Below are 70,611 nucleotides of genomic sequence, written 5' to 3' on the forward strand. Positions count from 1 at the left end.
AGTAGTGAAGGATTATTTTTTGGGGCGAGCTTGAATTGCATTATTTTAGCAAGCCCCGCCATTGCATACAATAGTAGTCCATACCCAAATTCTTAGTGAACACATGAGATCATGGGCACCGACGAGCCGGCGATGAAGGGTGAGGCCGCAGTGGGCAACGGAGAGGAGATTACAATGATGACGATCTCATTTGCGCCGATGACCCGGCGATGAAGGGCGAGACCGTAGCTTCACTCCCTGTCGACGGAGGAACCGTTGTAGCTTCTCTCCCTGTCGACAGAGACGAGATCACGAGTGCCAATAGCCCTCGGTGAAGGCCGAAACTGCGGAGATGTCCACCGACCAGGAGATGAAGCACGAGTCGGGAGGTGAAGTGTTGCACCTTTTTTTTTCTTGGTAATGATTTCTCCCTGTGCCACACCTTGGAGGCACTTTTGTTTCTCCCAACTGCATGCATACGTAAGTGAACATGTGCTAAACAAAAATAACCGTCACTCGCAAAAAACCAAACAAACAAAAATAACAGCCACGCAAGTGAACTAGTGCGTGGTGCGTAGGATTTAAGTAGGAGTGGATGTCACCCCTTTGAATTTGTACGTGCTTGATCTCGTACAATATTTCTCTGGGCTCGACCGTAGAATAGAACCAGTAGCAAAATAAGAGAGCCCACCCCGGACAGGCATATGCAATTGTACTTTATTTGCTTGCGCATATACACACTTATATAGTACATTTTATACCCCCTCAAAAAAACTTCGAAACTACTGTGCGAAAGATCTTTCCTGGCCTTTGCTCATACTTAACTATGGTAGTACGACAAACATAAAAAATAATCAAAATTACATTCAAATATGTAGGCCGCCTAGTAACGACTACAAGCACTGAGCCGGGATGAAACGCGTCATCAATGGGCTCAGACTGGATGATGATGATGGCAACCGGGTGTGCAACCGAGGCGTAGAAAGCAGCGATTAGCTAGCCATCGACGACGACGTCTTTAACCACCCATTATTGTTGCTAGCAGCTAGCGTTGCAAAAAAGATGAAGCGTGTTGTGGTGCACGCACACGCAGGAGACACGACGATTCGATCGTGTGCTCCATGGTCACTTGATCACACCTGCTGTCATGTTGTAGAAACTGCTCGGTACACGGCAAGGAAAGAAAGGAAAAGCAAAAAAAAAACGATCGCCGAGCTGAAAGAATGCAGTGGGTCCGGCCGGTGTGCATCGCCGGGAAAACCGGTGTGCATGGCAAGAACATTCTCCGCGCGCGTCTTTCGGAGGAGCGCTGCTGCCAAGTGCCAGCCCTCAGGCAGCGGAACCGAAATGATTGGATGGAAAAGAGAGGGGAAAAGAAGGCCATGTGGATGTGGGTGGACATCCATCGGTTGCCTCGCCAACGGGAAAAGCAAAGAGAGAGCACAGCACAGGGTCGGTCGATTCACCGATGTGCACATGCCACTACCGTAGCCCGTACCCACGGCAGCTAGAAAAACACGTCCGGGTTCGTTCAGACTTCAGAAGATTACTGCTACTAAAACTACTTTGCCGGACTGGTTGCAAGTGTCCCTGAATCCCGGGGCGTTCCATGCGCCAAGTTGCTGCTAGCACGACATGGACGGAGGAGCAGCGGGAACGGAGGCATGGACGCCGCGCTGAAATTCTTCGGATCCTGGCGTCCACGCGATCCTGGATCTGATCATTGATAGTGGCACACTGTTGACGAGTCTGTATGACGGTCAAGCAAAGGGACCGAGGGACCATCAGCCCGCTCATCATTCCCTTTCCACTTTCTTTCTTTCTTTCTTTCTTTCTTTCTTTGTCACCCGGGCCCACGTCCAAGGCTCCCCGGGACCACGTGCATGCCCTGGTCTGACTGCGGTCAAAGGTACTAGAAAAGGGCACGGTCAACGGGAGACCTGTAACCTGTTAGGCTCGGTAATAATATGCTGCTAATCTCCAGCGTTTGCGTGTGAGTGTGTGACCAAGCTCCCCACTGGCAGGCAGGCATTGGCAAAGCGTCTGGGGAAACCAACTCTGGCTCCGGTGCGCGCGCGCTTCCCGATGGCGAGCGAATGCATGGACGGACACGGAGAGGAGTCTGGGCAAGGGAGGGTCGGGTCCAAGGAGTTGGGTGGCGTGGCACGCAAACTTCTTCATCTGGATGGACGGATGGGTAGATGCCGGTGGCACGCACGCAGAGGCCGGGGCTTGTTGACCGCGTCAGGTGGTGAACAGAACGGCTGCTGCTCCGGCCAAGCAAGCACTGATCAGTCAGGCAGATTTCCTATCGTCGCGTCCCGTCGCATCGGATCCGCTTCTCCTCTCCTCAATCGGCTCGGCCCTGCTTTTCTTTTCTTGCTTTGCTCGCAATCGCAGCAGCGAATAACGATGCCCCTCGGATCTGCCTGCGCGCGCGCGCCACTCATCTATCTCCATCTCGGAAAGAAAGATGGCATTGCTCTGGGTTTGGTGGAAACCAAGGCGAGATGCATGATGCGCAATCATAATTAATCATGCCACACGCTACTAGTACTCCAAGTTTAACTTTTCACAAACCAACATACGCTACTAGTTTTTTTTAGCATAGCATATACCCTACTAGTTTACTGTACACCTTGCAAAATTTGGTCTAACAAACGGTATCGCCTGCCTTTGTAAGCTTGTATGCACGTGAATTGCGAAACAAAACATAAATAAGCAGCAGGGAAAGAAATTTGTCTATGACGTAGAATGGACTCTGAAGTTTCTATATACAGCATTAGTAGTAGTATTTCTTATTCGCGACGTGCATCAAGAATTATCCCCTTTTCACGTCAATCTCAAGCCTAAACTAAAACAGAGTGTTACTGTGCAAGATACGTCATCAACAAACGACTGGTTATTACGCTAACCCAAATGGCCAGGGTACTGTATTGATTAACATCATCGCCATATGTACAACACTACAACAGTGAGTCGTGATATATACGTACTACTGTGTCACGAGGCTAAATATTTATGTACACCAAGGGGCCTGCCTGCTTGTCGTCGTGGGAGAAGGCGCCGGCTTACCCAGGCCGGAGTAGCTATTTCCACACCTTGACTGCGCCGTCTCTGCTGGCCGATATCAACCGCTGGCTCGACAAGTTGACGGAGGCCAACGCGAGGATCGCGTCCCGGTGGCAGCCGGCAGAATCGGCGGCGGCCATCGCGAGCTGCGTCTTGTGCGTCAATCTGGACGCCGGTGTAGGCGGTTTGCACGATTCCTGCACACAACGTCGTATTCTGTATCAAATAGCCGTGCAGGAATTCAGCAGCAGCAGTTTGGAGGTTAAAAGGGACAGGCATGTGAATTCAAAAGGTTCTTTAGTTGGTAGAGAACTTATTTTTACAATGTTTTTTCCTAGAGAACTATTACTGCGTAACTTCAGATAAACAAGAGAAACAAAACAATGATGCTATCTTGACAAACTTACCTGCACAACCTGTACACCATAGCTGGATCGTATGTCGTAAAACTCGTCGTTTCCAACTCCTTTTGCTGAAGGACCAGCGATGCAGAAGCTTTGCTCAGGTCTTCAAAATCATCAAACAGGATATATATTAATAACACATGTTGTGAAGGGGAAAAAAATGCAGAAGCAAGAGTGTATAGTAGTAATATTCTCCAACCTGGCCTGGTCCCAGTAACGTATCTTTAAATCTGTTCCGCCGGTCAACAGATCTCCCCCTGGCAAAGGAAGCAGGCACCGGATGCCTGGAAGGCGTGGAGGCGGATCGGCCAGTTCCTCAATTCTGTACTTGTAGTTTCCTGCTCGCCTCACGTCTTTGGCGGTTGTCTTGTTAAGAGGTTTTGATGGTGTCTTTGGCGTAACAGCATCATTCTCGGTGCCTGCTGTCCTGAACATCTGTAGTGTTTCAATGTTTTAGATGCCAATACATATTTCAAAGGTGCTGCTACTTATACAAAATGATATAAAGCACATGAAAAAACAGAAAAAAAAAGGCATTCCACAATCTAAGTCATGTGAAGTAACATCATGAGCTTTCTATATCAGGATAGAAAAGTTTTCACTTATGAGGGTGTGGCATCAGTAATCTCTCAAAGGCAAGTAAATGACATGTTTATCACCAGGATACTACTGTATAATATAAAGCTATACAATTACCTGGTGGCAGCTACCATTCTCAGCATTCCACAAGGAGACTTCATTGCAACCCGCAGCCACAAAAACGAGTGGTCTTCCACTAGAAGATATTGAGTTGTGTGGTGGTATAAGCAAGCACAATTTCTCTATAGGGCTTACTGTGGAATAGTTCCATGAGTTAACAGGCAGCAAAAACCTATGATCCCACAACGTAAGAACACCTCTTGAAGACCCTGAGATAAACCAATTTCCACACTGGCCCATCACGAGTGCCGAGATATAACCCTCCTCCGGTGACGATTTAAATGACCAAGATTCTGAATTGGACCTTGTATCCCATTTATGGATGTCACAATGTTCAGTGCTGAAAAGGATGGTTGGGCTAAAGCTATCCGATGAACAATTTACAACACTGAGAATTGCACCTTCTTTCAGATCTTTCCTTTTTACATTAACGATGCCAGAATACCTCTCTGTAGAACTCCCAGCTCCACGTGCACAGTCGACAGAAAACAAGTGCAATGTGCCATCGCTAGCACCAGCAACGACCTGCGAACTGCCACAAAGCATTGTTGTACATAGAGCTCGGCTACTACCCAAGCTATAGGTTAACCTAGATCTGAAGGCAATGTCCTTTTCCAACTTTCTTGTATCCCATATCTTAATACTCGAGTCATCCGAAGCCGTCACAAAAAAGGAATTGTCGTCTGACACGGCAATATCATTGACAGACAAGCGATGTTCCTGGAGATGTGCCACTAGAATTCCACGAGGCTTCCAACCTGTCTCCAGAGCCACCGATGATCTGGTGAAGGAGGGCGATACTGCTGTCTCAGAGTTGGAACCGCCATCACCTGGCACAGGAGAGCTGCTCTTCCTTGGGTCACTGATGCTTAAATCACCATGCTTGCTACTGAAATGATTCTCTCTAGTCTGGAAGCCTTGAACTGAACTTGATAAAGCTGGATGCCGATTGGATTCCCAGGGCATATATATTTCTCCTAAACCACGCTTATCAGTATTAACAGAATATGATGGTATTCCTTTAGACAATCCATCATAAAATGAAATACTCCCAGCAGATGCATGTGGCGCATAGCCATAATATAACGATTTATCCGAAGAAATTGAATCTTTGATGTCCAAAGTAGATGTTCTCGACCTTACAGCATCTTCCAGAGCAGCAGAGGACACACTTTGTGCTGTAGCAGGATATCTTCCACCATGTAATATCTGTTCCTTTTTAACATCACCCTTCAGTAAAACCTCTCCTGTGTCCTTGGCAAGATCTAAAGCTTGGTATAAGACTGATTTCGAGACTGGAGGCTTAAGACATGCAAGAAGAGCAGTTTCAGACAATGAAGGTGGCTCCCTGTGTAGAAATTGCCTTAAATGTGGAGAAAGGTACACATAAGTATCTACAGGCCCTAAGCTCTCACTACAGGCAGCAATAAGCCTTACAGCAGACCATTTAACCCACTGAATTGGATGACATAGTAATGGAAGGGCCTTCCCAAATAAGCCAACGATTACCCTTTTCCTCAGATAACTGCTTTTGCACATCATGGTTAAGCAATCAAGTACGTTTACAACCACAGCCTCCATATCATCGCTTAGTGCCTGTTCAAGATAGGGCAAGAGATATTCCTCAACACTTCTTGAACCAATGAAGTAGCAAACAACGACGATTTGACCAAAGTAAACTGCACGGAGTTGCTCATCATGGTCATTTAGAAATGCTGGGAGTATAGGAAGAAGAAAATCATTACTTTGTCTGTGCCCAAAAAAGTAACATAGATAACCTATATCTTGCAGGAGAGCTCTGCGGACATTAGGTGTCTGCTTAGGTCCCATCACCAACTCTTGCACAATGTCATAAATATTTCTCCTCAGACGTGCAAGTTGACGATCAATTTTATCATCCTTCTTCTTTGCTGGTGCATCTGCAGACTGTGATGCAGCAGCCACCACTGATTTGTCTAGAGGCCCAGTATCAGCTATGCTCCGAGAACGAAGCAGGAATCTATAAGCTGTTAAAGCCAGCTTATAAATGTTACTAGCATAGCAAACTCTAACACTCTCCTCTGCATCATCTGGGAGCAAAGAAAGCATCGGGAGGATATACTCAGGGAATATCATTGCATCGCTGATAGGGAAGTCTTGAACAAGACACAGAACATCAGACAAGGTTTCCAGAGCAGCACAGCGAACAATGGCAGCTGGATCTGAGAGCATTGCAATAACATAGGGAACAACCAGCTGTAAGCGACTATCATCATCTATGTATGTGGAAGAGATCTTCAGAAGAATGAGACTGGCCCTTCTCAGTTCTGGTTTTTTGACACTTCGTATGGATGAGCATATTAATGATGCAAGCAAGACCATGCCTTCACAGCTCACCTTGGAGTGTGTCTGTTGGAAAATGTCAAAACTATAGGTATCCGATTGGGAATCATAACCAGACACTAAAGAAAGTAAATTGCTCTTGGAGATCTTGTGCACATGGGATACATCATCATTCTGAGCTGCCAAGACACTTGTAGTTTGACTTCGTGTTTCATTAGGCTGCTGCAAGGGCCCAATACCATTTGACTTTGTGTCTCCATGGTTGTTCCTTTGCTCAACTTCCTTGAGAAGGAGATTGAGGTCTCCAACAATCTGCCGATGGTCTCCAGGAATGTTTATCTTAACCAAAGATGCGCTTTGGGCAGATTCTCTCGGTGAATTTGCAGCTTGTCCTCCAATGCCTTTCTCCCCAGATACTTGAATTTGTTCACATGCTAAGCCACTTATCATCATGTCATGTATCCTTTCAAAATTTTCCTGTGTCTTCTCAACCTGTACAAATAAAAGTATGTTAGGAGCTCATGGTGAAGAGTAGTGGATGGATCAGAGAATTAACACAAACTTCAACAATCCTTACCCTGGCATCTGAGCCAAGTGGAACAATATCCGAGAAAAACTTGTGCAGAAATCTTGAAAAATAGGTTGGAAAAACAACAGTTGCATATTTTTGCAGATAGCTTTTACATGATAGCCTTTCTTTGGGGTCCAACTGAATCATGTGAAGTACCATATCTTGGATACCAGCATCTTGTATCTGAAAGAACAAATTAACAGTGAGCACCTTGTCTTGTGATACATGGTACAATGGGCATAATGAATGGCTGGTATATCTCGAAGGAATATTGCAACCATGTTGGATAACATAAGCAAACACCAGCAGAATCAGTGGGAGATGCACGCAAATGAAAGCATGTTCATACTTACTCCCTACAGCATGCATTTTCAGTACATATGCTTCACAAACGAATTGCAACTAAGAAAGAATGTATACCTATGGAGTATGGACTGGTCAAATTCGTATTAATTGATTTAGATCCACAGAGAAAATATCTTTTTGCACGAAAGACCCGTTAACCCTTACCCTATTGTTTACTCAGTCAATGAAGATTCAGATATGGAAATTTTATCACCAATTAAAGTTCTACGATTGCACTAAATTCAGCAATGGATCATCCACTTAAACTTGTCCATATGTATCCTCTTAGGGCCTGGGAAAAAACAAATCATGCAACTATAGGCGGTAGGTACTACTCTAAGTCATAGTCCAAGAGGTATGAAAAGTTCAGTTTAGGACAAATCATGCAACCAGCAAGTTAAGAACAGAATACCCAAGTAATCAATTTTGTATGTGTTGGTCACAAAAATTCCAACATCAAACAAGATCACTGTAGGAATAAGGAACATGACTAAATGAATTGTTGGTCCTACTTCCCAAGGAACAAGTACTACTGGCCCTATTATAGCAAGAAGCCAAGAAGTAATTCTGCAGGCACCCAGGGAGCGACCAGGATGTTACAGTTGCTCAGAATGAATAACAGACATGTCAACCTCAAGTTCTATGTTAGAGAAACAACAGCTACGAAATAATTCAGAACAAATACGGAAACTATTTTGATGTACAAAAAACTATTTCAAATACCAAGAAAAGAACAGAAAACCTTTTCTAGGGTATGCGTTGGATCATACTGGCCACGCCGATAAGCAAGCAGTTGTGAAAGCTCAAAAAGTGGCTGACCCTCCAGAAAAAGTTCAGCAAGAACGCACCTGGAAAGAAGGAAAAAATAGTTTGCCAATCAGTAAATAAGGAAATAAAAATCCATCAGATCAGTTTATAATTTTAGCACAGTAGAGTACTGAAGAAAAGATAAGTAGCTAGTGAAGAAACACAGGAAAATCAACATCTTCATTTAAGTAACAACTCTTCTTATTTCTAACTGCACAGCACTCCTAAATCTCGATAAAGAAAAATGTGATGCAATATTTGCGAAAATGCATGCCGCCTTAAGTGAATCCAAAATAGCTCCAAATTCTTCCCCAGTATATAGTAAAACTCAGTACTTCACTGGTGGGTACATTGTCTCAAGGTGAAGATACCAATGTTTTCGAGTCGATGAGTCGACGAGTCGCTCAGGGGGGGCGACTCTAGACTAGTCTAGACTAGTCTAGACTCATGGTCGATGAGTCGACATGGCGACGAGTCGACCTGAGTTAAGCAGCAGCCAGGGGAGGAGCACAAGTGCTCAACAGCAGCAGCAGCAACAAGGGGAGGGGCACACCAGCAGCCACATCAACCAGGGGAGGAGGGGAGGAGCAGAACAGCAGGAACAACAACCAGGGGAGGGGAGGAGCACAGTAGCAGGGGAGGAGGGGAGGAGCACACCATAGGAGGGGAGGAGCAGAACAGCAGCAGGGGCAACCAGGGGTGGCGGCTGGAGAGGGTTCGATCGGGGGAGGGGGTTGGGGATGATCGATCTAGGTTTCCAGGGGAGATGGGCCGGCCCATATAACAGTTGGGCTCAATTTAAGTGAGTCGCTCGACCCAGAAAGAGCGACTAGTCGTGACTAGTCGAGACTAGTCGCTCGAGTCGCTCGACTCATGCCAGGAGTCGAGTCGAGAGTTTGAGTCGAACCTGGAGCAGCGATTCATCGACTAGTCGTCGACTAGTCGCGACTAGTCGAACGACTCGAAAACAGAGGAAGATACAATGCATTGCAGCAACATACATCATGTATGGCTGACACAACAGGTCGATTGTAATCTTCCAATAACCATCAGATTTCGTCTGATAAGAAAATCCCCCTTTTGTCACATAAAGAGGTCAAAGGACAATACATCACATATGATCAAATTAACATGTTCAAGCAAACGATAGTGATCAGTAATCTATCATTAACATGCAAAATGGAAAGTACACATATCCCAATGGAAGAACACAACTCCCGATCAAATTAACAAAGATGTTCCACAAGACAACACTGCATACCCGAGAGAGAATATGTCCATAGATGGTTTCAGAGGTGCATCTGAGGAAACTTGGGACTCAGCACCATGTTCGTGGAATCTCTGGAGAAAAAATGGAGTTTAGTTTATTTCACAGTACAAATAAAAATGTGCCATCAAAAAGAAGTTATAAGCTAACAAAGATATATAGCATAAAAGTGCATCACATTACAGCTGGACATTGTGAATGGATGTTGTGGTATGCTTCTTTCTTATTCTTGGTGTTCAGCAGAACTTGTAAGTTCATGCCGGGAGCTGCTATTTTGTATGTACTATAGATTTGCTAAACTGTCTGAATTGGCCTGGTATAAATGTTTTTGGATCATTTATATAGTTTGTCAATCAGAAGTGATATCTTATCATGCTTTTGTGAACCCAGTTGCTTCGGGTGGTGCTGTAGAAGTTATACAGGCCTTTCTACTGATATATTCTTGTACTCCGTCTATTTCATATTAGAGGTCCCCATTGTTTTGCTTCAGTTTCTCATTACAAAGCTTGTGCTCTTATCTAAAACATCTATTAATTGCAGGCTTTTCCTATTGTACCCTCGTTTGAATGATGGAGATGCAGTGAGAGCAAGCATTTCAGTGAAGAGCATCTATTAACAAACTACTAGTAGCATGTAACAATTGTTACACCAATGGTAGCAAGCAAACTGAGATAAAGTGGATAAAAGAGCATTGAAGTTTTGAATATAATTTAGGTGAAGGGACTAACTTCAGGTGCAAGATAGCATCTTCGCCTTCCTCCAGTGTCAAAGAAGAACGAAAAATCAGACGGATCATCATCCGGGATGTAAGTTGGTTTAAAAGACGCAAAGTCCGTGAGGTATAGCCAGTTCCATGAGGTCACCAGTACATTCTCACATTTTATGTCACCTAACATAAACAGCAGCGTAAATATATATTTTTAGGAGAACAGCAGTGTAAATACAAATGAAAGAAAAACACTACTGCTCATATAACTTAAGAGAAAACCTTCTCACCATGGCAAACTCCCTTACTATGGCTCTGCTCCACAGCATGGATTAACTGCACAACCAAATTGAGCTAAGTCGACAACCATATCTGGAAAGGAAAGGAATGAAGAACGACTCTTACATGTGCCACTAGTTTAAGGCTACACTTAGCAAAGAGGTTGTACAACTTCCTATAGAAGTCTCCCACATGATCGACTCTTTCACCTTTGTAACAACTACTAATGACCATCCGACAGCATGGACAAAAAAGAAATAAAGGGCGCACCTGAAAAGCAAGCCATTTCTTCTCAATTTGACTGAGGAAAGGGCGTGTACTAAGTCTATCATGCAGATTGCTGTAGGAGTACTGCCTCAGGAGATATGCTGCCTTGTCCGTCTGAAACCAAACCTGAGAAAACATTCAAAGTCCTGTCAGCATGTGAACCAAGGGAGAGAGAAACATGTCTGCGCAACAAAGGCACTCTCTACACATTGAGAGGCAATGCAATATGTCAATGTTCATTCATCCATGTATCATGTTGTGAGGAAACATCCAAGCAAGTGAGCATACTCAGGTAGATTCATAATAATCCAGAAAGAAGAAACCCCTAACAAAATATAGTATAACAAGCAAGCAAATCCTGAAAGCAATTTACTCTAAATCTAGCCTTAAAATGACAGTACACCAAGGAAGCAAAAGACTACAAGCAATTAACTATACACCCAGACCCAACCTTGCTGCCTCCGCTGAATGAAACACACTATAAATTGCAACCAGAAGCAAACAGAGATAATAATACACATGTCATAGAAATTCGCTAAACCACACTAAATGTCACAGAATAACGCACACATAAACAGCGCCGATTAGTAATCGTTGGTAATGTACAGGCGAAACAAACAGAAGAGCGAGGCCTGACCTGGAAGGGCCAGACGTGGGAGCCCTCGAGCCCCTGGAACGCCCTCCGGATCCGCTCCAGCCTCCGCTCATGGTCCTGCGAGGCAACAGGCAGATCTTCTCAGGACCGCCCGGCCGCCCAAACCGAAGGGGGAAGGGGATGCGGCGGTTACCTTGAGGTCGAGGGGCTCCCCGGCGCGCTTGAAGTAGACCTTGACGAGGAGGAGGCCCTCGTCGTGCTTGCAGAGGACGGACTTGAGGAAGCGGCCGCGGCTGACGAGGTCGAGCAGCACGAGGTTGTAGGTGGAGGGCAGGTCGTGCAGGTAGTACTCCGTCGCCGACGCCTGCGTCGTCCGCGCGATCTTGTTCCCCATCCCCGCGGCGGCGCCCCCTCTGCCTCTCCTGTCCCCGCCGCCGCGGCGGAGGGGCTCGGTCGGCTCGGCTCGCCGGGGCGGGAGCCGGGGTGGGGCGCGGTGGGGTTTTGCTTCTGGGCGCGGGTTCCGCGGAGGGGAGGGGAGGTGCGTGGCGTGGGGCGGAGGCGATCGATGATGGGGTCTGATGGGAGGACGCCGGTTGAATTGGGGGAGAAGAGAAGGAGGCTGGACCGCGGCGCGGAGGTGTGTCGTGTTGGGCTCTCCATCGGAAACCAATCCAACCCCCTGCCTACTGGCCTGACTCTGATCCGGTGGGAAAGGAACCCGGTTCGGTTTACAAAACCATTAGCACCGACTTTTTTTTTGAAAAACATTTGTTCCTTTTTTTTCAAAAACAATGTACTATGGTGTAGAAGTATTCAGATTTGTCAGGGAGTAGTGCCTCGAGGCAACACGGCCAAGACCTCGCAGGAGTCGTCCCCGGCGACACGGCCAGGACCTCGCCGGAGACGGGACGACGCGGCGTGGGAGGAGAGGGAGGGGGGTTGGGCGGAGAACCCGACTAGAGGAGAAGACTCGGGTGGAGGAGGAAGATGCAGTGTCAGCCGTCGAATTTCAATCAGAAAAAAATTGACTGAAACATCTTCTTTTTCCAAGCAGTTGTCACAAGGTATTTTGTATTACCTCCTTCCCACATTACTTGTCTAGATACGGATGTATCTAAGACAACTAATTCGGGACGGAGGTAGCACATCATAGGGATACATGCACATGCGTGAAATACTCGAGTTACGATTGGCAAAGCAAATGCTACTAATTCACCATTGTTCTCCATGGTATGATTTGGCAAACAAAAACACGAGTCAGACGCTTGCACTTGCAACACATCAAACATGACAAGATCTTATATCAAACATGATAACCTACACACACACACTGCAACTCGTCGGGGACTATTCAGCTGACGCCGGGACTCAACATGCTGCTGCAAGTACACCGAATTGGTGGTTGGAGCTTCGATTGGTGTCCCGGCTTCGGCCTGAAGAGAAGATGCAGCATCAAATTCCTAGCCTTTTATGTCGAGGGCCGGTTAAGCTCCTGCAATGGACATGAAAGATTAGCCGTGAGCTAGTGGATGTGCAAAGGAAAAGAGGGGCTTAAGCATGTGGAATTCTTACTACTACTACTATTGATGGCCGCTGGCATCGTGAAGCGGCTCTTCGCTCCCGTTTCCAGATTCTGCAACATGTTTTCCCGTTAGTCAGAAAGGAAGCAACAGCAGTAAGAGATGGCTGTGGTGTCAGGAGCGAGCAAGTACCGGTAATAGCTGCCAGATTTTCCTCTTTGTACATTCCAAGAGGTGACCCGTGCACGGATAAGAGCATCTCGCCATTCTTGGGTTGTCTTACTGATTTCGGTGCCATGCCAAAAGAGAGTCGACTGCTCGTGGCCTGTTCAGGGTTATGTTACAGCACAATATGTGAGCTCAGAAGGAGATTCAAGATCAAACATTTCGTGTCAAGAGGGTTAAACACAAACCCCGGGTGTCTGTAGAGAATCTGGTGCTCCTATCGTTTGGCTCTCGCGCAGCTCACTCCAGTTCTTCAAAGGATCAGAGAAAAATAAAGAGTTGTCAAGGGTACAGAAAAATCATCCCATACCATCACTGTACAAAAGAAATACTTACAAAGTTGTTAAAATCAAAACTGTTCTCGATGAAGTTCTTCTGCACTGCACGCATCATATAATAAGGTGAGAAGATCAGTCGAGTCAAGCTGCTTTGGTGCCTATAAAAGTACATGAACAACAAGTAGATAGCGTTTGAACCTGAATCTCCTGAGAAATGAAAACCAGCAGCAGTTGCCAATGACGTGATCGAAGCTCGCGAAACCTTGTCATCCCTCTGGTCTCCATTTATGAGATCATCCCAGTCTTTCCATTTCAACTCAAGCTCACCCTGCTCTTCGTTCCGTACAACTGACACGTTGGGCAAGTTCTCCTGAAAAAATTGCAAGGCGGGTGTTTCTAGTTGCTCCTTGGAAATGTAGGATCGCACCAGACGCAGCCGGGAGAGCACGCTCTCAGTCTCTGCTGCTTGAATAGCTCTGATGGCAGCTTTCCGACGTATGACTATTCATTGAGGACAGTAGATTAGCAATTGAATCCTGATAATTACGTTAAGGTAAAGGACAGTGCATCTATGATGAAAGAGAGTTCAGATTTTGACATGGCAGCTGAAAGAGAGTTCCCTTCAAAAGAATCGTAGTGAGAGTTTGATCAGGCATGCTAGAGCCAAGTGCCCAGAGAATAAGATGTCTGTATATTTGCACTAGATTACAACCTTCCTATTGACATTAGATTTCAAAAAAGTTCAACCTAAAAAGTGGACTGTATCCTACATTCCTACTCGACTGCCAGGACAAATTGGGGATGGTGAATCCTTTTTTTTTTTTGAAACCAAGGTATTCCCAAAAAAACTGGAAAAATACTTTGCATCCAAAGCAGCGTCTTCCAGCGGCGACCAACGTGGAAGGAAATCTCTTAGGGCGGCCACGAGGGCCAAGAAATGCAGTGCGGCGGCGAGATACGACCTACGGCGGCGAGCGGCGGCACGAGTACGACGGCGCTCTTCCTCCTCCCTCTATCTTTTCTTTCCCCCGCGCCTACTGCTTAGTGTTGCTAGCCACAAATCTAACACCTAAAACTGATTTCGGGCGGGGCGGATTGGGGGGAGGGGAGTTAGGGCTCGGAGGCACGTACACTCTTGGTCGGCGGACCACCGCAGCTTCTCCTCCACCGACGCGTCGGGGCCGGGCGGCGACGGCGGGGACGGCGGTGACGGCGGCGGCTGCTTGGCGGCGGGGCGAGCCCCCCGCTTCTTCCTCGGCGGCATCGCCGCGGGCTTGACGGGAAGGGGAAGGGGAAGGGGAGGGGCGGATTTGGGGAATTGGGGGCTCGGGGAGCTTGGTTTGAACGGGAGAGTGTGGGATCTGTGGCTGTGGGGGAAAAATGAGGGATTTACTTGGGTGTTGTATCGCCATGAGGCCCATGGTTCCCTGGGCTCGTAGAGCCCGCGTGAGAGCCCATGTTGCCGCATGGCAACCAATGTTGTATTTTTCTTTCAGAATTGTTTTATTTTTTAAACACGGTACAGGCACAACCCTATCCAAATAAGCACTTCTGAGAGATAGTCAGTAGATCTTCAACTTATGATTTGCGGCCCAACTTTTTGGAGTATCCGTCCAACACCATTACATAGTAGAGCATCTACAACCAGACCCATTAAATATCACCCTCAAACATCCGCGGACGTGGCCGGCATGTCTGCGGACAGCGCCCGATGACCCCTCAAATGTTCGTGCCTACAGCTATGTCCTTCGTACCAAATTTTCAAATCCATACATTCTCGTGCAACAAAAAATAAGCACACTTAGGTCATGTAGATCACACACATAGCATACAAATAGTTCATCATACTCCCTCCGTCCCAAAATTCTTGTCTTAAATTTGTCTAAATACGGATGTATCAAATCACTTTTTAGTATTAGATACATCCTTATCAAGACAAATCTAAGACAAGAATTTTGGGACGGAGGGAGTACATATCATCGGACTAGAAAAAATTGGCATGTTCTCAATACTAGAGTTATGAAGAGAGTTTACCCGCGGCTGCCCTTGCCTCTTTGTCGCCATAGCGCTGGAAGACGCAACACGGGTCAAGGCAGATTTGCTCGCTCCTGGAGCTGTAGGGGTCGGATGCGGCACCGTCATCCTCCTCCTCCTCCTCCTCCTCCTCCGAAGAGTGCATGAGCATCGTAGGTTTGCTCCAATGCGCAGGCACACGCATCCCGGGCTTACCGCTTCGCCCAGATGTGGGAACGGGTGTCTTCGGCAGCCTTTGCCTCCGAGCCCTTGTTCGACGCGACGAAGCGCGACTCAGCCTCGGCATGCCGGTCCTCCGCCTCGTTCTTGCTGCCGCACCTGGGGCATTTGCCGCATTCGAGGCGGTGTGTAGTGTCATCTTTTAACACAGACTCGGAGTTGGACGTCGCCGAAACGATGACCCAACGCATGGGTTCTGCGACCATCCTGGGAACATTCGGTGAGGAGCACCTATAGAGCCAGCCGACGCTCACCGGCTCCTGTACCGTGGTCGGGCGCCTTGAGACGCGAGGCCACTTGTGCGGACCACATTTAAGCACATGTGCATTGAAAGAGGTCTAAGGCCCCTCCCAATGCTCCACCTTGTACAGGTGCTAAGGGTGTCATGTAGGCGAAAAATCTGATGTGGCAAGACAATTAAAAGGAGAGAGATGAGTTTGGTGACCCCAGTGTAAGTGCATCTAGTGCCCCTTAGTGATTTTAGTGTATTGAAGACTTATAGGTTAAGGGACTAATATGTTTGTGAGTGTACACAGGCTCTATAAGTCAATGAGGAGTTTGATACTTAAAGTGAAAGTCGACCCCTAAAAATGAATGTCTTCGGTTGAAGACTTTGGTTCTCCTGAAGACTTCGAAAGTGAAGAAATTGGTGTGACCTTGAAGACTTCGATATTCATGTGAGGAATCTGGAGCGTGAAGACTTTTGTTTTCGTAGTTTCATTTTCTTCTTCTTGAGTCATAGGAAACACCGTACTGTTAAAGGGGGTCGAGGTAATACTAAGGAAACCGATTTCCAAGTGATGCTCATCTCAAAATCCTACACCTACCCAATCCTTCGTGTGAAGCCATTGGAAATCTCATATCAGTTCAGTCAATTTCTTCAGTGATAGAGACGAAGATCTTCTGGTCTCTGAGGAATATGTTCTTATTGAGGAGTTAGGAATTCGCCAGTGCGGATTGCCTACACAGTGAGGAACATGATAGCCCTGAGGAATTCGAACCTCAAATCCGACCGTTGTTGTGCTACGCGCCAGCTCTCCAAAATATCCTACCACCTAACGGTCATATCAGACAAGGGCATTTATGTCTTATCATGTCGGGCTACTCCCTAGGCTATAAATAGCCGCCCCCTACAACCACTAGCTGGTTGGCTGCTCCGAGAGAAACTGACACTTGTCATTTGAGAGCATCCCATTCCTCTGAGGACTTTGAGCGAAAATCATCAAGTGAGGAAAACCCAAATCCCAAAACCCAAACCTACAAACACCAAAGTGATTGGGCATCACTTAAGAGATTGTTCCTGTGTGGAACCGATGCTTGTTACCTTTGAGGATTGTGTATCCTCCAGACGTGTAAGTGCATCTAGTGCCCCTTAGTGATTTTGGTGTATTGAAGACTTATAGGTTAAGGGACTGATGCGTTTGTGAGTGTACACAGGTCTATAAGTCTATGAGGAGTTTGATATTTACAGAGAAAGTCGACCCCTAAAAATGAAGTTCTTCGACTGAAGACTTTGGATTTCTGAAGACTTTCCGAAGACTTTGAAAGTGAAGAAATTGGTGTGACCTTGAAGACTTGGTAATCATTCAAGGAACATGAAGCTTGAAGACTTTTGATTTTATAGTTTCATTTTCTCTTTTTTGAGTCATAGGAAACACCGTACTGTTAAAGGGGGTCGAGGAAATACTAAGGAAAAATTTCCATGTGATGCTCAACTCAAAATCCTACACCTACCAATCCCTTCGAGTGAAGCCATTGGAAATCTCATATAGTTCAGTCATATTCTTCAGTGACAGAGACAAAGTTCTTCTAGTCTCTGAGGAATTTGTTCTGATTGAGGAGTTAGGAATTCGCCAGTGCGGATTGCCTACACAGTGAGGAACATGATAGCCCTGAGGAATTTGAGACTCAAAATTCCGACCGTTGTTTTGCTACGCGCCAGCTGTCCCAAAATATCTACCCACCTAACGGTCATATCAGACAAGGGCATTTATGTCTTATCATGTCGGGCTGCTCCCTAGGCTATAAATAGCTGCCCCCTACAACCACTAGCTGGTTGGCTGCTCTGAGAGAAACTGACACTTGTCATTTGAGAGCATCCCATCCTCCGAGGACTTTGAGTGAAAATCATCAAGTGAGGAAAACCCAAACCCAAACCCAAACCTTCAAAACCCCAAAGTGATTGAGCATCACTGAATAGATTGATCCTGTGTGGATCCGACGCTTGTTACCTTTGAAGACTGTGCTTCTTCCAGACGGTTAGGCGTCAAGGTCTAGAGCATCCAAGAGGAATTGTGGATCGCCGAGTGACCAAGTTTGTGAAGGCCCGGAAGTCACCTGAAGACTTACCATGAGTGATTGGGCGAGGTATGTGTGACTTTAGCTCAAGGAGAATACAGTGAGGACTGTGTGTCCTCGAGTTTAAATACTTAGCCGCTCCAACCAGATGTACAACTGAGACAGCAGTTGGAACTAGTCTACCAAATCATTGTCTTCATCGAGCTTACCGGTTCTATTTCCTCAACTCTTTCATTTCCTCATTTCTGTTGTTGTGTGCTTGTTCATATCTGTTTGAAGACTTTAACTGAAGACTTTCTCAATTTCCTCAGTTTGATTTCTTCAGTATGTCCATCTTCATCTTGTGTTATCTTGTGCTTATGCTTTCTATACTTTGTGCTGGTCTTCATCTCATCATGATGACTATGCGTGTGTTCTGCTATGTTTACTTTTGAGTACTTATTCCGCTGCAAGTAGTTCTTCATTTAGGAATTTCCTCACCAGCAAATTCCTCAGTGAAGAATTCATAAAAATCGCCTATTCACCCCCCTCTAGTCGATATAACGCTCTTTCAATTGGTATCAGAGCAATGTACTCCCTTTGTTCTGTGTGATTTTGGTTTAACCGCCTGGAGTTTCAGTTATGTCGACCACAGGTATGATCAAGGTCTCTGCTGGGTGTCCTACCTTCGATGGAACGGACTACCTCTACTAGAAGAATAAGAAGCGAATGCATCTTGAGGCAATTGATAACGATCTCTGGTATGTTGTGGAAAATGGTGTTCCCTCAGTCACACCTTCCCTGAATGTTGCTGATGTGAAGAGATTCAAGCAACTCGATTCTCAAGCAAAGAACATCATATGTGGCCATCTGAGCAAAGGGCAATATGGTAGAGTGAGTGCTTTGGAAACTGCTAAGCTTATCTGGGATAGGCTCTCCAAAGTAAATGAAGGAGTCTCAACTCAACGTGACTCTCATGTTGACATTCTTCGCAATCTCTTCAACCGCTTCAAAAGACTCGACAATGAAAATGTTCAGCAAACCTTCGATCGCCTCACTGATATCTCAAATGAGCTTCAAGCGCTTGGCACCACTGACATCACCGAACATGAGGTGGTGAAGAAATTGTTGAGATCACTCGATTCCTCATTTGACACTCTGGCACTGATGATTCAAGAGCGTGCTGATTACAAATCACTTGATCCTACTGATATCCTCGAGAGGCTAAACACTCATGAGTTCCAGCTTGCTGAGAATAGAGATCTTTATGGTTCGAGCTATGGCAAACCACGTGCTCTGAAGGCCAAGGCAGTCTCTGAGTCTGAAGAAGAGGACTCCACTAGCAGCCTTGGTGGTCCTGAAGAACTGAGCTAGGAACTAGCACTTCTCGTGAAGAAATTTCAGAAGTTCTCAAGACGTGGTCGCTTTGGAAAATCCTCAAGGAGCAATGATTCCTCATCCAATGACTACAAGAAGAGGCTATGCCACAAATGCAAGAAACCTGGTCACTACATTCAAGATTGTCCTCAGTGGGATAAGGAATTGAAGAAGAAGAAATACAAGGATTATAGTTCTGATGATGCCAAGAAGAAGAAGAAATCTTCAAAGTCTTCATCATCAAAATCCTCGAAGTCTTCATCTCACAAGAAGATCAGCTCCAAGAAGGCTCGGGCATTCATTGGCAAGGAAATGGACTCTGAGGCTAAATCTGAGGAACATGAGGACAAGGCATCTGAGGAGCTCGAGTCTGGTGTGGCGAGCCTAGCTCTCACTACTGCATTCGTCAGCAAGTCTATCTTCAACTCTGAAGAAAATGGCTTCACCAACAAGACCAATGAAGGCAATGATGACTACGCTCCCACCTATTGCTTCATGGCAAAGGGTGCCAAGGTAACTAAATATGCCTCCTCTGAATCTAGTGAGGATGAATCTGATGAAAATCTCAAGCCCAGCTACTCTAAACTTGCTAAGATTGCTGTGAAACAACAAACGGCTTTTGAAAAGTTTAAAAACATGCTAGATAAAAGTGATGATATGTTGGGTGAAGAAATGGACCACACTAAAACCTTGACTGATAATCTTCAGAGACTTCTGTCCAAGTTTGACAACCTTCAAGGTCATCATAACACTCTCTTATCTGATAACGAGAAGCTTTCTTATGAATTTCTTCAAAGAAAGCAAGATCTTGAGAAGCTAAGAGAGAGTTATGAAGATCTTCAGAAGGAGCGTGATTCATTACTTGCTCAACAAATCAGCGCTACTCAGGAAGAATTTGTTCCTCCATGTCTGAAGTGCATTGAACGTGAATCTGCTAATTCTTCACCTGAATGTTCAAATGCTTCTAATGTTACAAATTCTTCACCTGTCTCTGCTATCACTAATTCCTCATCTGAGGACGTTGCTAGTATCACTGATGATGTAGGGCTGAAGGAATTATACATGACAGGCATGTACAAAAGCCTCAAAGGGCATCAAACTCTTTGTGATGTGCTTAAAAAGCAGATCCTCAATAGGAACCCTAGGAAAGAGGGTATTGCCTTTGAGAGGAAACTCAATGTTGATGGAACATATTGGAAGCCTGAGCAGTACCCCAAAACCTCATGGGTGCTACAAAGGGACCTCCAGTTGATCCATCCAATTTATCTGGCTTTACATGTGAATCTCCTCATTCTTCTGATGAGTCATTTGACTCCAACTATAAACTGTTCAAAAATCAGAATGGTGAAGTATTTGCTAGATATGTTGGCACTAACTACAGGAATGGTTCCCCTATGAAGAAAATCTGGGTTCCCAAAAGTTGCCTTGAAAGTCTTTAGGTGAATGTCCTCATGACACCACCTGTGAAGAATAGGAACTCCAGATCAAATTCTTCATATGGACCAAATTCTTCATATGGATCAAATTCCTCAACAGGATCAAAATCCTCACATGATCATCATCGTTCTAACCCCTCTATTTCGCATGGTAGAGCTAAGGGCTATGAATATGAGCACTATTCTTCAAATCATTGTGTTCATAAGTCCTCGAAGAATTTCTCTGCTTATTCATATGCTTACCCTAACCCCTCTCATGTGAAACGAAGCGGACTGGCTTCTATGCCACGTTTCTCATATGGTGCTCGCAGAGTGATAATCCTCAAGTGCAGGGAATCATCGTAGCAATTCCCAAAGGTGGAAGTGATAAGTATGGAGTGTCGAACCCACAAGGAGCTAAAGGTAAGATCAATGTTCTCTCAAGCCCTATCTGCCACTGATACGACTCTACGTGCACCAAACGTTTGCTTCCAACTAGAAACAAGAAATAAAATTGTGTTGTGGGTATGAAGAGGATTACTTCGTATGATATCGGAGAGCTAAAACATAAAAGTAGGTGCTGTTATCATAAAGTTAGAATATAATACTAAATAATATAAGTAGCGAGTGTGGAATAATGGTGGATCAATGTGCGGAATTGTCCTAAGCAATTGTTAACAAGATCGATAGTCGTCATTGCAATTTCATATGAGGGAGAGGCATAAACTAGCATACTTTTCCTACTTGGATCATATGCTCTTATGATTGGAAACTCTAGCAAGCATCCGCAAATACTAAAAGATTCATTAAGGTAAAACCCAACCATAGCATTAAAGCATCAAGTCCCCTTTTATACCATACGCAACAACCCCCTTACTCAGGTTTAAGCTTCTGTCACTCTAGCAACCCACTATAAGCGAATCATGAACGTATTACAACACCCTACATCGGGAATCCCTCACGCTTGCGCGACACAGAGGGCACCATAGGACAACACCAAAATAAAACATACAGCTCGTACGAATCTAGATCATCAATCAACTCAAGGACAAAAGATATCTAACTCAAAATATCATAAGATGGCAACACATCATTGGATCATAATATGTAGCATAAAGCACCATGTTCAAGTAGGGATTACAGCGGGGTGTGGGAGAGTGGACCACGTAAAAGAGATGAGGATGGTGATGTTGATGAAGACGATCACCACGACGATGATTCCCCTCCCGATGGCACTCCGGTGCCACCAAGAGAGAGGAGGAGAGTTTCTCCCCCTTGTGCTTCCTCCTCCATGGCTTTCCCTCTCTAGTCCTTGGCCTTCATGGAGATGATGGCCCCTCCTAGATCCTCCTCCATGGCCTCCAGTGATGATGGCCCCCTCCGACAGGGTGCCAGAGAGGGCCTAGATTTATTTCTCGTGGCTACAGAGGCTTGCGGCGGCGGAACTTCCGATCTAGGTTAATTCCTGAAAGTTTCAGTATTTATAGGAATTATTGGCGTTGGTTTCACGTCAGGAAGGTCTTCGGGCTGTCCACAAGATAGGGGGGCACACCCTAGGGAGGGGGGTGCGGCCCCCTCTCTCGTGGGCAGCCCGGGACCCTTCTGGCCCAACTCCGATGCTCCGTGGTCTTCTTTTGGTCCATAAAAAATCTTCAAAAATTGGCACGTCATTTGGACTCCGTTTGGTATCCCTTTTCTGTAAAACACAACAACAAGGAGAAAACAGAAACTGGCACTGGGCTCTAGGTTAATAGGTTAGTCCCAAAAATCATATAAAATGACATATAAATGCATATAAATCATCATAGAAGGATAATATAATAGCATGAATACTTCATAAATTATAGATACGTTGGAGACGTATCACAGAGTGATGAATTCTTTGCCACCCCTTCAGATGTGGGTGGTGAAGAAAAAGAACTAATCTTTTATGCAGGGTCAGGTCTCCAAACGTGCTCAAAATGTCTGAAGAATTTGCTGGAGACCTGAACGGTGCCTGAAAGGACGCAGGCTAATCATGAAGAAATGAATTTTCATTTCTCACGTCCTCAATACTGATTTATCTGTGCTATTGCTTGATGAAATTGATCTGATGATATTGATGTCATATTCTTTACTGATGAAGTATATGAGTTCGTAAGTTGCACTAATTCATCTGCAGGATGATCAACCCAAAGCAAATGAGTGGGTCCTCGATAGTGGATGTACAAATCACATGACTAGTGACAAGAATCTATTGATGGACGCTCCTTTATCACCGTCGCATCTGAAGCATATCATCTTCGCTGACAAAGGCAAAAGTCAGTCTTCGAAGGCTTTAGGAGAGGAGACTTGTACATTGTTGATTTCTCCACAGGACCACAACCGACCGTATGCCTACTTGCAAAAGCTTCAGAAGGCTGGCTATGGCATCGACGACTTGGTCATGCTGGCATGACGAATTTGCACACGCTTGCGAAGAAGAAGCATGTCATTGGCATTGAAAATGTCAAATTCATCAAGGATCACTTATGCGGAGCTTGTGAAGCTGGAAAGATGACAAAGTCCAAGCATCTAGCGAAGACTACCATGACTACCACTCGACCATTTGAATTGCTTCACATGGATCTTTTTGGTCCCAATCATTATTCTGTAATTCTAAATGATGCATCTCTATATGGCTTTGTTATAGTTGATGATTATTCTCGTTACACATGGGTGCACATTGTCACTTACAAACATGAGGTGCAGGAAGTCTTCAAACGATTCTCCTCGAGGGCTTCAACCAACTTTGGTGCAAAGATCAAGCACATCAGAAGTGACAATGGGACTGAGTTCAAGAATTCCGGTCTTGATGACTATCTTAATGAACTTGGTATTACTCATGAGTTATCTGCTCCTTATACTCCACAGCAGAATGGCGTCGTGGAGCACAAGAACAGGACCCTTGTTGAGATGGCTCGCACTATGCTTGACGAATACAAGAGACCTTGTCGGTTCTGGATTGAGGCCATTGATACTGCGTGCCACGTCATCAACAGGGTTTATCTTCACAAATTCTTCAAGAAGACTGCCTATGAACTCCTCACTGACAAGAAACCCAATGTGAGTTCCTTCAAAGTCTTCAGTGCTAAATGCTGGATTAGAGATCCTCATCACAATTCTAAATTTGCACCGAAAGCACATGAGGGTTTTATGCTTGGTTACAGAAAGGACTCGCACATCTACAGAGTCTTCAACAGCGTTCTTCACAAAGTTGTTGAAACTGTAGATGTGCGGTTCGATGAGACTAATGGCTCGCAAAGAGAGCACCTACCTTCTGTGTTAGATGAACCAGCACCTGAGGAATCTATCAAGTTCAAGGCTACTGAGGATGTCATTCCCACCAAAGAATCTGCTGAAGAATTCATTCCAGAACATGATGAACATCGAGCTGGCGCACCTGAAGAAAATGGTGCTGAGGAAAATGCTCCTGGAGAGAATGCGGATCAAATTCCTCGAAGACAACCCGCTCATCCTCGTATTGCAAATGAAGTGCAAGTCGAGAAGATCATTGATGACATTGAAGCACCAGGTCCTCTCACACGCTCAAAAGCTTCACATTTGTCTAACTTTTGTGGGCACTTTGCTTTTGTCTCCATCACAGAGCCCACTAAGGTAGATGAAGCATTTTCTGGAGCCTGAGTGTATTCAAGCTATGCAAGAAGAATTACATCAGTTTGAGCTCAACAACGTCTGGGAACTGGTCAAACGTCCAGATCCTTGCAAGCACAACATTATTGGCACAAAGTGAATCTACCGCAACAAGCAAGATGAAAATGGCCTTGTGGTGAGGAATAAGGCACGACTTGTAGCTCAAGGCTACACACAGGTTGAAGGAATTGATTTCGATGAAACTTTTGCACCTGTTGCTAGACTTGAGGCTATTCGCATATTACTTGCTTATGCTAATCATCATAATATCACTTTATATCAAATGGATGTGAAAAGTGCATTCCTCAATGGTAAGCTTGAGGAAGAAGTATATGTTGCTCAACCGCCAGGTTTTGAAGATCCAAAGAATCCTGACAAAGTCTTCAGACTCAACAAGGCCCTGTATGGCCTCAAGAAAGCCCCTCGAGCGTGGTATGATACTTTGAAGGAATTCCTCATGAAGAAAGGCTTCAAACCCGGTTCACTTGACCCAACTCTTTTCACTAAGTCTTATGATGATGAATTGTTTGTGTGCCAAATATATGTTGATGATATTATCTTTGGCTGTACTGATCAACATTATAGTGATGAATTTGCCTATATGATGAGTGAAGAATATCAAATTCTATGATGGGAGAGTTGAAATTATTTTTAGGTCTTCAAATTCGTCAACATCGCAATGGGATATTCATATCTCAGGAGAAATACCTCAAGGATGTATTGAGAAAATTCAGCATGCAAGATTGCAAAGGGGTCAAAATTCCAATGCCCACAAATGGCCATCTATGCATTGATGAAAATGGTAAAGACTTTGATCAAAAGGTATACCGCTCCATGATTGGCTCTTTATTGTACCTATGTGCATCTAGGCCGGATATTATGCTTAGTGTTTGCATGTGTGCCTGATTTCAAGCTACACCGAAGGAATCACACCATAAGGCTGTGAAGCATATTCTTCGATATCTAGCTCACACACCAACACTTGGATTATGGTATCCCAAAGGCTCTTCATTTGATCTCATTGGATATTCAGACTCTGACTATGCTGGTGATCGCGTGGACCGCAAGTCAACGTCAGGCACATGCCATTTCCTCGGACGATCTTTGGTTTGTTGGTCCTCGAAGAAATAGAACTGTGTATCACTCTCCACTGCAGAAGCTGAGTACATTGCTGTTGGATCATGCTGTGCTCAATTACTTTGGATGAAGCAAACACTCAAGGACTATGGCATCGACGTGAAGACTGTGCCTCTCTATTGCGACAATGAGAGTGCTATCAAGATTGCTCATAACCCAGTTCAGCACTCAAGACCAAGCACATCCAGATTCGTCATCATTTTCTTCGTGATCATGTGTTGAAGGGCGATATCTCCATCGACCACGCAAGCACTGAAGATCAGTTGGCCGATATCTTCACTAAGCTCTTGGATGAGAAGAGATTTAGCAAGTTGCGGTGTGAGCTAAATATCCTAGAATCTTCGAATGTTCTCTGAAATGGACACACATCCTAACACTTATGCTGACTTGATGACTTAGATGCGCAACACACGAAGTATTGTTTTTCTTCAGTCAATTAAGACTAACCATCTAAGTGTGAAGAAATTAATGAAGAAATTGATTCTCAGAACCCTATGACAATTGGTACGTGGTGTCTGAAATTAGCGTTCTTATACGGTGGGTCACGCCACCAACCAAAGTTGAAAATCTTCAATTTGAGTTTTTCTTCGTTTTTGAAATTCCTCAGTTTTTCAAATTCTTCAACTTTGCATTGTCTTCACTCTTTCCGGTGTTGTTCTTCATTTGAATATATATATATGTGAGTTTTATGTCCTCTACATCATTCACTTATTGCTAATTCTTCAAGTTGATTTCTTCTGCTAAGTGAATATGATCGGACCCTTCCCCCTCTATGCTAAACTCAACCTAGTCTATTCACAAATTCTTCATGTGCGTTCTATTTGAAACTCGTTCAAAATCTTCACTGTGTCCTTGACAGCTGAAGAAATTGCGAACGGAAATTTTAATATATCTGATCTGAAGTTTCGACTTTGCCGTTCAAACCATTCCGCATCCCACGACAATACTTATCTATTCACTCATGATCCTGCACGATCGCCACCTCTTAGTACGTGGGTGACACATGTCAAGCGAATGAGAAGGGCCAGGGGCACGTTCGTCCAAAATCCTCGGGCGTACAGTTTTCCACTTCCACTATAAATACCCCTGCCTCTTCCTCACTTCACTTTTACTCCGCTCGCTCGCACTCCCACTCGAGCTTCCCAAACCCTAGCGCCGCCGCTACTTCATAGTCGCCGGTGAGGAAGAGCTACACTGCCTCGACCTCGTCGCCGTTGTACTCGCGCCGGTTGCGGATTTCTTCACTCCTCTGCCGCCGTAGCCGTCTTCCTCTGCGGAGTTAGGGCGTGGAAGATCTGAACTGATGAACTTCACATCTACACTTCTCAGTTCATCGTGTTCTTCATCTCGGGTAATTAAAAATTACTTTTACTACCCTCTTTGATTCATATGTTTTCTTGAAAATCTTCAAAGGTCTTTATTCTTCAACTCTTCACACACATGAACACCTCACGTGTCATCTGCTCTTGATTCGTTTCTCTAAGCGATGATTTTCTTCAAGATTCCTCAATTGTGTGAATTTTTCAATCTGTAAAACTCTGGAACCTAAAATTAAGAATGCTTAGTGAAATTCTTCAAGACTCATCTGGTCAAATTCCTCAAACCTTTTCTTTTTGAAAATCTTCTGAGAACGCATATGACCTCTCCAAATTCCTTGCAACTATACTCTGTTCACAGGTACTCATGTCCGCTGCTGAATCTCTAGGTTCTCATCAACTTAACTCATTTGCAGCATTCCTTGAAGAAAAGTTGCACACCTCGTCAGAAACTTCAGTTGTTCATATTCCTCAGCTGAAGAAAATGGCTGACAAGAAGCCACAGAAGGGAGGAAAGAGGCCAGAGGTCAATACTACTTTTGAAATCCCTGAGGACATTTATGCTGGATACTGCACTCCTGATGAGGCCAAATTTGGCAAGGAGGACAAAAATCAGCACAAGGTGCACATTCAAAGGATAGAGAGGAGATGGGCACGGGAATGGAGGGAGTACAGGTATGTTACTCCCAAGTACATGAAGAAATTTGCACTCAACCCTCCATGCCCAAGACCTCCACTGGCACCTGGCCAATTGGCAGATCCCACCAGCCTCAAGCGCGGTGAGGATTATCCCGATGAATGGGCAAGGCGCAAGGCCAAACTGGCCAAATAAGCAAAGGAAGCAGTGAGGAAATTTAATGAAGACTCTGCTGCTGCTGCAACCACTGCTGAGGCCTCTGCTAGTAAGCCTAGGAAGGTGATGCCTAAGAAGCATGTGCATAAGCCAAGTGCTTCTTCTTCAATGCCCTCACAGCCAAGCTCCTCAGCAATGTCCTCAAGACCAGATTCTTCAAAGCCCTCACGGCCAACTCCTCAGTATGCTCCTCCTCCTCCAAAGTCCTCAGCTCCTCCGACAAAGTCTTCAGCTGCTCCGACCAAATCCTCTGCACCTGTGCATCTCGCCACATGCCAAAGGACAACTGGCATCTCTATTGCCTCAGGAGCATCTGCAAGTTCCACTGCTGCACCAAATTCCTCAGCTGGCCCCTCTCCGCTGAAGAAAAACGCCACTGCTAGACGAGGCCTTCGACCAAGCCCTCACAAGAAGCAGGTCGCCTTCCAAGTTCCCTCTGATGACGATGAGGCTGATGATGAAGAACTTTCCGAAATCATCAGAGACATGCAAGCTAGGGCTGCAAGAGCCAAAGGCAGCACTGTGCCACTTCTATTGGATCCAAAGTTGATCCTTGACTTCATTGACCTATGGCACAAGGACCCTAACACGCCATTGCCGGAGATGAACCTCACTCCTGGCCAAAGTCATGTTCTGACTGCCTTCATTGAGGAAGAAAAGTGGAAATTTGAAGAAGGCAGAAGGTTGAAGAAAGTGCAGTACAAGAAGCAGCGCTATATCAAGGACAATGTCCTCACTCTCATACCTGACCAACTCATTGCATTGCAAACTGAAATCAAGCAACTGAGTGATGGATTCAATCGCTACTATGCTAATTGGAAGGGCGCCAAGGTCCGGTTCGTCAATTTGACGAAGAAACTCACTTCAAGTGTTGTTGCTCCTATGCACGTTGAAGTTCCCCAGGCTGAAGCATCTGCTCAGCCTACTGAAGAACATGCCAACACCGCTGATGACAATCAGGCTGCTGAAGAAAATGAGAGTACCAGGGCTGATGACTGCATTCCAGCCGCTGAAGAAATTGCCAGGGCATCCACTAGCGGTGCGCCTGAAGAAAATGAAGAAATCAGGGCAACTGAATCAGTTGCGCCTGAAGAAACTGAACCAAAGTCCTCTACATCTCCTGCGCCTACACCCGCTCCGATCCTTCCATCTGCATCAGATGCGAAGAAGACCAAGGCTGCAGAACGTGCAGCTATGAAGAAAAGGAAGGCATCAACTTCATCAAGTTCTTCAGCTCTGAAGAAGATGAAGCCTCTGACTAGCTCATATGTAAATCCAATTGATGCTGTTCCTGTCTCTTTTATACCATCAAAGGACCTTGTTCCTTTTGGTGAAGATTATGTGATTCCCAATGAATCTGATGAAGAGAATCCTTCTGCTGCTCCGTCAGAGCAGTTGGATGAAGAAATTGAAGTGGGTGAAATCCCTTCAACCCCAGTTGTTTCCTCACCTATGCCTCAGTTCACTGCTGAAGAGGCAGGTGTTGAAGAAATGGAAGATGAGGATGTGGACATTGGCTGTACCACATCTGTGCTGAATGATGACTTTTGGGAAAGTCAGCACCCCAACTCTCCGATGTTCACTCCACTTCAAGCAATTCCTCAATCTCCTGCTGCTACTGAAGTGCAAATGGAATCTGAAGAACCTCATGCAACCCCGTCTGTCCATGAAGAAATTCCAGCCACTAGTGCTGAAGAAATTGTAAATGAAGAATTGATGACCCAGGCTACAGCTAAAGAAGAGCCTGAAATTCCTCAACCAGAGGAACCTGAGATTGCGATTCCTGAGGTGTTGATGCAATTGACTGATACTCCTCAGCCCAAGCCAAAGGATCCCTTCTCGAAGAAGCAAAAATTCAAGGCTGATGATTTCTTCGGCGAGCATGTGTTCTTCACTGAATTCAACCCATATGACAATGCTCACCTTAGAAGGAAGCGTTTCTGGACTGCAAGCCAGGCCAACTTCTATTCTTCACTGCTTTACAACAAGGAAAAAGTCTTCGACCACGAGCATATTCCTCACGTGGACATGGAATCAATGCCTTGCTTCTCTCAAGTCCTTAGTATGCTTCATGATGCAAGCTTGCTCAACTTTTGCTCAGACATCATTGATTGGAATGAAGAGCTCATTCTTCAGTTCTACGCAATGCTGCATATCACAGGTGATGCTGATGACGTCAACTCTTGGGTGTTGGACTGGATGACCGAAAACACTCACTACAAGGCACCAGCCTCTGAATTGCTTCGTGCCCTACCAATCAGTCCTCCACCTGAAGGTGCTCGTTGTCTGTATGATGAGCCTGAACTCACTGCTCACTATATGCAAGTGCTCATGAAGCCTCTGAAGCCTGGTCAAGCTCCAATGACCAAATTCCTCCTAAAGGACTTGGTCTATGTGCCAAGAACCATCTATCGCATTCTGACAAAGACCATGAGTCCTATCAAAGGCCATGACTCATCCGATGAGTAAATTATTGGGATGATGAAGAATATGTTATTCAACATAATGCATGGCATCCCCATAAATTATCATGATTTCTTCATGAGGACTCTGGCGAATGTTGCACTTTCACCATTTGAGCTGAAGCCTTATGCGTCGTGGATCATGAGATTCCTCAGAACAAGGTCTTCACTCAACTACAAGGCTAACTTTCAGAATCACCTCAGCTACTTGCCCCCGATTGAAGTCCTCAAACGGACATATTCCTCAGCTGATGAGAAGGGCAAGTCACCAGCCATTATCGATGAAGGCATTCGTCCATTGGATGGTCAGTTTCGCAAAGCTGCATCTTATTCCACCAATGACGACTCTGCCACTCATGATTCTGCTGCCAATGCTCCCAAGTCAACTCCTCAAGCTACTGCTCCTCGTGTGATGACTGACCGTGAGCTGCTTCTAAGTCTTCACCAGAAGGTGGATCGAAACCACAAATGGGTTAAGCGACAGTTTGGCTCTATTCTTCACAACATGACCTCTACTCATAATGATGTGAAGAAAAACCATTACTATCTCCATGAAGTCTTGGATCGCACCTGGGCTATTCTGCACCATATCTATGGTGAAGAAGATTTGAAGAACATGGGCTTCAAAGAAGATTTTGACTGGTCTGCTCCACCACCGAAGAAACTCAAGAAGGTCAAGGTTCCTCCCTTGGTCGCCAGTTCATATTCTTCATCACGCGCCACAGACGAGTATGAAGACTTGGACGACACTGCAGCAGGCCCTCCATCAACTCAAGACCCTGACAAAGCTGGCGCTCCTCCATCATCATGATATTCTTCAGGGGCGTTAGTCCTCATTTTCAACCCTTTTGGTCATTCGATGACAAAGGGGAGAAATTTGAGTTAGTCTTCAAGCAGGTCTATCTTATAAGGGCGTTTTTTTGCTAAGTTACAACTCTCGTTCTTCTGATGACTTTGCTGGATCGAGTTGTGTAAGTGCATCTAGTGCCACCCCTAGTTGGTTTTGGAGTATTGACGACAAAGTTGGTTGAGGGACTAATGCGTTTGTGAGAATTGCAGGATAACGCAGGTAGTGTCCCTCATTGATTCGGTTTACCTACCGGAGATGACCCCTAAAAATGTATGAAGACATTGAAGACAATGGTGGTATGAGAAGATATTCATATTGAAGACTATGACATGAGAAGACATTGCGTGAAGACTATGGAGCGCGAAGGCTGTGTGGCTTTGTTGTTTCCTTTTCTTCTTTGTTGAGTCATAGGAACCACCGTACTATTAAGTGGGGTCCAAGTGAACTAAGTCAGAGTGACTGAAGTGATGCTCAACCCAAATCCTATGTCTTCGAGCGAAGACAATGAGAGAAAATCTTATCCAGAGCTGGATGAGTCAGCTTTGCTTGTAGCCCAAGTAAAGTTGCCGCGTGTGTTTGAAATCTGACCGTTGGAACACGTGTCAGTTCCTTAGTGACCCAGGGTCATTTCGGAAAAATCAGGTCGGGTTGCCTTGTGGCTATAAATAGCCCACCCCCTACACCATAAATTGGTGGCTGCTCAGAGTTAGTTTACGGCTTTTGTCGTTTTGAGAGCAACCCACCTCGAAGCCTTTGAGAGAGAAATCCTTGCGAGGACAAAGCCCAAACACCCAGAGCCAAAGAGTGTTAGGCATCACTGAAGTCTTTCTGTCTGTGTGACCTGAAGACTTATTACACTTGAGGACTATGTATCCTCCAGCCGGTTAGGCGTCGCGTTCTGAGCATCCAAGAGTCATTGTGGATTGCCGGGTGAAAGAAGTCTGTGAAGGTTCAGAAGTCTACCTTGAAGACTTACCAGAGTGATTGGGCGAGGACTAAGTGTCCTTAGCTCAAGGGGAATAAGGTGAAGACACGGTCTTCTGAGTTGAATCTCAGCCTCCCTAACCAGACGTACAGTTGTCACAGCAACTGGAACTGGTCCAACAAATCCTGTGTCTTCAACAAATGACTGGTTCTATCTCTTCCCTCCTTTACTTTGAGTTTGTCTTCGTGAAGTCATTGCTTATCTGTCTTATCTGGTTGACTTCATTGCTTGACTACTATTGTTGATTGGCTTCATACCATCTTCCATCCTGATCCTACTACCTAGCTGCTATTAGTCTTCGTACGTTAACACTATTGCATACTTGACTATGGCTTGCTTGTTGTAGTTTATCTTCCGTTGCATATCAATTAGGTCATTTCTATTGTTTGTCTTCGAAACTTCCATGTTTTGAAGACTTTGATAAAAATCGCCTATTCACCCCCCTCTAGTCGATAACTAGCACTTTTAATTGGTATCAGAGCAAGGTACTCCCTTGTTCTGTGTGATTCGGTTTAACCACCTGGAGTTTCAACTATGTCGACTGCAGGGATAATCAAAGTCTCCACTGCTTGCCCCGTGTTCGATGGAACAGAATATCCCTACTAGAAGAATAAGATGCGCATGCATCTTGAAGCCATTGATGTCGACCTCTGGTATGTCGTCAAGAATGGCGTTCCCAAAACTGGTGAAGGTGTCACCCCTACTGATGTCAAGAAGTTCATTCAACTGGACTCGACTGCAAAGAACATCATCTGTGGTCATCTGACCAAAGGACAGTATGGCCGTGTGAGTGCTCTGGAAACGTCAAAGCTAGTCTGGGACTGGCTATCCAAGGTCAATGAAGGCGTCTCTACGCAGAGAGACCAGAGGATCAGTGTTCTTCGCAATCTCTTCAACCGCTTCAAGAGAAACGACAATGAAAATGTCCAACTCACGTTTGATCGCCTCACTGACATCACAAATGAGCTTCAGGCTCTCGGTGCCACTGAGATCACCAAGCATGAAATCGTCAAGACGCTGCTGAGATCCCTTGACAGCTCCTTTGACACCCTTGCCCTCATGATACAAGAACGTCCTGACTTCAAGACTCTCGATCCGTCTGATATACTTGAGAGGCTCAACACACATGAGTTCCAGCTTTCTGAGAAAAGAGATATCTATGGCCCCAACAATGGCCGAACTTGTGCTTTGAAGGCAAAAATTGTTTCCTCATCTGAAGAAGAAGAATCTGACTGCGGTTCTGATGATCCTGAAGACATCGGAAGGGAGCTTGCTATGCTTGTGAAGAAGTTCCAGAAATTCACCAAGAAGAAGGGCTTCAGAAAGTCTTCACGATCCAGTTCAAGAAATGATGAAGCTTCCACTCAAGATAACAAGAAGAGAACATGTCACAAGTGTAAGAAGCCTGGGCACTACATCTCTGAGTGTCCTTAGTGGGACAACGAGAAGAAGAAGAAGAAGAAGAGCAAGGAATATGACTCTGATGACAAGAAGAAGAAGAAATCATCAAAGTCTTCTTCCAAGTCCACATCAAAGTCTTCATCTCATAAGAAGAGCTCATCTGGCAAGGCTCGTGCTTTTGTTGGCAAGGAAATGGATTCAGGGGAGGAGTCTGTGTCTGAGGAGGCAGAGGTGGAATCTGAAGCTGAGTCCGACTCTGGCGTTGCAAGTCTGGCTCTAGCCACAGCCTACGTTACCAAGTCCATCTTCAACACTGAAGACAATGACTCCCATACCAACGCTGATGATGAAAAGGACGATCCTGCTCCCACCTACTGCTTCATGGCACGCGGTGCCAAGGGCATGTCACCAAAAGCTTCGGAATGGATTATGGACAGCGGATGCACTAATCATATGACTGGTGATCAAAGTCTTCTCATGGACTCAACCTTACGTCCATCCGACAAGAGTCAAATCACATTTGCTGACACTGGTAAAGGCAAGGTATTGGGTCTAGGTAGAGTTGCAATCTCAAAGGATCAACACATGGATAAAGTGATGCTTGTTGAATCCCTTGGATTCAACTTAATGTCTGTCTCAATGCTTTGTGACTTAAACATGATTGTGATATTTGGAAAATATCGTTGCCTTGTACTAATGGAATCTGACAAGTCTCTAGTCTTTGAAGGGTATAGGAAAGGTGATCTATACATGGTAGATTTCTCAGCAGGTCCACAGCTTGCCGTATGTCTTCTTGCAAAAGCTTCCGAATGCTGGCTCTGGCATCGAAGGCTGGGGCATGCTGGCATGAAGAACTTGCTCACTCTCGTCAAGAAGAAGCATGTCATAGGCATCGAAGGTGTCAAGTTCAAGAAAGATCATTTGTGTGGTGCTTGTGAAGCTGGGAAGATGACGAGGGCCAAGCACCCCTCGAAGACAATCATGACGACATCTCAACCCTTTGAGCTGTTGCACATGGACTTATTTGGCCCTACTCACTACTCCACCCTCACAACAACGGCGTGTCTCTATGGCTTCATCATTGTTGATGACTACTCAAGATATACATGGGTGCACATAATTCTCTACAAGACTGAAGTACAAGATGTCTTCAGACGATTCGCCAATCGAGCAATGAACAATTATGGCGTCAAGATCAAGCATATTAGAAGTGATAACGGCACTGAATTTAAGAACACCGGCCTTGATCTTTATCCGGATACAATGGGAATCACTCATGAATTTTCTGCTCCATATACACCTCAGCAAAATGGCATTGTTGAGCGCAAGAACAGAACCCTCATTGAGATGGCTCGAACAATGCTCGACGAGTACAAGACACCAAGAAAGTTCTGGCCTAAAGCTATTGATACAGCTTGTCACATCATCAACCGTGTCTACATCCATAAGCTTCTGGGCAAAACATCCTATGAGCTCCTTACTGGCAAGAAGCCAAATGTCAGCTACTTCAGAGTCTTTGGTGCTAGGTGCTGGATCAAGGATCCCCATCACAAGTCAAAATTTGAACCCAAAGCTCACGAAGGCTTCATGCTTGGCTATGGAAAGGACTTGCACTCTTACAGAGTCTTCAACCTCTTCCACTACAAAATCGTTGAAACAGTGGATGTGCGATTTGATGAAACCAATGGTTCACAACAAGAGCTCCTGCCAAGCACACTAGATGAAGCTCCTTCTAGTGAATCTATCAAGATGATGGGAACTGGTGAAATCATGCCCTCTGAAGCACAGCCTGAAGAGGAACTTATCATTTCTGTACCAAACCAACCTGAAGACAATGCTCAGACCAAAGACAATCCTTCCAATGATGACAATGATCAGCATGAGCAAGGTCTTCGTCCAGTTCATCCTCGTGTTGCAAATGAAGTACAAATTGAGAAGATAATTGATAGCATCAATGCACCTGGTCCGCTTACTCGATCAAGAGCAACACAGTTAGCAAATTTCTATGGGCATTTTTCATTTGTATCAATACAATATCTGAACCCAAGAAAGTTGCTGAAGCCTTTATGGAACCTGAATGGATTCAAGCCATGCAAGAAGAACTTCAACAGTTCAAGCTGAATAATGTTTGGGAACTTGTCAAGCGCCCTGACCCTCGCAAGCATAACATTATTGGCACAAAATGGATATATCGGAACAAACAATATGAGCATGGTCAAGTCATCAGAAACAAAGCACGTCTTGTGGCACAAGGATATACTCAAGTTGAAGGAATTGACTTCGATGAAACATTTGCTCCTGTGGCTAGGCTTGAAGCTATTTGCATACTGCTAGCCTATGCTAATCATCACAACATCTTGCTATATCAAATGGATGTGAAGAGTGCATTTCTCAGTGGCAAGATTGAAGAAGAAGTATATGTTGCTCAACCACCTGGCTTTGAAGATCCAAAATATCCTGATATGGTGTACAAACTAAAAAAAGCACTGTATGGCCTCAAACAAGCTCCTCGCGCTTGGTATGATACAATCAAAGACTTCCTGAAGAGCAAAGGCTTCAAACCAGGATCGCTCGATCCCACACTCTTCACGAAGACATATGATGTTGAACTATTTGTATGCCAAATATATGTGGATGACATAATCTTCGGCTGCACCAACCAGAAGTATAGTGATGACTTTGGATACATGATGCAAGAGCAATATCAGATGTCCATGATGGGTGAGCTGAAGTTCTTCCTTGGTCTTCAAATTCGTCAGGAAAGAAATGGCATCTTCATATCTCAAGAAAAATATCTCAAAGATTGTCTGAAGAAGTTCGGCATGCAAGATTGCAAAGGTTACACGACGCCAATGCCAGCCAAACACCACCTTGGTCCCGACGACAATGGTAAAGAGTTCGATCAAAAGGTATACCGCTCCATGATTGGTTCTTTACTTTACCTATGTGCATCTAGGCCAGATATTATGCTTAGTGTTTGCATGTGTGCTCGATTCCAAGCGGCACCAAAGGAATCACATCACTTAGCTGTGAAGCGAATTCTTAGATATTTGGCTTACACCCCAACACTCGGACTATGGTATCCAAAGGGCTCAAAATTTGATCTGGTTGGATTCTTGGATGCTGATTATGCTGGTGACAAGGTGGATCGCAAGTCAACATTAGGAACATGTCACTTTCTCGGACGATCACTTGTCTGTTGGTCTTCAAAGAAGCAGAACTGTGTATCACTCTCAACTGCTAAATCTGAATACATTGCTGCTGGATCTTGTTGTGCTCAGCTTCTATGGATGAAGAAAACTCTCAAGGACTATGACATCGATCTGAAGCAAGTCCCTCTCTTCTGCGACAATGAAAGCGCCATTAGGATTGCCAACAATCCAGTTCAGCACTCGAAGACAAAGCACATTGAAATTCGTCATCATTTTCTCAGAGATCATGTCATGAAGAAAGATATTGACATCATTCACGTCAACACTGAAGAGCAACTGGCAGATATCTTCACAAAGCCATTGGATGAGAAAAGGTTTTGCAGGTTACGGTGTGAGCTAAATATCTTGGAATCCTCAAATGTCCCGTGATCAGGCACACATCCTAACACTTATGCATGATGATGACTTAGATGTACAACACACGAAGTAAAGTATATCTTCAATCAATGAAGACTTACATTCTGAGTGTGAATACATTGACGTGGAATTTTACTTCAGAGCGCCACGATAATTGTGCGCCGTGTCTGGGTCTAATACTTCCTATACGGTGGGTAACACCACCACCAAATTTCTTGGTTTGAAGTGTTTCACTCATGGCGTTATTTTTGAAAGACTTCGCATTTGGTTTGTCTTCAGTTTCAATTTATCTTCATGATTTTCTGCGCTATGATGATTTGATTGCATATATATATACTAGTGTTCTGTCCTCTACAACACTCACTTATAGCTATGTCTTCAAGTTGAATCTTTTGAACTAAGTGAATGTGATCGGACCCTAACCTCTCTATGCTTTCTATCTCAAACTCTATCTGTCCAAATCATATGCATTCTATTGAAACTGTCGAATGTCTTCTCTGCGTCCTAGTCAGCAGAAGGCAAAGAGACAAACATTAAATTTGTTTTAAATGACTTATCCTTATTATTGAAATCCGGAGAAGCCAGAACAACTCTCCGACATGCCTGGAGGGCGTGGGAACGTGGGACAACTCTGAGTATGTTACATGCTTGCCACGTGTCCCATGGATGTGAACAGACAGGGGCACCTGCGTAATTGCGCTGTGCCGCACACCTACTTATAAATACGTGTCCCCTGCGGTCAAGAAAACCTTCTTCCACCTCTCCACCTCGTCAAAACCCTAGCGCCACCGCTAGCTCTTGACGACGCCGGCAACGAAGCGCTTAGCTGTCGTGACTTCTCCGACGCCATCCTCACGCCGGCCGCGGGCATCGTCCTCTCCGCCGCAGCCGTAGGTGTCCTTTGTCGCCAAGTTAGGGCACGGTGGACTGAACTGCTCGGTCTCCAAATTCTTCCCATCTAGCAGTTCTTCGTGTGGTAAATATAACTCTATTTTTACTAGCTTTTTGATCCTCAATGATTCATCCAATTTACCAAAATTGGTTTCTGTCTATACAAAGTTAGATCTACTCTGTCTGCATCTCATACTGCCTAGTATATTCACTTAAGCTTCACATCTAGTTAGATTCCTCACTTGTACTTATTCACGGATTCGTACAAATCTGGAACCGACTCTCAACATATAAGTGAATGTCTTCGCAACATGAGGTCAATGTCTTCAAACTGATTTATCTTCAAAATCTTCTGAGAATGCATATGATCTCTTCCCCTTCCCTCGCATCTCTAATGCTATCACAGGTACATGTCCGTGGGAGAATCCCTAGGTTCTCATAGTCCGCATTCGTTTGTAGAATTCTTACAGCAACACATTGATTCTCCTGAAGCCAGTTCCTGTCTAACCAGCAAGCGAAAGCCTTTGAAGCCTTTGAACATATTAAAACCGTTCAGTTTGAAGTTCATGACTGCAGAGAAATCAGTAAGGAAGGGTGGCAGACAGCGTCGTGGGGGAACTTCAAAGGATCTGCCTGATGATCTTGCAAAAATATATAAAACAGATCCTAAAGAGGATTACAATCAGCGCAAGACTCGAATCCAATGGATTCGACGCTATTGGGCTGAACAGTGGTACAAGTACAAGTTCGTCACCCAGGAGTACATAGAGAAAAATGCTATCAAGAGCCCTTGGGGTGATATTCTCTATCGAGGCCTTCCCCCCAAGAACAAAGCTGGAGCCATTGCGCAAGAATTCTATCCTTGCATGGTCCATGGACCACAACCTGAAGAAGCTGACCCATCATCATTGCTCTGGTGTCGTGACGACAATCTCTTCAAGCGCAACTTTCAGTATGCTAAGGCTTCGGCAAAGGAAAACAAGAAGTCATGGGGATTAGACTTCAATCCTGGCCCCTCTGCTCCCCGTGATGATGGCACACGTGAAGCTGAAGAAAACAGAATTGGCCCCTTTGCAAACCTTGATGGCCTCATCTCCTACATCTTGGTACAAGGTGCCAAAGTGGATCATTCTGACAATGATGCTGATTCTGATGAAGCCCCAGCTCCTCCTCCAAGGCCGCAGAAGCCAAAGAAGATTAAGGCTTCATCATCAGCTGCACCTCCAAAAGCTTCTCGTGTGAAGCCACTGGCCACTGCACCTCCTAAAGTCAGTGTGCAGTCCGAAGATCTTTCCCGCATCTCCAAGAAGACGGAGAAGAAAAAGAAAATCGTCAAGAGTACTGATCAGGCTCTGACTCCTGCTGCTATTCTGCGTGAAGAACCCATTGATCTGTCCAGTGATGACGATCTTGCAAATGATGCTCTTGAGCAACTGATAAAGAGCAAGGAAGAAGCTGAGATCTTCAACAACTTGCCTCTCTTTGATGTGGCAATCATCCATAACTTCATTGATGAGTGGTTCGACACCCCCAATCTAATCTTTGAAGATTTGCAGCTTCCCATTGGCCTCAGCGTCTCTTTCAATGGCGCCATTGCTTCTGAGCTAGCTCTTGCTCAGCGCATCGTTGAGCTGAAGAACAAAATTGATTATGAGAAGGCTCAATTCAAGAAGCATGTGGCGAAGCTCAGTGTTCAAGACGTCAGAAACTTCAAGGTCATGCTGCATGAGCTTAAAGAAGCTTTTCTGAAGAAGCGCCAAGAAGCTCAAGGCTCTCGTGAGCGCATGAAGAGTTTGGCTGATAAGTGTGTGCTTGCCTACAATGAGGCTGAGAAGCGCAAGTCACTTGGCCGTCCTGGCATTGACCCCGGGATGGCCGCAAAGAAAAAGAAGAAGCTTCCTGTTGACCAGCCTGCACCTTCAAGCCAAGAAGCCCCTCGCATTATCCTCCCAAGCAGCATGACTAGCTCGAAGCCAAAGGTCACCACAACCGCTTCAGAACAGAAGAAGACGAGGGCTGCCGAGGCTGAAGCCAGAAAGAGGAAGAATACTGAAGCCTCTGATGCCGCTCCCTCCAAGAAGAAGCGCAAGACCAAGAAGAATCGGGCTGCTCCCACAGAGCCCCTTGTTGTTGAACCCATCTCAGTGGTTCGTCCTGCATCTGCATCCCAAGAACTTCGCATGACTGTTCATGAGCCTGCTTCCACAGAGGCTCCTGAAGCTGAAGAGATTCCAGCAGCTGAACCCACCGCTACTGAAGACATTGGTTAAGATGACAATGTTGAAGATGATGAAGTTCTTCCTCAAATTGAATATAATGTGGTATCATCGCCTGTTCGTACGAACAGCGAAATCATCAGCATTGGTCGTCCTCTGACGCCAATTGCTCAGGATGCTTCATGGGCTGATTGCCCGCAAGAACAAGACTCCCCCAGTACTCCCCAACAACAACAAACCACACCATCCGTACAAATTGAAGAGGATGAGGACCTGCCCACTCCATCTCCAAAGGCGTCGCCTGTACTACAAAGGCTTCGCAAAGGACCAAGGCCTCAAGTCCCTCTTCCGAGCGTTCCAGAAGGAGAAGTGCATCATCAACCTATTACACGTCAAGTGTTTTCAGAAGCCACTCCTGCTGTGAATGTCTCCGTGTCTGAAGCCCCAGCTGCTGAAGACAATCCGGCTGCATCAGCCGATGAAGAAAGTCAAGAAGAACGTGTCCATACTCCCCCCATTCCTGAAGAAACTGTTCATGAAGTGAACGTGTCTGTGCCTGACCCTCCAGCTCAGCAAGTGGAGGTTGAAAATCCTGAAGCTGCCACTACCAACGCAAGTGAAGCTCATGACGTTGTCATGACTGAAGCTAATGTGGAGCTTGAACCAAACATTGTGCCTGAAACCAATGAGGCAACTGCTCCTGAAGCACCTGTTGTGCAGCCTGAAGCCTCACCTGCTGCCACTGCTCCTGTTCCGCCACCAAGGCCCTATACAATCGAGCAAGCATACAACCATGGCGAGCTAATCACAGTAAGATGGCACGTTCTGGTCCCTCCGCCTATTGTCTCTGGTCCTCAATTTGACTATCACATTGAGCATAGGCCTCAGGTCCAGAAGCCCAAGCCAAGACTGCCAAGGTTTCCTGGTACCGCCACATCTGTCGGGTCCTTCAATGAAAATGGCTTCAAAAGCCACAACACATTCTTTGACAACTCAAAGAACCCTTACTCAAAGCCAAGGATATCATCAGATCGGTTCTGGAGCTATCAGCAGCGAAGCTATTACTCCTGTGTTCTGTATGATCAAGGGCGCATTTTCCCTCATATGCGCCTCGACACTGAAGCCATTACTGGACTACCCTACTTAGAAGAAGCACTTGACTGCTTTTGTGATGCTGGACTGCTCAGTTTTGTCACAGATAAACAACATTGGAATGAAGAGCTATTGCTTCAATTCTATGCTACACTCCACATTCGCGGTTATAACCGAGATACGAAGACATGGGTTCTCGAGTGGATGACAGGAAATGTTCATCATGAAGCCAAAGCTCTCGACATCATTGAGCTTACAGGCCTATCCACTCCCGGAGAACTCTATGAACCTGGTTGTCAAAATCACCGCAATGCTCTGGAAAGCATCTTCCATAAGACTGAACCCAATATGAGTCAGATGTTGAGCATGATGAAGCCTTTGCCACGTGATGCTGAATATCCAAAGGAGTTCTTTGTTGATGACCATGAGTATCTGCCACACACCATATATCACATCATCAGGCAGACTCTATGGCCTATCAAAGGACATTCATCAGCTGCAAAACTTGAAGGAGCCATGAAGACATTGGTCTTTTACATCCTCAATGGCATCAGCTTCAATGCGCAAGATTTCTTCATCAGGCAACTGGCTACATCTGGATCTGACCTCTTCGGACTAAAATTCTATGCTCCATGGGTCATGCGCCTCATCAAGCGACACTCTGCTATCAACTATCAACCATCTGCTCGCAATCATGTGATCTTCCTACCAGAGGTTGATATGTCAGTTGAAGCCATATATCCTGAACCTGCCAAGAAGCCTCTTTGTCTTCAGAATGCCGAGCACCAAAGCTTCACTCAACCCATTGAAGGTGTTCAAGCAGCAACACGAATCTATCCATTGGCTGGAAATACTCATCTGCCTCATCGAGCACCTACTGAAGCCACTGAAAGCACCATTGCCCAAAGGCCTCGGAAGCGTTCTCGTGTTCTCAATGACCGAGAACTTCTTGTCGCCCTTCATCAGAAACAGGATAAACATCACTTTTGGCTCAAAAGACAAACGCAGAGCCTCTTGGTGGATGTAAATCGCATTCGCAACCTTGCCACCAAGAATGCTTTTGTCGCTCATGAAACTTGTCGGCGATCATGGAAGAGTTTGACCCTGCTCAGTGCTGAAGCGGATCTTCGAGACGACGGCTTCACTGAAAGATTCAAGTTTGACTCCACTCCTCCACGGAATGCTGTCCTACGAAGAACTCCATCTCTTGAAGACTCTGACTATTCTTCCTCCGCGGCAACTGTTAATGCCAATGTGATCGATGATGAAGACGATGCAACTTCACCGCCTCCTACCTCTGCACACATCAACACTGCACCAAGTTCGTCTGCACCACCAACCAACAACGACAACCCTGCTGTTTCACCTACTCATCAAGAGGACGAGTAGATGCTCTATGTCTTCAAACCTTTTTGGTCATTACTGACAAAAGGGGGAGAAGCGTATGAGTTGATAGTCTTCAAGCGGGTTCATATGGGCGGTTGCATTATATTTTGCCTCGTGCTTACAACTCTTGCTTTTTAAAACATTTGGTTCTTTGAGTTGTAACACCTAAACTTGATGGTCGTGTGCTACTTATTTGCTTTACTGTGATGCGATGATAACTTCGGCACTTAGATCATCCTGCAGACGTCCATTTTTCATTATGCGTGTCATCCTATTTGCTATATCATTTCATGCATGACGAATTATCTTCATAAGTTGAAGTGGATCACCACGAGTACAACCTGCCATGTGCATTTGCATTCCAAAAGCAAAATTACTTATATGCACATCTTCAGGGGGAGCCCTTGCTACTTATGAAGACAATTTCCTATCCTTTACAATTTAACATACTTTATCCCCATTGAAAACTTCAACTAGTTTGTCATCAATCACCAAAAAGGGGGAGATTGTAAGTGCATCTAGTGCCACCCCTAGTTGGTTTTGGAGTATTGACGACAAAGTTGGTTGAGGGACTAATGCATTTGTGAGAATTGCAGGATAACGCAGGTAGTATCCCTCATTGATTCGGTTTACCTACCGGAGATGAACCCTAAAAATGTATGAAGACATTGAAGACAATGGTGGTATGAGAAGATATTCATATTGAAGACTATGACATGAGAAGACATTGCGTGAAGACTATGGAGCGCGAAGACTGTGTGGCTTCGTTGTTTCCTTTTCTTCTTTGTTGAGTCATAGGAACCACCGTACTGTTAAGTGGGGTCCAAGTGAACTAAGTCAGAGTGACTGAAGTGATGCTCAACACAAATCCTATGTCTTCGAGCAAAGATAATGAGAGCAAATCTTATCCAGAGCTGGATGAGTCAGCTTTTCTTGTAGCCCAAGTAAAGTTGCCGCATGTGTTTGAAATCTGACCGTTGGAACACGTGTCAGTTCCTTAGTGACCCAGGGTCATTTCGGACAAATCAGGTCGGGTTGCCTTGTGGCTATAAATAGCCCACCCCCTACACCATAAATTGGTGGCTTCTCAGAGTTAGTTTACGGCTTTTGTCGTTTTGAGAGCAACCCACCTCGAAGCCTTTGAGAGAGAAATCCTTGCGAGGACAAAGCCCAAACACCCAGAGCCAAAGAGTGTTAGGCATCACTGAAGTCTTTCTGTCTGTGTGACCTGAAGACTTATTACACTTGAGGACTATGTATCCTCCAGCCGGTTAGGCGTCGCGTTCTGAGCATCCAAGAGTCATTGTGGATTGCCGGGTGAAAGAAGTCTGTGAAGGTTCAGAAGTCTACCTTGAAGACTTACCAGAGTGATTGGGCGAGGACTAAGTGTCCTTAGCTCAAGGGGAATAAGGTGAAGACACGGTCTTCTGAGTTGAATCTCAGCCTCCCTAACCAGACGTACAGTTGTCACAGCAACTGGAACTGGTCCAACAAATCCTGTGTCTTCAACAAATGACTGGTTCTATCTCTTCCCTCCTTTACTTTGAGTTTGTCTTCGTGAAGTCATTGCTTATCTGTCTTATCTGGTTGACTTCATTGCTTGACTACTATTGTTGATTGGCTTCATACCATCTTCCATCCTGATCCTACTACCTAGCTGCTATTAGTCTTCGTACGTTAACACTATTGCATACTTGACTATGGCTTGCTTGCTATAGTTTATCTTTCGCTGCATATCAATTAGGTCATTTCTATTGTTTGTCTTCGAAACTTCCACATTTTGAAGACTTTGATAAAAATCGCCTATTCACCCCCCTCTAGTCGATAACTAGCACTTTCAAGTTGTAATCTTAAACTCTATGGTGGTCTGATACTTTTGGTGTGTTCTTCTGCATGCTTATTCCTCATTAATATCAATGCATGCTGAATTACATCAGTCGCCATATTTCATCATGCATTTCAAATTCTTCATATTATATGTCAAATGCGTGTATGAATTACAAGATATAGGGGGAGATCTCCATGATTATACTCGTCTAGTGTGCAATGCTTAAAAAGCAAATTCCTCACTATGCACATCTTCAGGGGGGGGGGGTTCTTCTATATCTTGCAATCAAATTCCTCAACATCAATACTTACACTTCATATATTTATCCCCGTTGAAAACTTAACCTATATTGTCATCAATCACCAAAAGGGGGAGATTGTAAGTGCATCTAGTGCCCCTTAGTGATTTTGGTGTATTGAAGACTTATAGGTTAAGGGACTGATGCGTTTGTGAGTGTACAGAGGTCTATAAGTCTAGGAGGAGTTTGATATTTATAGAGAAAGTCGACCCCTAAAAATGAAGTTCTTTGACTGAAGACTTTGGTTTTCTGAAGACTTTCTGAAGACTTTGAAAGTGAAGAAATTGGTGTGACCGTGAAGACTTGGTAATCATTCGAGGAACATGAAGCTTGAAGACTTTTGTTTTTATAGTTTCATTTTCTCTTTCTTGAGTCATAGGAAACACCGTACTGTTAAAGGGGGTCGAGGAAATACTAAGGAAAAATTTCCATGTGATACTCAACTCAAAATCCTACACCTACCAATCCCTTCGAGTGAAGCCATTGGAAATCTCATACAGTTCAGTCATATTCTTCAGTAACAGAGACGAAGTTCTTCTGGTCTCTGAGGAATTTGTTCTGACTGAGGAGTTAGGAATTCGCCAGTGCGGATTGGCTACACAGTGAGGAACATGATAGCCCTGAGGAATTTGAGACTCAAAATTCCGACCGTTGTTGTGCTATGCGCCAGCTGTCCCAAAATATCTACCCACCTAACGGTCATATCAGACAAGGGCATTTATGTCTTATCATGTCAGGCTGCTCCCTAGGCTATAAATAGCCGCCCCCTACAACCACTAGCTGGTTGGCTGCTCCGAGAGAAACTGACACTTGTCATTTGAGAGCATCCCATCCTCCGAGGACTTTGAGTGAAAATCATCAAGTGAGGAAAACCCAAACCCAAACCTTCAAAACCCCAAAGTGATTGAGAATCACTGAAGAGATTGATCATGCGTGAATCCGATGCTTGTTACCTTTGAAGACTGTGCTTCTTCCCGACGGTTAGGCGTCAAGGTCTAGAGCATCCAAGAGGAATTGTGGATCGCCAAGTGACCAAGTTTGTGAAGGTCCGGAAGTCACCTGAAGACTTACCACAAGTGATTGGGAGAGGTCTGTGTGACTTTAGCTCAAGGAGAATATGGTGAGGACTGTGTGTCCGAGACTGTGTGTCCTCGAGTTTAAATACTCGGCCGCTCCAACCAGATGTACAACTGAGACATCAGTTGGAACTGGTCTACCAAATCATTTTCTTCACTGAGCTTACTGGTTCTATTTCCCCAACTCTTTCATTTCCTCATTTCTGTTGTTGTGTGCTTGTTCATATATGTTTGAAGACTTTGACTGAAGACTTTCTCAATTTCCTCAGTTCGATTTCTTCAGTCTATCTGTCTTCATCTTATGTTATCATGTGCTTACGCTTTCTGTACTCTGTGCTGGTCTTCATCTCATCATGATGACTATGCGTGTGTTCTGCTATGTTTACATTTGAGTACTTATTCCACTGCAAGTAGTTCTTTATTTAGGAATTTCCTCACCCGCAAATTCCTCAGTGAAGAATTCATAAAAATCGCCTATTCACCCCCCCTCTAGTCGATATAATGCACTTTCAAGACGATTAGGCGTCATGGTCTGAGCATCCAAGAGGAATTATGGATTGCCGAGTGACTAAGTCTGTGAAGGTTTGGAAGTCACCTGTGAAGACTTACCACTATTGTTGGGGGAGGTCTGTGTGATCTTAGCTCAAGGAGAATATGGTGATAACTGTGTGTCCGGGACTATGTGTCCTCGAGTCTAAATACTCAGCCGCTCCAACCAGACGTACAACTGTCACAGCAGTTGGAACTGGTCTACCAAATCATTGTCTTCACCAAGCCAACTAGTTCTATTTCCTCAACCCTTTCATTTCCTCAGTTATGTGTTGATGTACCTGATCATTATTGTTTGAAGACTTTAACTGAAGACTTTCTCTAATTCCTCAATCCTATTTTTTCAGTCTGTTTGTCTTCATCCTGCTTATCCTGTGTTTATGCTTTCTGTACTCTGTGTATATCTTTCATTTCAACATGATGACTATGTTGTTACTTTGTTTTGCTTATACCTGAGTACTTATTCCGCTACAAGTAGTTCTTCGCTTAGGAATTTCCTCACCCTGAAATTCCTCAGTGAAGAATTCATAAAAATCGCCTATTCACCCCCTCTAGTCGACGTAACGCACTTTCAATTGGTATCAGAGCAAGGTACTCCCTTGTTCTGTGTGATTTTGGTTTAACCGCCTGAAGTTTTAGTTATGTCGACTGCGGGAAAGACGAGTGTGTCCTGCCCCATCTTTGACGGTCATGAGTATCCCAAGTGGAAGGCCATGATGAAGAAGCGACTCATGGTGATGAATAGTGAACTGTGGACCGTCACTGAGATTGGTCTTACCGATCTGTGCAAGATGGCGGAGGCTGATGACATTTGCAAGTACACTCTACTCAACCTCACAGCGAAGGATGTCATCTGCTCCTGTTTTCCCAAAATCGGTTCAGGAACATCATGCATCTCAACCATGCGAAGCTAATCTGGGACCGACTCTCTGAGGTCTACGAAGGCTATCGTACTCGTCATGATCCTTGGTTTGAGGATTTCAAGGAATCACTCAAGGAGATGACTTTCGCATCTGAATCATCATCCTCTTCACCATGCCTTATGGCAAAGGGTGCCAAGGTAACAGAATGCTACCTTTCCGAATCTAGTGATGACAAATCAGGTGATGAATTTGGACCTAGCTATGTCAAACTTGCTTCCCTTGCTACTAAACAATAAAGAGCTCTTGAAAAAGTTCAAAACATGCTAGATGAAAGCAATGATATGTTGGGAGAGGAATTGGATCGAACTAAGGCTTTGACTGATAGTCTTCAAAAACTTCAGTCAAAGTTTGGCAACCTTCAAAATCATCATAACACTCTCTTATCTGATCATGAAAAGCTTTCTTATGAATTTCTTCAGAGAAAGGAAGATCTTGAGAAGTTAAAAGTGAGTTATGAAGATCTTCAGAAGGAAAACGATTCATTGCTTGCTCAACAGATCAGTTCTGCACAGGAAGAATTTATTCCATCATGTCTTAAATGCATTGAGCGTGAATCTGCTAATTCATTACCTGAATGTTCAAATGCTTCTATTGCTGCAAATTCTTCAACTGTCTCTGTGGTTACAAATTCCTCATCTGAGGATACCACATGTATCACTGACGATAACGCAGGGCTGAAGGAATTGTATGTGGCAGGCATTTACAAAAGCCTCAAAGGGCATCATAATCTATGTGATGTGCTCAAAAAGCAGATCTTGAACAGGAACCCTAGGAAAGAGGGTATTGCCTTTGAGAGGAAACTCAATGCTGATGGAACCTACTGGAAACCTGAGCAGTACCCCAAAACCTCATTGGTTGCTGCGAAAGGACCTCCTGTAGATCCATGCACTTTATCCGGCATTACCTCTGATTCTTCATATTCCTCTGATGAGTCATTTGATTCCAACTATAAACTGTTCAAGAATCAGAACGGTGAAGTATTTGCCGATATGTTGGAACTAACTGCAGGAATGGTCCCCCTATGAAGAAAATTTGGGTTCCTAAAAGATGCCTTGTAAATCTTTAGGTGAATGTCATCATGACACCACCCATGAAGAATAGGAACCCCAGATCAAATTCTTCATATTGACCAAATTCTTCATATGGATCCAAGTCCTCATATGGACCAAATTCCTCACATGGATCAAATTCCTCACGTGGATCAAAATCCTCATATGAACATCATCGTGCTAACACTTCTGTTTCGCAGGGAAAGTCTAAGGGCCATGAATATGTACATTATTCTTCAAACCATTATGTTCATAAGTCCTCGAAGAATTTCTCTGCTTATTCATATGCTTATCCTAACCACTCTTCCGTGAAACGAAGTGCACTGGCTTCTATGCCATCATTTTCTTATGGAGCTCGCGGAATGATGAACTCTTTGCCACCCCTCCAGATGTGGGTGGTGAAGAAAAAGAACTAATCTCTTATGCAGGGTCAGGTCTCCAGACGAACTTAATCGTCTAAAGAATTTGCTGGAGACCTGAATATGCTTGAAAGGACGCAAGCTAATCATGAAGAAATGAATCATTCATTTCTCACGTCCTCATATTGCTATATCTTTTACTGTTGATGAAATTGATATCATATTCTTCACTGATGAAGTATATGGGTTCGTAAGTTGCACTAATTCATCTGCAGGATGAACAACCCAAAGCTACTAAGTGGGTCCTCGACAATGGATGTACAAATCACATGACCGATGACAGGAGCTTGTTGATGGACACTGATTTGTCACCGTCTCATCTGAAGCATATCACCTACGCTGACAAAGGCAAAAGTAAGGTATTGGGTCTAGGTAAGGTTGCAATTTCAAAGGATAAACACATGGACAAGATCATGCTTGTTGAGTCCTTATGATTCAATCTTATGTCTGTCTCAATGCTTTGTGATCTTGATATGGTTGTTGTCTTTGGAAAATTTCACTGCCTTGTGCTAATGTAAGCTGACAACTCCAATGTCTTCGAAGGCTTTAGGAAAGGAGACTTGTATATTATTGATTTCTCTGTGGGACCATAGCCTGCCACATGTGTACTTGCAAAAGCTTCAGAATGCTAGTTATGGCATCGACGACTTGGTCATGCTGGGATGAGGAACTTGCATACACTCCCGAAGAAGAAGCATGTCATTGGCATCGAGGGTGTCAAATTCCTCAAAGATCATCTTTGTGGGGCTTGCGAGGCTGGAAAGATCACCAGAGCCAAGCATCCCGCGAAGATAATCATGACCACTTCTCATCCTTTTGAATTACTTCATATGGATCTATTTGGCCCTACTCATTATGCCACGCTCACTAGTTCTGCATCATTATATGGCTTTGTCATAGTTGATGACTACTCTCGTTACACATGGGTGCATACCATCACTTACAAAAATGAAGTGCAGGAAGTCTTCAGACGATTTTCCTCAAGGGCTTCCACTAACTTCGGTGTGAAGATCAAGCATATCAGGAGTGATAATGGAACCGAGTTCAAGAACACTAGCCTCGATGAATATCTCGATATGCTTGGTATTACTCAAAAATTGTCTGCTCCTTATACTCCTCAACAGAATGGCGTTGTGGAGCGCAAGAACAGGACTCTTGTTGAGATGGCCTGCACTATGCTTGATGAATACAAGACACCTGAGCGCTTCTGGCCTGAAGCAGTGTGCCACATCATCAACAGGGTATATCTTCACAAATTCTTCAAAAAGACCTCATATGAACTCCTCACTGACAAGAAACCCAATGTAAGTTATTTCAAAGCCTTCGGTGCCAAATGTTGGATTAGAGATCCTCACCATCACTCTAAATTTGCAACGAAAGCACAATAGGGTTTTATGCTTGGTTACGGAAAGGACTCGCACACCTACAGAGTCTTCAACATCAATCATCACAAGGTTGCTGAAACTATAGATGTGCGGTTCGATGAAACTAATGGCTCGCAAAGAGAGCACCTACCTCCTGTGCTAGTTGAAATGTCACCTGAGGAATCCATCAAGTTCAAAGCTACTGAGGATGTCATCCCTACTGAAGAATCTGCTGAAGAAGTCATTCTTGATCATGAAGAAAATCATGTTGGTGCTGCTGAAGAAACTGGTCCTGAAGAAACTGCTGGGCCTAAGCAAAGTTGTCAACCCACACATCCTCGCATTGCAAACAAATTGCAAGTAGAGAAGATCATCGGTGAAATTCATACACCAGGTCCCATCATGCGCTCAAAAGCTTCACATTTATCTAACTTTTGTGGGCATTTTGCTTTTGTCTCTATCACAGAGCCCACTAAAGTAGATGAAGCATTCATGGAATCTGAGTGGATTCAAGCCATGCAAGATGAATTGCATCAATTCGAGCTCAACAATGCGTGGGAGCTTGTCAAGCGACCCGACCCAGGCAAGCACAACATCATCGGTACCAAATGGATCTACCGCAACAAACAAGATGAAAATGGCCTAGTGGTGAGGAATAAGGCTCGTCTTGTAGCTCAAGGCTACACACAGGTTGAAGGAATTGATTTCGATGAAACTTTTGCACCTGTTGCTAGACTTGAGGTTATTCGCATATTGCTTGCTTATGCTAACCATCATAATATCATCTTACAACAAATGGATGTGAAAAGTGCATTCCTCAATGGTAAGCTTGAGGAAGAAGTATATGTTGCTCAACCACCAGGTTTTGAGGACCCAAAATTTCCAGATCACGTCTACAGACTCAACAAGGCCCTCTATGGCCTCAAGCAAGCACCTCGGGCGTGGTATGACACATTGAAGGAATTCCTCATGAAGAAAGACTTCAAACCCGGTACACTTGACCCAACTCTTTTCACCAAATCATATGATGATGAATTATTCGTGTGCCAAATATATGTTGATGATATTATCTTTGGCTGTACTACAATGATACAGCGATGAATTTGCCTATATGATGAGCGAAGAATATTAAATGTCTATGATGGGATAATTGAAATTCTTCTTAGGTCTTCAGATTCGTCAACAATACAATGGCATATTCATATCTCAGGAGAAATACCTCAAGGATGTGTTGAGGAAATTCGGCATGCAAGATTGCAAAGGCGTCAAAATTTCTATGCCCACAAATGACCATCTATGCACTGATGAAAATGGTAAAGACTTCGATCAAAAGGTATACCGCTCCATGATTGGCTCTTTATTGTACCTATGTGCATCTAGGGCGGATATTATGCTTAGTGTTTGCATGTGTGCCCGATTTCAAGCTACACTGAAGGAATCACACCATAAGGCTGTGAAGCATATTCTTCGATATCTAGCTCACACACCAACACTTGGATTATGGTATCCCAAGGGCTCTTCCTTTGATCTCATTGGATATTCAGACTCTGACTATGCTGGTGATCGGGTGGACCGCAAGTCAACGTCAGGCACATGTCATTTCCTTGGACGATCCTTGGTATGTTGGTCCTCAAAGAAGCATAACAACATGTCACTCTCCACTGCAGAAGCTGAGTACATTGCTGCTGGATCTTGCTGTGCTCAATTACTATGGATGAAGCAAACACTCAAGGACTATGGCATCAACGTGAAGAATGTGCCACTCTACTGCGACAACGAGAGTGCTATCAAGATTGCTCACAACCCAGTTCAGCACTCGAAGACAAAGCACATCCAAATTTTTCATCATTTTCTTCGTGACCATGTGTTAAAGGGCGACATCTCCATCGACCATGCAAGTACTGAAGATCAGCTGGCCGATATCTTCACAAAGCCCTTGGATGAGAAGAGATTTAGCAAGTTGCGGTGTGAGCTAAATATCCTAGAATCTTCGAATGTTCTTTGAAAAGGACACACATCCTAACACTTATGCTGACTTGATGACTTAGATCTGCAACACACGAAGTAATGGTTTTCTTCAATCAAGGAAGACTAACCCTCTAAGTGTGAAGAAATTGATTCTCAGAACCCTACGAGAATTGTACGCGGTGTCTGAAATCAGCTTTCTTATACGGTGGGTTACGCCACCAACCAAAGTTGAAAATCTTCAATTTGAGTTTTTCTACATTTTTGAAATTCCTCTGTTTTTCAAATTCTTCAACTTTGCATTGTCTTCACTCTTTCCGTCATTTTTCTTCATTTGATTATATATATATATATATATATATATATATACTATTCTGTTACGCGTAACAGAATATTATTCTGTTACCCTACTTGAACTGATGAATTCAAGCGGTTGAAGTGATGAAAATCGAGCGGTTGAACTGATGCTTTCTGTTGTTGCTAAAAATCGTCTTCTTTAGTTCAATTTTTTTGCAAATATTATTGTTGAAACAGGGCGAGTAATATATCGTTGGAAATTCTTGACATCCACATTACAATCATATAATTTTTTTTTGCAAAATCATTATGGTTTTAAGAGCAGTTTTAAAAAAACGTCTTTTTCAAAACCGAAAACGTGAATTGTATTTTGGACTCAATTTTCAAACGGTTTGTTGGAATTGAGCAAATGAGATGGCGTTGGAAATCTTGTGAAAATCCGCATCTTCCATATATGCATTGTTTTTTCTAATTCTATATGATTTAAAAGTAATTTGAAAAACGGTGAAATTCTGGGCGAAATGTATTTTCGCGATTTTTTGCAAACGGTTTGTCGGATTGACGCAAATGATACGGCATAGGAAAGCTATGGAAAGTGCGCAACTTTTGTGTATAGAAAGTTTTTTCTAATTTCTTACGGTTTAAATACGAATTCAAATACGGTTAAAATTGGTTTTGAACGCGGTTTTTTTAAAAAGTTTATCAAAATGGGGCAAATAATATACGTTGGATAGCTATCAAAAATGCGAAACTTAGTTATGTTGAACGTTTTCTCTACTTCACAACCGTCTAAGAGTAATTTGGAATACGGCATGACGGATCCTGCTGTTTTCTCGTCTGAAAAATAGAGTAGTCATGCTGATATATGTGTATGTTTGTACTGAGCTATTTTTTAGAGTAATTTTGAATGGTTTCGAAAAAGGGTACTTGTACTGATGTTTGCACGGATTTGTACTAAGCGTGTTTTCACTAACTGGACTTTGCTCTGTTTTGCTCGTAAGTTTTCAATGGTTTATTGTATCGTCGCCTCTGTACTTGCATGGTTTATATCTTCGAACTGAATGATATTTTTTTCAAAAAGAGAATGTTTTTTTATTCTTGTTTGAACTAAACTTTTTTTACAATGATGTTCTGGACTTCTCTTATTTTTCGACTTGTACTTTTCTCATTTGAATCGCATGGGGTTTCTTTTTGCTTGAACTTTTACAAGTTGAATTTTTGTCATTTCTTTTATTTCGAACAGACCACCATTTTTAACTTGTACTGATCAATATTTTTAATTCAACCATTTTTCCTTTCTAGAACGGGTGAATATATGTTCGAGAAAAAGAGTACTTGAACAGATGTATGTATGGTTTTGCACTAAGCGTGTTTTCACATACTTCATACTGAGCGTGTTTTGTGATGATATTTTAGACTTCTCTCATTTTGAACTCAGCTCCTTGAGCGACCAGCCACAAAACAAGAAGTTGTACTGTTGAGCACACCTCCTTGAGCGACTGGCCAGAAAACAAGAAGTTAAGTTGTACCGATGGTCTTTTGTCGAATTGCGCACTAAAGAACTGCTGCAGATCATATGGAAAATATACCAATGAGAAACAGAGGTGTGGCAGCACCGCTGCAGCACCTGTGTCTTTTATAACATTTTTTCAAGAGAATCTGACCATACACTTGCTGGAAAAATGGAACTTCTAATAAATCTATTCGGCAAGAGGCATCATAGGGTATCCTTTCTTTGCCCTATTATACCAGATACCAAACAACAAAAGTTGGTTCTCATAAGCATTTCAACAAGCACCTAGACCATCAATTATTTTCATATAAGTAGCATGTAATCGAATGGAGCAACAGTAGGGCATGAGAAGAAAGAAGTAGCAGCAACACCTCAAGATCCTACATTTTTTGTACATGATGCATCTCCCCTGTCGTTCAGATACAGGAGATCATTGAGTTCACTTACTGGAGATCATTCAGTTCAATATGTGTACATGCTCGCACGCCGCATCAGGCACCAGGCATGCACCAGCACACACGCCACAGCACAGACGCAAGTTCTAGTAGGCAACATGGATTATTTTGTTGCATCCATTGAACTGAAGGGAGCTCCTTCGACCTGTAAGATGAACGGAAAAAAGAAAATGAAATTTTTAAAGGTCGAAATGACCATAATAATCATGTAAAACATGTAAAAATAATGACAAGTTCATGCACAGTAACATTAGAAGTACACAAAAGAAACCTAAATAGAAGTTCTGTACTTTGAAATACTTCATTTTAGTTCCCAAATACTTCATTTGTTTCAAAATATGAACTTCTATATTTATGTTCTTACAACTTATTATGTTTTCCCTGCAAATTACATGGGTGAGAGCATGGCGCTCTAATTCAATTGCATATATCTGAAACTCCACATGCGACCTGAACTTATGCATAACAGTAGTGTAGAATACTTCTAAGCATAAGAAAAAGACATAGAGTGCACATATAATTTTCAAGATTTCCTTGATGTTCTGCATATTAAAGTTGATTTACTGAAAATAATGCAATTTTTGAACTGAAAATCAAGTAAAAGCTGAACTCATATGAATTTCAAGGTCAAAAGAACCTCCACATCCATCAAACTTCATATCCCGTAGTTCAACTTCTGTAAAAATAGAACTTGTGGTATCCTTCATAAATCAACAAGAAAACCTGCAGAAAAATGTATATGTTCTCATTGGCATATCAGCAAGCACCTTCAGAGCATATGGAAGAGAAGGCATCCGTCCATGGCAGAGAAAGGATTGTTCAGAGAAAGATCAATGGCACAACACGCATACGAACCTGATTCTTCTTAAATTTATCACCCTCTCATCTAGCTCAAGTTGTACTGCAACTCACTCGGATATTTGCTGTAGTAGTGGCCGCGGCGGATGTCACAGCAGGACTGCAGCAGAACATCCAGGATCACGAAGGAGATAACGTGGAGCGACGCTGCGGTTGAGTCAATTCTCCAGCACTAGGAATACGGCAGCTCCATAGCAAGTTTAATAAAACCAGAATTGAATTGATTTGGAGTTTGAAATTGAACTGAAATAAAATATAGGAACTGTACTCATTATATTTTTAGATTTCTGCTAGCATGCATCAAGACATTATATATATGTTTTCTACAATAGAACATATACTGTTTAAAAAAAGTTACGGTAGAACACATACTAATTTACAATAGAACATATACTAAAAATATAGGAACTGTACTGAGTTTATTTTCAGATTTCTGATAGCATGCATCAAGACATTTTATATATAAGTCAGGTTCGCTTTTTTAAAATTTCTTGCATGCTTGCACTATAGAACTGCTACTGGTTTGCAAGTTGGACTTGAGTACTTGTTAATTTTTTCCATAATTTACTCCCGAAACCAGTTCCAAGACCAGGGGAAATCAGTTCCATGCCCAACCAATACTGGTAATTACTAGTTCTACTTCCATGGTTCCTTTTAGTTTTAGAATAGGTTTAGAAACTAGTTACCTTGAGATGAAGAGTTGTTAGGTTCCTTGTTTTCATCATGATATTTAAAATACATCATATTTTTGCTACTTTAGTTGCAGCCCCAATTCCAATAAGAGGTCTGTAAAAGTAATTGACTAATACCATATTAACAAAAACAACCTGTCCAGCCAGCACCCATGACAACTACAAGTAGCAAGTAGCATATTGGAAAAAAGCCTAGTATCAGCTATAGCAAGTAGCAAGTGTGAGCATTCAGATTTTTGTATTGTACACCATCGCCATTTCAGAGAGCAGTAAGCATCCACATAATTGAGACATGCAGAATTCAAACTAATAAAATATGTTGAATCCATCAGTGAGCATGCATCACCTTGGACTGTTGTGTGTGCTCAACTTGGACGGTTGTGCAAAGCTTGGTGAAGATGGTGGCTTCAATTCTACTTGTACTGATGTCCGTGCTCCACTTGGACGGCTGCAAGTAACCATGGTTGATGAGCTTGTGGCCGAGGGTAGCCAAGGCGACCACCGGGAACTATAGGTGGTCGTGCTTGTTCTCGGTAGCCTACTTACCCGAGGTGGAGGTGATGGCTGAGGAAGTCAGAAATCGGCATTGAACTAAAAAAAATAAGAATTGCACTAACTGAAATTAGAATTTGAACTGAGTGTGTTACTGAAGATGAACTTGTGCATCTGTTTTTTGCTCCCGCACCAGTGTAACAAATTAGGATGACATGAATTTGTGCGCATATAATAAAATGAATGATGAGAGAAGAAAGAGAGCAGTAAAAGGATTTTGTATTTTTTCACCTTGAGATGATATCTCTTCTTAAGGTTTTGACGAAAAGTGTCGGTGTAGATACCACATAACCTCTAACTAAACACCAGACCTTTAACAAACGACGATACCTGCTTCCAGAGTCTGAACTTATTAGCTTTTCATAATCTGAAGATGTGTAAATCTTTTTTTGCAAATTGCTACAAAACACCCGTGCATGGTGATGGCTGAGGATTGTTCTCCCATATCTATAAACCAAAATTCCAGGGAAGTTAAACTTCACATTTAGAAGAAATCTAAACTTCTACAAGCAGAACATATGCTAAAGTAACAAAAGTGAAGTTAATAAGGAAGAAAACAAGTCACTCTTTTCATCTTTGTTTTATCAGAGATGTAGTATAGTAGTAGTATTATTATCCTAAATGGTGGGTTTTTGTGTAAGTTGCCTGTAAGATAGTTATTCGGTTTTATGTAAAACTTTTTATTTAGAAGAAAATGGCTATATCTCTGATGCAAACTTAATTTGAGCATAAATGTTCATCTTTTGACACATCAAAACCACTAGCTACAATTTTTTTTGCTTTCCAATCTTTGAACTGAGAAAAGTTATGAGGTTTTTTTGCTCCCAACCTCCTGCATATATATTCTCGAACTGATTTTTTTTCTATCACTTGAACTGAGCAAAGAAAGTAGCAATCAAGGCATTCTTAGCTAGACTAGGCACCCCCCAAATCCCACACAACAAAGCATGTTATATGTATTTTCACGAACTGATGATTTGTTCACATACTAAACTGAGAGCACCTAGTTTGTGTTTAAGCAATTAAAATAGACGTCATGAGCACCCCGTTTCGGCAAATGTTTGTGCTATAATTCAACAGTAGATAATATAGATAAGCAAACATTTTTTTATGGAGAATATACCATTTTTGACGGCCTTCATGTGACCATCGGTGCCAGAGGTGATCTTGTGTCTCCTTCTGGTCCATTCAGCTAAAATTTAACCCCACATAATTCTGTTTTGGCTGAGACATTAACAGGAAAAAAAACCTTGCATCTAATTTTATTCTACTAGGTAAGTGAACACTGACAGTACATGATACTGGAACATTTTCATCAAGAGATAGAAAAATATATATCTATAGTTAAATGGGAACATTTGCTTGTTCATTCACAGGAGGAGCTTAATTTTGACACCATAGGCAATTATTCCACACATGGACAAAGTCAAAGCACTTACTGAAAAGATCTCATTGGCATGCTGAAGTTGTTTTTTTACTCGATCAATTCTGAAAAGATCAATGTCAAGACTAATCAGAAGCTGAGCACCTTGTGTGTAGGGGAAAATGCACGATTTACTGTAAAGCCTGTGTAGAAAAAGCATGCATCAAGATACTGCACGGTTTACTGCCAATTCTGAACTTACAGTTCAACCACTTGAGTGATGACAATAGTCTGAACAAAAGAACATTTAACTAAAGAACAACGGCCAAAGCATGCATCAAGATACTGTAGAAAAGAAAGAAACCAAGTCCTCATGTTTGAATTTTATGTCCAAGACAATGATAAGTAACAACGATATTGTATTGATTTTTTATATAGGAAACAAATAGTGATTTCTAGGGTCCCATTTTCACCCTTTGCTTCCCATTTAATTGGGATTCAGGTGACCTTATCTTACCAATAGCATCAGACCTTTGAGTTGCGCATTACAAATGTAGTTTGAGCTAGCTGCAACATGTAATAGGTCTCTGCTCAAATATTTAGATCCTTAAATGTTTTATCTTTAGTAGTACATCATACCACAAAATGCATTTTGCAAGAAAAAATTGGGGGAGTAGGAAGGAATCAGTGGGCAGCAGCCACACTTGGTTTACCAACTCACACACACACAAAACTGATAACAATTTGCACACGACCTGACAACAGGAGCACACATGAACTGACAAGAAGAGCACACTGGTGTTTAACATAATATAAATCGATTTTGGCAGATGAACTACTACGTGTCCATGCTAATGCATTTCAAAAAAAATAGAATACTACTTCTGCCTTGCTGCATCTTCCTCATCTGGTTCTTGCCCATCCTGCAAAAAAGAGGGAGCAAATCAGAGAGATGAGGTTCTTCAGGGGCTGCTGGTGCAAGGTGTAGTTCGGCCATGGAGCACCGGAACCTTGGGAAGAGGTGGTTGGCGCAGACACAACCAGAGCAGAACCGAACCCGTGCTGGAGGGAGGGATGCGATCGACCGGAGCGTAGGGAGGAAGGTGGACGGAGTGCCGGGGGCGGAGGGAGGGGGCGTGGGGGAGGTGGCCGGCGAGCCCAAGGCTCCTTGGTCCTCCTCTGTCTTTGATCTCAACGGCCGACCACGGCGGGGGAGGGGTGGTGGTGCGCAGGTCCTCCGGCGAGTCGACGCGCGGGAGATGGGTAGTGCATGGCGGCGCGTGGTGCCATGAGGAGCACCGGCCAGGAGGCGTGCGGCGGCGGGGGAAGAGGTGGTTGGCGAGGCGACGAGGGCAGCGGAGCGGAAGGAGGAGGCTGGCTCGATGGGGGCACCACATGGTAGGGATGGGCAGGCTACCGGTGGCGGCAGCACGTGGGTAGGGAGGGGCAGGCAGCCACCGCCGGCGGCGTGTGGGAGCAGGGAGGCGGCGGGCGGCGGTGCGTGGGAGTAGGGAGGCGGCGGGTGGCGGCGCGTGGGATCAGGGGGCGGCAGGCGACGGTGCATGGGAGGAGGGGGCGGCGGCCGACGGCGCGTGGGAGCAGGAGGCGGCAGCCGATGGTGCGTTGGAGCAGGGGGCGGCCACCGACGGCGCGTGGGAGCAGGGTGCGGAGCTGTCGGGGAGATGTGATTAGAGAAGATGCTGGGGAGTGGGGTGGGCTTTCTCTGTGTTTTGGGTGGGGGTGCAGCACCGGGTTTTGTAAAATGGATCGGGCCCTTATAGGGACGAGGGGTAACAAAATAATATTCTGTTACTAGTAACAGAATAGTCCAACCTTATATATATATTTATATATATATATATATATATATATATATATATATATATATATATATATAGCCGGTCTATTCTGCTAATATTAGCAGAATAACTATTCTGATACCACTTCCGCACTGCAGCTCAACGCAAGTGCACCTCATTCTTTGAACGAAGTGTGCTGCAGTACTCACACGAGTGAACTTCTCATCGAAAAAAACTGCACGGGTTGTTTTTTCCGTACTGATTTCACTCTACTTTTTTAATATCGAAATGAGACGTGTAATATACCGTTAAAAAGCTATGGATTAGGCGCAACTTCGACATGTTAAACACTTTTCGAGATTCCACACAGTTTATGAGCAGTTTTGAAAATGACGTGGCCCATGACGAGTGGCAGCGAACGTTTTTTTTCACGATTTCTCCTAAACCGCTCGTCGGAACGAAGAAAATAATACACCGTTGGAAAGATATCGTCGAGGCGTATCTTTTTCATATCTATCATTTTCTCTAATTCGTTATGGTTTAAGAGCAGTTTCAAATTTACTAAATCGCGGAATTCTGTTTTTCAAATTTTTTCAAATTTTTGGTACTGTTTTCGCTCCAGTTTTTTAACCGTTTGTCAAAACGAGGCGTGTAATACATTGTTGAAAAGCTATGGACGAGGCGCAACTTTCATATGTTGAAATGTTTTTTAGATTCCTTACGGGTTTTAAGTTAATTTTAAAAATTATGTGACGGACGATGAGTGGCAACGGCTGTTTTTTGCGTTTTTTTACAAACCGGTTGTCGAAGTGATTCAAATGATATGCCGTTGGAAAGATATTGACGAGACGCAACTTTTTCATGTAGAAAAATCTCTCTAATTCCTTTCGGTTTAAGAGCAATTTTGATTTTAACAAAATGCGGACACTCTGTTTTTCCACGACCCAAAATCGTCGTGTGTACTGCATCAGACAGAAAACCGCACTGATTTCACACTAGAAACCGCACTTCATCAGACCGACAAGTGCACTGCATGATTTGTTTCGTCATTTTTCTAACTTTTTATGGAACACGAAACACGTTGCGGGATGAGTGTAGTGCACATCAAAGATAAAGTAAACCACAACACACAATCGGAGTGGGCCGCGATGGCTTTTTTTGTCGTTTTCAAACTACTATTTACATAAATATGTTTGAACTGAATTAACGAAGCTAGTGTACTGACATTTTTTCCAAAACGCCTTTTAAAATCTTCATGGTTGAGATTAGTGAGCTGCAATATAACTTTTCATTTTTATTCTCATTTTTTCTATGAATGCGTCCTGACTGCCGAGACAAGTCAACTGTATTGCACCACGTTTTTCTACAGAGTGAGCGACAAAGCACTTCCTCCGTGCACGCATTGGACTGCAAGCGCACCACCACAAAACCACATGAACGCAATGCCCGAACTGCAACAAAATCATGCATACAGACAAAATGAGCACCTGAGTTGTCCCAGAAGCGAACTGCACTTCAGGACTTCAAACAAAAACAAAAATGGAAACCACTGAATTGAACACAGAGGCGCTCCGCACTGCGCAAACACAGGGATACCACTATTTTGTCAAGAATTTTGCACAGGCGCCCGGGGTGGAGGCCCTCCTCTGCTCGCATGGTGTCGTCATCGTCTTTCATTTCTGCTGCTACCAGCTGCACTTGCCGACAGAAGTGTTGGAAATATGCCCTAGAGGCAATAATAAATTAGTTATTATTATATTTCCTTGTTCATGATAATCGTTTATTATCCATGCTATAATTGTATTGATAGGAAACTCAGATACATGTGTGGGTACATAGACAACACCATGTCCCTAGTAAGCCTCTAGTTGACTAGCTCGTTGATCAATAGATGGTTACGGTTTCCTGACCATGGACATTGGATGTCATTGATAACGGGATCACATCATTAGGAGAATGATGTGATGGACAAGACCCAATCCTAAGCTTCGCACAAAGATCGTAGTTCGTATGCTAAAGCTTTTCCAATGTCAAGTATCTTTTCCTTAGACCATGAGATTGTGCAACTCCCGGATACCATAGGAATGCTTTGGGTGTACCAAACGTCACAATGTAACTGGGTGGCTATAAAGGTGCACTACAGGTATCTCCGAAAGTGTCTGTTGGGTTGGCACGAATCGAGACTGGGATTTGTCACTCCGGTTAATGGAGAGGTATCTCTGGGCCCACTCGGTAGAACATCATCATAATATGCACAATGTGACCAAGGGGTTGATCACGGGATGATGTGTTACGGAACGAGTAAAGAGACTTGCCGGTAACGAGATTGAACAAGGTATCGGTATACCGACGATCGTATCTCGGGAAAGTACAATACCGCTAGACAAAGGGAATTGTATGCGGGATCGATTGAGTCCTTGACATCGTGGTTCATCCGATGAGATCATCGTGGAACATGTGGGAGCCAACATGGGTATCCAGATCCTGCTGTTGGTTATTGACCGGAGAACGTCTTGGTCATGTCTGCATGGTTCCCGAACCCATAGGGTCTACACACTTAAGGTTCGATGACGCTAGGGTTATATATGAAGTTTGTATGTGGTTACCTAATGTTGTTCGGAGTCCCGGATGAGATCCCGGACGTCGCGAGGAGTTCCGGAATGGTCCGGAGGTAAATATTTATATATGGGAAGTCCTGTTTTGGTCACCGGAAAAGTTTCGGGTTTTATCGGTAACGTACCGGGACCACCCGGAGGGTCCCGGGGGTCCACCAAGTGGGGCCACCGGCCCCGGAGGGCTGCATGGGCCAAGTGTGGGAGGGGACCAGCCCCAGGTGGGCTGGTGCGCCCCCCCCCCCCCCCACAAGGGCCCAAGGCGCCTAGGGTTGGGGGAGGGGGCGCACCCACCTAACTTGGGGGGCAAGTTTCCCCTCTCCCCCCCTTGGCCGCCCCCTCAGATGGGATCTGGGCTGGCCGCCGCCCCTAGGGTGGAACCCTAGGTGGAGGCGCACCCCCCCTCTCCCTCTATATATACTTGAGGGGTTTTGGGGCTGCCAACAGATGAGTTTCACCTCTCCCAGGCGCAGCCCTACCTCTCTCCCTTCTCCTCTCCCGCGGTGCTTGGCGAAGCCCTGCTGGATTGCCACGCTCCTCCACCACCACCACGCCGTTGTGCTGCTGCTGGACGGAGTCTTCCTCAACCTCTCCCTCTCTCTATGCTGGATCAAGGCATGGGAGACGTCACCGGGCTGTACGTGTGTTGAACGCGGAGGTGCCGTCCGTTCGGCACTAGGATCTCCGGTGATTTGGATCACGATGAGTACGACTCCTTCAACCCCGTTCTCTTGAACACTTCCGCTTAGCGATCTACAAGGGTATGTAGATGCACTCTCCTTCCCCTCGTTGCTGGTTTCTCCATAGATAGATCTTGGTGACACGTAGGAAAATTTTGAATTTCTGCTACGTTCCCCAACAGTGGCATCATGAGCTAGGTCTATTGCGTAGATTCTTTGCACGAGTAGAACACAAAGTAGTTGTGGGTGTTGATGTTGTTCAATTTGCTTACCCTTACTAGTCCAATCTTGTTTCGGCGGTATTGTGGGATGAAGCGGCCCGGACCGACCTTACACGTACACTTACGTGAGACAGGTTCCACCGACTGACATGCACTTGGTGCATAAGGTGGCTAGCGGGTGCCAGTCTCTCCCACTTTAGTCGGAACGGATTCGATGAAAAGGGTCCTTATGAAGGGTAAATAGCAATTGACATATCACGTTGTGGTTTTTGCGTAGGTAAGAAACGTTCTTGCTAGAAACCCATAGCAGCCACGTAAAACATGCAAACAACAATTAGAGGACGTCTAACTTGTTTTTGCAGGGTATGCCATGTGATGTGATATGGCCAAAAGAATGTGATGAATGATATATGTGATGTATGAGATTGATCATGTTATTGTAATAGGAATCACGACTTGCATGTCGATGAGTATGACAACCTGCAGGAGCCATAGGAGTTGTCTTAATTTATTGTATGACCTGCGTGTCATTAAAACAACGCCATGTAATTACTTTACTTTATTGCTAACCGGTAGCCATAGTAGTAGAAGTAATAGTTGGCGAGACAACTTCATGAAGACACGATGATGGAGATCATGATGATGGAGATCATGGTGTCATGCCGGTGACGATGATGATCATGGAGCCCCGAAGATGGAGATCAAAAGGAGCAAAATGATATTTGCCATATCATGTCACTTTTTGATTGCATGTGATGTTTATCATGTTTATGCATCTTATTTGCTTGGAACGATGGTAGTAATTAAGATGATCCCTCGTTAAAATTTCAAGAAAGTGTTCCCCCTAACTGTGCACCGTTGCGGAAGTTCGTCGTTTCGAAGCACCACGTGATGATCGGGTGTGATAGATCCTTACGTTCACATACAACGGGTGTAAGCTAGATTTACACACGCGAAACACTTATGTTAACTTGACGAGCCTAGCATGTACAGACATGGCCTCGAAACACAAGAGACCGAAAGGTCGAGCATGAGTCGTATGGTGGATACGATCAACATGAAGATGTTCATCAATGATGACTAGTCCGTCTCACGTGATGATCGGACACGGCCTAGTTGACTCGGATCATGTAATCACTTAGATGACTAGAGGGATGTCTATCTGAGTGGGGGTTCATGAGATGAACTTAATTATCCTGAACATAGTCAAAAGATCTTTGCAAATCATGTCGTAAGCTCGCGCTTTAGTTCCACTATTTAGATATGTTCCTAGAGAAAATATAGTTGAAAGTTGACAGTAGCGATTATGCGGACAGTAGAAAGCTTATGTCCTTAATGCACCGCTCAGTGTGCTGAACCCCAAACATCGTCTTGTGGATGTTGCGAACATCGGACATACACGTTTTGATAACTACGTGATAGTTCAACTAAACGGTTTAGAGTTGAGGCACCAAAGACGTTTTCGAAACGTCACGGAACATATGAGATGTTTCGAGGGCTGAAATTGGGATTTCAGGCTCGTGCCCACGTCAAGAGGTATAAGACCTCTGACGATTTTCTTAGCCTGCATAACTAAGGGAGAAAAGCTCAATCATTGAGCTTGTGCTCAGATTGTTTGAGTGCAACAATCACTTGAATCGAGTGGGAGTTGATCTTCCAGACGAGATAGTGATGTTTCTCCAAAGTCATTGGCACCAAGCTGCTAGAGCTTCATGATGAACTATAACATATCAGGGATAGATATGATGATCCTTGAGGTATTCACGATGTTTGACACCGCGAAAGTAGAAATCAAGAAGGAGCATCAATTGTTGATGGTTAGTGAAACCACTAGTTTCAAGAAGGGCAAGGGCAAGAAGGGACACTTCATGAAACGGCAAATCAGTTGCTGCTCCAGTGAAGAAACCCAAGGTTGAACCCAAACCCGAGACTAAGTGCTTCTGTAATAAGGGGAACAGCCACTGGAGCAGAATTACCCTAGATACTTGGTAGATGAGAAGGCTGGCAAGGTTGATAGAAGTATATTGGATATACATTATGTTAATGTGTACTTTACTAGTACTCCTAGTAGCAGCAGGGTATTAGATACCGGTTCGGTTGCTAAGTGTTAGTAACTCGAAATAAAAGCTACGGAATAAACGGAGACTAGCTAAAGGTGAGCTGACGATATGTGTTGGAAGTGTTTCCAAGGTTGATGTGAGCAAGCATCGCACGCTCCCTCTACCATCGAGATTGGTGTTAAACCTAAATAATTGTTATTTGGTGTTTGCGTTGAGCATGGACATGATTGGATTATGTCTATCGCAAAATGGTTATTCATTTAAGGAGAATAATGGTTACTCTGTTTATTTGAATAATACCTTCAATGGTCTAGCACCTAAAAGGAATGGTTTATTGAATCTCGATCGTAGTGATACACATTTTCATGAAGATAGTAATGATATTACCACTTACTTGTGGCACTGCCATGTAAGTCATATTGGTATAAAACGCATGAAGAAGCTCCATGTTGATGGATCTTTGGACTCACTCATTTTTGAAAAGTTTGAGACATGCAAACCATGTCTATTGGTGTATACGCATGAAGAAACTCCATGCAGATGGATCGTTTGGACTCACTTGATTTTGAATCACTTGAGATATGCAAATCATACTACATAGGCAAGATGACTGAAAAGCCTCGTTTTCAGTAAGATGGAACAAGATAGCAACTTGTTGGAAGTAACACACTTTGATGTGTGCAGTCCAATGAGTGCTGAGGCACGCAGTGGATATCGTTATGTTCTTACTTCACGGATGATTTGAGTAGATACTGAGTATATTTACTTGATGAAACACAAGTCTGAATTATTGAATGGTTCAAGTAATTTCAGAGTGAAGTTGAAGATCATCGTGACAAGAGGATAAAATGTCTATGATGTGATCATTGAGATGAGTATCTCAGTTACGAGGTTTGGCACACAATTAAGACATTGTGGAAATTGTTTCACAATTAATACCGCCTGGAACACCATAGTGTGATGGTGTGTCCGAACATCATAGTTGCACCCTATTGGATATGGTGCGTACCATGATGTCTCTTATCGAATTACCACTATCGTTCATGGGTTAGGCATTAGAGATAACCGCACTCACTTTAATAGGGCACCACGTAATTCCGTTGAGATGACACCGTGAGAACTATGGTTTAGAGAAACCTAAGTTGTCGTTTCTTGAAAGTTTGGGGCTGCGACGCTTATGTGAAAAGGTTTCAGGTTGATAAGCTCGAACCCAAAGCGGATAAAATGCATCTTCATAGGACACCCAAAACAGTTGGGTATACCTCCTATCTCAGATCCGGAAGCAAGAGTAATTGTTTCTAGAAACGGGTCCTTTCTCGAGGAAAAGTTTCTCTCGAAAAATTGAGTGGGAGGATGGTGGAGACTTGATATGGTTATTAAACCGTCACTACAATTAGTGTGTAGCAGGGCACAGGAAGTTGTTCCTGTGGCACCTACATCAATTGAAGTGGAAGCTTATGATAGTGATCATGAAGCTTCGGATAGTCACTACCGAACCTCATAGGACGACAAGGACGCGTACTGCTTCGGAGTGGTACGGTGATCCTGTCTTGAAGGTCATGTTGCTAGACAACAATGAACCTACGAGCTATGGAGAAGCAATGGTGGGCCCATATTCCAACAAATGGTTAGAAGCCATGAAATCCAAGATAGGATCCATGTATCAGAACAAAGCATGGACTTTGGTGGACTTGCCCGATGATCGGCAAGCCATGGAGATAAATGGATCTTTAAGAAGAAGATGGACGTGGACGGTAATGTCACCGTCTATGAAGCTCGACTTGTGGCGAAGATTTTTTCACAAGTTCAAGGAGTTGACTACGATGAGATTTTCTCATCCGTAGCGATGCTTAAGTCCGTCGGAATCATGTTAGCATTAGCTGCACTTATGAAATCTGGCAGATGGATGTCAAGATGAGTTTCCTTACCAGTTTTCGAAAGGAAAGGTTGTATGTGATACAGTCAGAAAAGTTTTGTCGATCCTAAGGATGCTAAAAGGTATGCTGGCTCCAGCGATCTTTCTAAGGATTGGAGTAAGCATCTCGGAGTTGGAATGTGCGCTTTGATGAGATGATCAAAGATTTTGGGTTTATACAAAGTTTATGAGAAACTTGTATTTCCAAAGAAGTGAGTGGGAGCACTATAGAATTTCTGATGAGTATATGTTGTTGACATATTGTTGATCAGAAGTAATGTAGAATTTCTAGAAAGCATATAGGGTTATTTGAAAGGTGTTTTTCAATGGAAAACCTGGATTAAGCTACTTGAACATTGAGCATCAAGATCTATGAAGATAGATCAAAAACCGCTTAATGGTACTTTCAAATGAGCATATACCTTGACATGATCTTGAAGGTGTTCAAGATGGATCAGTCAAAGAAGGAGTTCTTGCCTGAGTTGTAAGGTATGAAGTTAAGAGTTAAAGCTCGACCACGGTAGAAAAGAGAGAAAGGACGAAGGTCGTCCTCTATGCTTCAGACGTAGGCTCTATAGTATGCTATGATGTGTACCGCACCGGAAGCGTGCCTTGCCATGAGTCAGTCAAGGGGTACAAGAATGATCCAGGAATGGATCATTGGACAGCGGTCAAAAATTGTCCTTGGAGTAAATAAGGACATGTTTCTCGATTATGGAGGTGATAAAGAGTTCGACGTAAAGGGTTACGTCGATGCAAGCTTTAACACCTATCCGGATGACTCTGAGTAAGCAAACCAGATACGTATAGTGGAGCAACCATTTGGAATAGCTTCAAGTGGAGCGTGGAAGCAGCATTTACAATATGACATAGAGAATTGCGAAGTACATATGGATCTGAATGTTGCAGACCCGTTGACTAAAACCTCTCTCACAAGCAAAACATGATCAAACCCCAGAACTCATTGAGACTTAATCACATGGTGATGTGAACTAGTTTAGACACTAGTAAACTCTTTGGATGTTGGTCACATGCCGATGTGACCTATCAGTGTTAATCACATGGCGATGTTAACTAGGTTATTGACTATAGTGCAAGTGGGAGACTGTTGGAAATATGCCCTAGAGGCAATAATAAATTAGTTATTATTATATTTCCTTGTTCATGATAATCGTTTATTATCCATGCTATAATTGTATTGATAGGAAACTCAGATACATGTGTGGGTACATAGACAACACCATGTCCCTAGTAAGTCTCTAGTTGACTAGCTCGTTGATCAATAGATGGTTACGGTTTCCTGACCATGGACATTGGATGTCGTTGATAACGGGATCACATCATTAGGAGAATGATGTGATGGACAAGACCCAATCCTAAGCTTAGCACAAAGATCGTAGTTCGTATGCTAAAGCTTTTCCAATGTCAAGTATCTTTTCCTTAGACCATGAGATTGTGCAACTCCCGGATACCGTAGGAATGCTTTGGGTGTACCAAACGTCACAACGTAACTGGGTGGCTATAAAGGTGCACTACAGGTATCTCCGAAAGTGTCTGTTGGGTTGGCACGAATTGAGACTGGGATTTGTCACTCCGGTTAATGGAGAGGTATCTCTGGGCCCACTCGGTAGGACATCATCATAATGTGCACAATGTGACCAAGGGGTTGATCACGGGATGATGTGTTACGGAACGAGTAAAGAGACTTGCCGGTAACGAGATTGAACAAGGTATCGGTATACCGACGATCGAATCTCGGGCAAGTACAATACCGCTAGATAAAGGGAATTGTATACGGGATCGATTGAGTCCTTGACATCGTGGTTCATCCGATGAGATCATCGTGGAACATGTGGGAGCCAACATGGGTATCCAGATCCCGCTATTGACCAGAGAACGTCTCGGTCATGTCTGCATGGTTCCCGAACCCGTAGGCTCTGCACACTTAAGGTTCGATGATGCTAGGGTTATAAAGGAAGTTTGTATGTGGTTACCGAATGTTGTTCGGAGTCCCGAATGAGATCCCGGATGTCACGAGGAGTTCCGGAATGGTCCGTAGGTAAAGATTTATATATGGGAAGTCCTGTTTTGGTCACCGGAAAAGTTTCGGGTTTTATCGGTAACGTACCGGGACCACCGGGAGGGTCCCGGGGGTCCACCAAGTGGGGCCACCAGCCCCGGAGGGCTGCATGGGCCAAGTGTGGGAGGGGACCAGCCCCAGGTGGGCTGGTGCGCCCTTCCCCCACAAGGGCCCAAGGCGCCTAGGGTTGGGGGAGGGGGCGCACCCACCTAACTTGGGGGGGGGGGCAAGTTTCCCCTCTCCCCCCCTTAGCCGCCCCCTCAGATGGGATCTGGGCTGGCCGCCGCCCCTAGGGTGGAACCCTAGGTGGAGGCGCAGCCCCCCTCTCCCTCTATATATACTTGAGGGGTTTTGGGGCTGCCAACAGATGAGTTTCACCTCTCCCAGGCGCAGCCCTACCTCTCTCCCTTCTCCTCTCCCGCGGTTCTTGGCGAAGCCCTGCTAGATTGCCACGCTCCTCCACCACCACCACGCCGTTGTGCTGCTGCTGGACGGAGTCTTCCTCAACCTCTCCCTCTCTCCTTGCTGGATCAAGGCGTGGGAGACTTCACCGGGCTGTACGTGTGTTGAACGCGGAGGTGCCGTCCGTTCGGCACTAGGATCTCCGGTGATTTGGATCACGACGAGTACGACTCCTTCAACCCCGTTCTCTTGAACGCTTCCGCTTAGCGATCTACAAGGGTATGTAGATGCACTCTCCTTCCCCTCGTTGATGGTTTCTCCATAGATAGATCTTGGTGACACGTAGGAAAATTTTGAATTTCTGCTACGTTCCCCAACAAGAAGGTAGCTGGCATCTTCCCCGCTACTCGATAATGGACCGCACAACCGGGGTAGGTGACTCGAAGGATCGGCGAACTACATAGCTAGAGCGCCGTGAGCCGCATGCGCCGCTCAAGTTAACTGCTTGCTATCGTGGAGAGGAGTGGAGGGAGGGCGGCGTGGAGCCGCTTGCTGCCGCGGGTGGTAGCAACTCACCCGTGGTGGAACGGGTGCCGACGCTGGTGTAGACGCTTCCCTACGACGCAACACCTCAGATGCGGGGAGGCGGGGTCGGCAACGCGTGATCGATCCGGCGCCATGGATCTCACTGAACTTCAAAACAAAACTCAGCGAGCTGCAAAAAAGAATCAAATGAGCTGCAAACAGGGGGAGGCAGATCATGTGATCGGTGCCCTACTGGTGTAGCAGGGGAGGGGAAGTAGGTAGGACCATGGCGGGGGTGGCACGCCTCGAACTCCCTCGGTCCGTGCGAGAAGAGGACGATGCAGGAGGGAAGAACCCAGATCCAGCGCGGGATCCATGGATTGGGGAGGAGAGAACTGCAGGGGTTGGTGTGATGAACTGCATCGGGAGGTTGCACGGGAGTTGAAGCAGAGGAGGGGGCAGCGGAGCTGAAGCAAAGGAGAGGGCGGCGCTGCGGGGCGGAGGCGTGCCTGCCGGGAGGAGGAGGAGGCAGGCGTCGCTAGATGGCTGGAGTGGGATGGGGCCGGGGCCATCGCCAGGGCGGCGCTACGGGATGGAGGCGCGCCGGCCGGGAGGAGGAGGAGGCGAG

The 70,611-nt window shown here is 44.4% G+C and overlaps 2 protein-coding genes across 2 annotated transcripts; both read right to left on the reverse strand.

Moving 5' to 3' along the window:
- Nucleotides 1–2,754: 2,754 nt before the first annotated feature.
- On the reverse strand, nucleotides 2,755–11,904 carry LOC119323458 (serine/threonine-protein kinase VPS15-like). The gene is made up of 12 exons (XM_037597126.1): nucleotides 11,507–11,904; nucleotides 11,356–11,430; nucleotides 10,722–10,844; nucleotides 10,463–10,508; nucleotides 10,195–10,355; nucleotides 9,461–9,540; nucleotides 8,135–8,240; nucleotides 7,054–7,230; nucleotides 4,152–6,968; nucleotides 3,655–3,890; nucleotides 3,459–3,558; nucleotides 2,755–3,248 (listed from the first exon to the last, which is right to left on the reverse strand). The coding sequence occupies exons 1-12, from the start codon at nucleotides 11,705–11,707 to the stop codon at nucleotides 3,069–3,071; spliced, it is 4,302 nt and encodes a 1,433-aa protein (XP_037453023.1). The 5' UTR covers nucleotides 11,708–11,904; the 3' UTR covers nucleotides 2,755–3,068.
- Nucleotides 11,905–12,479: 575 nt separating this feature from the next.
- Nucleotides 12,480–14,678, reverse strand: LOC119323082. Its single transcript, XM_037596656.1, has 7 exons — nucleotides 14,468–14,678; nucleotides 13,535–13,837; nucleotides 13,395–13,438; nucleotides 13,247–13,309; nucleotides 13,026–13,158; nucleotides 12,886–12,946; nucleotides 12,480–12,805 (listed from the first exon to the last, which is right to left on the reverse strand). Exons 1-6 carry the CDS (start codon nucleotides 14,598–14,600, stop codon nucleotides 12,894–12,896), a joined length of 729 nt encoding a protein of 242 aa, XP_037452553.1. The 5' UTR covers nucleotides 14,601–14,678; the 3' UTR covers nucleotides 12,480–12,805; nucleotides 12,886–12,893.
- Nucleotides 14,679–70,611: the final 55,933 nt, after the last annotated feature.

This window comes from Triticum dicoccoides, chromosome 6B (genome assembly GCF_002162155.2).
Source record: "Triticum dicoccoides isolate Atlit2015 ecotype Zavitan chromosome 6B, WEW_v2.0, whole genome shotgun sequence".
NCBI classification, from domain to species: Eukaryota; Viridiplantae; Streptophyta; class Magnoliopsida; order Poales; family Poaceae; genus Triticum; species Triticum dicoccoides.

What these genes read in the sequence shown, in the direction of transcription:
- LOC119323458 (XM_037597126.1), bottom strand. Translation starts at nt 11,707, where the DNA reads ATGGGGAACAAGATCGCGCGGACGACGCAGGCGTCGGCGACGGAGTAC. An exon ending in CCCACGTCTGGCCCTTCCAG is followed by an intron (nt 10,845 to 11,355) that starts GTCAGGCCTCGC and finishes ATGTTTTCTCAG; the next exon opens with GTTTGGTTTCAGACGGACAA. An exon ending in ATGGTGTACAGGTTGTGCAG is followed by an intron (nt 3,249 to 3,458) that starts GTAAGTTTGTCA and finishes CGTTGTGTGCAG; the next exon opens with GAATCGTGCAAACCGCCTAC.
- LOC119323082 (XM_037596656.1), bottom strand. Translation starts at nt 14,600, where the DNA reads ATGCCGCCGAGGAAGAAGCGGGGGGCTCGCCCCGCCGCCAAGCAGCCG. An exon ending in GTGGTCCGCCGACCAAGAGT is followed by an intron (nt 13,838 to 14,467) that starts GTACGTGCCTCC and finishes CTCAATGAATAG; the next exon opens with TCATACGTCGGAAAGCTGCC. An exon ending in AAATCTGGCAGCTATTACCG is followed by an intron (nt 12,947 to 13,025) that starts GTACTTGCTCGC and finishes AACATGTTGCAG; the next exon opens with AATCTGGAAACGGGAGCGAA.